The 72,089-nt window shown below is 40.8% G+C and overlaps 2 pseudogenes; both read right to left on the reverse strand.

Annotated features, from left to right (window-relative positions):
- Positions 1-50,489: 50,489 nt before the first annotated feature.
- Positions 50,490-51,316, reverse strand: LOC147617636 (secreted RxLR effector protein 161-like; annotated as a pseudogene).
- Positions 51,317-54,993: 3,677 nt separating this feature from the next.
- On the reverse strand, positions 54,994-55,485 carry LOC147617637 (uncharacterized; annotated as a pseudogene).
- Between the last annotated feature and the right edge of the window lie 16,604 nt (positions 55,486-72,089).

Here is a 72,089-nt window from a genome sequence, read left to right on the forward strand (position 1 = left end):
CTGTCCCCCACAACATCTCTTTCATGGGCATCCCAGGACGGCCGTCCCTTGTGGGAGACGGTCCCAACGGGGACGCCCGCCCATCCCCACTCACTCCCGCCACGGACGGGACCGGGAACGCATCCGGCCCGTCCCTAGGGGACGTCCTGTCCGTTCCTTGTGACTATGGGGCTATCTCATAGTACATTGGGCATCTGAACAAGTAGTGATTCCTTGACTGGACCTCTCCAGTTGAGCATGGTCTGTATATCTGAACCTCCCATGGGATAGGCTTAAACCATCCTGTCTCTATCTTGAGCCGGTTTGAGGAAACCCTGATCTGGCTGACAGCAATCCAACTTCTCAATGAAGCCATCATCTGTGTGACCAGTAAGAAGTGCTTATGGTAGAGAGCCGGCTTCGTAGGAAGAATGGGGTTCTTTGCCATGTGATTGTCTTGGAGGAGATGCTTGGGAGATCAAGGGATAGTTCACACAGCCACCTACAAGGCTTGCCTTGCTTTTGACATGGATGTTTGCATGGGGTTCTACATTGACACTGTTGCTTTTGTTGTCCACTTGTGTGTCACTATTCATGTAGCCATCCCATTTTCCATTGAATCTACAACTATATTTGGGACCTGTGATCAAAGCTGTAGGGTTATGAGCTGCTCACAGTGCACACGGGCTCCCCTCAGCTTGGATGGACCATCCATGTTTAGTAAATCAATTTTTTGGTACATGGTTATGCAATTTTCAGTATATGTGGCAAACTATTGGCCAGTGTTGGAACTAAGTGTTCACTAGGAGTACTTTTTGGTCATCACAATGTATGCCATGTGGCACTCAGGGATTTATCCCATATGCTCAGCTCTTGTACTTTCCCCTTATATATTCAAGGGGTCACATCAATCAAATGTGTCCCGCACAACCTCACATGAAGAAAGCAGAAAGGAAAGTGATGATTTTTATTGGTGCATACTTGCTTCCCGGTCCTCTCTACCAAGGATGGTACCCCTCCATGCACATGTAGCAGCCTGTTTCCCAAGCGACATGCCCGCGTGAAGATTTTTTTTAAAAACCCAAAAGCCATGTGCTTTTTTTAAAATTAAAATGTTCACAAAGGCTTTTAAGCCGCCTTAGCCTACCATTAAGGCTTCACACCAGTCCTACAATAAAATTATTAAAAAGAAAGAAAAAAAAACAGCCGACGACTATAGCCCGCCTCCCCTCTGTCTACCGGCCAGTGCACGCATTCACGTAAAAAAGAAGAAGAAGAGATTCTTCTTGTGCAAATCAGCCCGCAGTCGCCTCTCTCTCCACCCCCCCTCCCCCTCCCCCCTATTTTTACCTCCGTCCCCTACTTGCAGCCATGGGGCCCCTCTTCTCACTGACTCCTTCATGGCCTCTTTGGGTTCCGCACAACACCGAATCAGCAAACAGCAACCACATATATCAGGTGTGATCTTTCTTATAGTTTGGGCTTCAAACCAATTATAATATGTGGCGTATATAGATATCTAAGACCTATCACTTCATAGTTTTCCGGGCACATCACATTTCTGGGGCTAATGTTACCTTTTATGGGTTCAAAGCCACTCATAGCGTTACTTGGACACATCTCACCCCCCCGGTCCCCCAACATACGAGACTGACCTAATTAATTGCAAACTACCAAACAATCAACGAAGGGTTGCTCATGATATGATACGCAAATTGGTTAGTGACATCGAGATGTCACGAACTCTGTGCACGTGCGTTTGTAACCCTGCCTCTCATATGTTCACGCAGTGGCTACGGGAACCTCCAAAATTTCAAAAATATCAAAAGTGAAAAGATCCAGAACTGCCACAGGGTATGAAATTTAGGCAGCCTGTGAAAAGAAAATTTCGAATGTGAAGTGCGGGGCATTAAAAGCGGTCAAAAGGATGAAGAATGTCGATTCAGCAACTGCACCTCCAGGGGGTGCAATTGCTGAATGGCTCGACCTTATGCTACAAAGGTTCAACGCATGGGCGTTTTTATTTTAACCATAAGCATATCTTCGCCACACCTTATTAATTACAGATGGTGGGTACTCGTTCAACGGCGTCGCTGCTCAGCATGCAGTGGTGGTGGGTACTCGTTCAACGGCGTCGCTGCTCAGGTGTGCTGCGCAGTGAGTGCCAGCAGCGGGGGTTCTGTGCTGGTCACGAGTGCATCAAGCAGCGTCGCGAGCCGCTTCTACAGAGATGGAGCGTGCACCACCCAGGTGGGAACGGGATCTGGCAACTTCTGCTTAGTTGGCGGCCAGTTCACCGGAGCGTTCTGGTTCAATGGCAGACGCCGATCGCTCTTGGGCGATGCTGGTTCGAACAAATGTGATAGCGTGATGAAGCCAACAGGAGTCGTCTACACTGAAGATGCCTCCCAGGGCCACTGGATGCTCACTTGCTCCGATGCAGCTGAGTTGTTCTCGCAGATGCAGAATGTGACGGATGCAGAGAAAGTGAATTGGCTCATGGCTCGAGGTGCCACCTACGTCCTGCTCGAGCCATGAGCCAATTCACTTTCTCTGCATCCGTCACATTCTGCATCTGCGAGAACAACTCAGCTGCATCGGAGCAAGTGAGCGTGAGGGTGGGGATATATTTCATGCGCTCCCCCTTGTCGTGTAGCGGGGGAGTGCATGAAACACTTTCCACCTGGAGCCCTCATGCCAAGGCGACCCCACAAAGAGCTGGAAAAGCTCATTGAGGTGGAGAAGAAGGCGACCCCACAAAGAGCTGGAGAAGAAGGCGACCGCCCGCAAGAAACCGAGCCATTCCCGCCCAGGCAGAGCCTCACGATCAAGGCATTCGCAACCATGTAGAACACAGAGAGTGTGCCGATTGCAATCAGATCGAGGAGTACGTGCATCTCTGTGAAGAGAGCCACTATCGCAGTGCACGCACCTGCAAAATTAACAATAAGTAATTAAGGTCTACATGCGAAGATGAATTTGCTACTTCAGGTCTCCCCTTTATTTAAAAAAAAAACAATTCCTAAATTAGTAGTGTAAGTAGTCATCCAAAATAAAATTAGTAGTGTAAGTAGTCATCCAAAATAAAATTTATAGAATTCAAAAAAAAAATCTCTCAAAAAGTACATAAAAATGCACATTCATTTTAGGATATTTTGATTTTAAACAATTTTTGAAAAAATCATGTAAGAAATTAAATGAATAATGTAATTTTAAGTGATAAATAGTAATAAATTTATTCTCGAAAAAAAAGTCATCATTAAAAGTTATTTAAATGTGACATAAATAACAATATAGGATTTAAAATAGTAAAGAAACATTGACTAGTTAATCGATTAAAATAGTTGTACAGATTGCATAGACAAATTCATGGAATCAAGCTATCAATCTATCCATTGATCTATTCAAGCTTTTCTAGAGTCTGAGTCGTCCACAGTCACAAATGAATTGAGGACTCATTATTCAAGCTTTTCTAGAGTCTGAGTCGTCCACAGTCACAAACTTGCATAATCCAAAGCTGTCCAATGTCAGCCAACTCATCCAAAGTCACACTCGACTCCAAAGTCCATCCAGCTCATCATCAATCGCCACTCTACCTACCTACCTATCTATCTACCTACCTACCCACCTATCTATCAATCTATCTACCTATCCATCCATCACTTTATGTATCTTTCCATCAATCTATCCATTGATCTATCCACCCACCCACCCACGCACCCATCCACCCATCCATCCATCTATCTAGACCATTTCTTTTCACCGACACATTCACTTGCTGCTACAATTAAACAAACTCACATCAACATCATGCAGCATTGATAAAAGTTATCCAAAAATGAATAAATTGTGACCACTACCTACCTACCCACCTATCTATCAATCTATCTACCTACCCATCTATCTACCCACCTATATACATGTATATATAACATGCATGTTCATATAACATAGTCTAGGCTTTAATTCATGAATATAACATAGTCTAGGCTTTAATTCATGAATATAACTTGTTTCCCTCCAAGTCATGAATTAAAGCCTAGACTATGTTATATATACATGCACGTATATATAATATAGTCTAGGCTTTAATTCATGAATATAACTTGTTTCCCTCCAAGTCATGAATTAAAGCCTTCGACTACGTTATATATACATGCACGATTCCACATGACAAGGGACAAGACAATTAAAAAACTTGGAAGAACTGAATGATGTACTTTTTTGTCTATTGAACTGAATGAGGTTGTCCTTGAAAGCATAAAATTTTGTTTTACCCTGTGGTACTAGTAAACCACTTTAACCCTTTTTGCCAATTTATAATGGGTGTTATGTTGAGAAATAACTATCTTAGTAGGACCATACCTTGCACGACCAAACAATGAAAGCATAAAATCAAATCGAGATGACCATTTATTGGCAGAGACTTGCAGCCTGATCACTATCAGAGAACCCCTCGTGACTGCTCTGCCTTATCAGACCCCCCCTTCTTTTGCATCACATGGCCTTGCTAAGGTGGCTTAAGACACAAGAAGTTTAAGACATTTTCCCACTATGATTCCCACATGGAGGATTACAACAACATCATGAGCTTCTGCAGGCGTGGCGGAGCATACCTAGCTAGGTGCGGTGGGGCACAGGGGGCTGCCGGCCCCCCCCTTGCTAAGGTGCCTTAAAGCACAAGAAGTTTGACATTTTCCAACTACGATTCCCACATGGAGGATTACAACAACATCATGAGCTTCTGCAGGCGAGGGGGAGCATACCTAGCTAGGTGCGGTGGGGGGGGCAGAAGGCTGCCGGCCCTCGAGGGGGGGTGGCAGCCCCCTGCCCCCCCACCACACCTAGCTGGTCTCTTTCCCACATGGGAAAATGCCCAAAACTTCTTGTGAAGGACGCAAAGGCAGAAAGTACCAAACTAGCCGCAATGGAATACCCAACAGTGGGTCCTGAGCACGACTTGCTGGCCAGCGCAACCTTCCAAAGTCGTCCAAATTCCACCACGTTGCGGGTTTGAATACCGGAACCCGCACAGGGCCCCACCCTCGGACCTCCTCAAAGCAACCTTCTAAAAGGAATCATAAGAGCACAACACAACCACCCCCCCTTTTCCCTCTCTCTCTGCTCTCTGCATAAAAGCAAGCCGCGCCCTTGTAAAAGATGAACAACAGGTGCATGACATGAACAAACTAACGACAACCTAGTGCCCTTGTAAGTGTGTGTGGTGCAATGAACAATAGCACTTGAACAACAGCCGCGTGGGTGGTGACGTCTTCTTCTAGTGTCCACGTGTCTTCATGACAAGAACTCATCAATTCCTTGGCTCTCTCTCTCTCTCTCTCTCTCTCTCTCTCTCTCTCTCTCTACATCCTTGGTTGTTGCTGTCCCGATCAAACTCTTGTGGCTTATGCTCAATGTGAAACTCTTGCCTTATTGGGCCGCCTTCACTTGATCGACTCCAAATTCACTACTTCAACTCGAGGACGATCACAAATCACACATCACCTCTGCTCTTGCTCTGATAGTCAATGTCACCTCCTCTCCAATGCAGATTTGCTGTATGCCACCAGTTACATCATGCCGCTCAACACATCTTGCCTCGCAGAGGCCCCTTGTTTCGAATACATCCAACATCCCGTGTGTTGTGTTTCTTCATAGAGCTGTAGTTGCATTTCTTCATAGAGCTCTGGGTGGATGGAGAGACTACCACAGCCATAAATATGGTTCACATCTAGCAAATGGAAACAACACCTGAAGTAAATATCATAAAACCAGATCTATGCAAAAGAAGTCCGACATGCTAGGGCAAAAGACTGCCAGACAACTGGACTTGGAGGAGCAAGCCCGAATCAGACAAGAAGCAACCAAGGAAGTGCAGGAAGCACAAGGTTAGGGTATGTTGATTCCGACTTGGCAGCCAAAGTCACTGTCAAATGGGTGTCTGCCCCTTCAACTGCTGCCAGACAGCTACACTTGGAGGAGCAAGCCGCCGAATCAGACAAGAAGCAACCAGGGAAGTGCAGGAAGCACAAGGTTAGGGTATGTTGATTCCGACGACTTGGCAACCAAAGTCACTATCAAATGGGTGTCCGCCCCTTCAACTGCGGAGGAGACCAGGAAGGCAGAAATAGCCTTCGAAAAGATGAAGGTTCATGAAGAGGAAGATCAATCCCTCAAACCTCTGGATAACAAGAGGACTAAGAAAGTCCATACCATAGCAGAAGACAATGTGCCAAGGAAGAGAAGACCAACAGCACAAGGGAATAGTAAAACAATGTTCAGACCAGAGCACTGGATGAACACAATACTAGTCGCACCAAGGGTGCCAGAAGAACAAGACATAGGGAAAAGCCTACCGGGCAGACAAAGCAAAAGTAGGAATCCTTCCGACCAGGGCAGAACAGGATCAAGCGGAAGCAGAAGTCCTTCCAACTTGCGATGTCTAGGAAGGAAAGACCTCCCCAATAAAGAAGACGGAAGCAAAAGACTTCTGACAAGGTAAGTGACTCACCTAATGGAATGCAAGATGGTAGCAGATGAAAAAAGAACATCAGGAAACAATCAAGTTTCCAAATATGATTTATGGGATGAATTGATTAATAATTTAAAGCTAAGCATAACCGTAGATCAGTTGCTTACTTTAGTACCCAACTTTAAGCAACAACTGATCCAAAAGCTTTCAAGATCGGATCAGAAGGCAAAGGAAAAGCTGCCAAACAAGGTGAAGGAAATAGAGTGTCAAACAGTTAAAGCTGAGATAGTACCAGAAGTCGACACTATAGTCATAGAGGTGATAGTGCAAATCAGATGGCGCACAATACCAGGAGTACTATTGGATGGAGGATCCGGAGTGAATATTATCTCCGAGACCATGGCCAAGGAGCTGGGCATTATAGCATTGCAACCAGCACGACTAACTGTCTCCCTTTCACATTGTGAAAAGCGACGTACATGGCTTATGCATGAGCTAAGGGGATTCTTGTTGATGACATCAACGATCGCGTGTTCAAGATAGTATAATCCTCCTGGTACATGTCCATGTTTTCATGTATGAGTTTCCCTCTATAGAACTTTGGGGTGCACCTCCTTTCTTACCCCACTGAGATGCCCCTAGTAGATTGGCCCTGCACATGCAAAGATGCTGGACATTTCCCTTCAGAGGCAGACCTTTTCCCACTCACACATTGAAACTCTCTAGAACTTTGCTCTTTGGTGATGTTAGTGCTCTCATTAGTTGCCACTAGAGTGGCCCTCCGCGCCTACCCGTTAGAGATTTGACACCCCAAACTAGCACTGTACCAAAATAAAGGAAATTTTGCGCGGGTAACCTGGGCAGGGGGTGGGGATCTATCCCACCATCGCCACTCAAATGAATCCCTTTTCTAATTTTGCTAGTAGGGGGTAGCTCTCTTAGACCCATCGATGCCAATTGGCATCCATTTCTACTACCTCTCCAAGGTGAGGGTCAACCTACAATTCTCTCTTTCAAACTAGAACTCTCAGCTACTATGGGCTATCAAGATGTTCCTCCCGTAGTCTTTACAACAAAGTCATGTCTTAATGAAGTCGATGCTCCCCCTATCAAGACTAAGCCACCCTGTCCTAAGCTACCTCTCAAAAAGAGAAACTCCACGCTAGAGATGCCTACCTGGCCATCTCTCCCTCTCTCACCTGACTTGCACCCCAATGCTTTGAAAGGTGAGCATCTAAAAGAACACTCTCAAGAATGTGCATAGACTGACCCTTGTGACTCTCCTCCAAAGTCAGGATAACTAGGGCATGATAAAACAAGGTAGTCCCAACCAAGATCCCTACTAAGCCCTCTTGAGTCTCCAACCAATCCCCTTCATAGAAACAATCGAGCTATGACAAGCTAGAGCCCCTCACCCGCTAGTCTAAGAAAAGGCTACCCCACTCATGACAATATCCCTCATGATGCCATACATATGATGTCCTCAAATACATACATAGATGCTCTGAGGCCGCCAGCTCACCCCCCTCTACTATAGAATGATTGTTTCCTACTCTGTCAGATAAGGGTCCTTAATCATACTTAAAACCCCTCCTTACACACCAGTGCATCATTTCTAGCAATGCATCAAAGATCTATCCCCAAAACTCTACCCGCTCGCATGGTTAGGGGCATATACATTCAGCAAACCCACTCTACACTTTGCAAACCACATAATCATCCATTGGGAATGCTAAGGGACTATCACTGCACTGTCCAAAATAGCATGTTGCCAAGAGTCCATAATAGACATACATACTCCCTTGGGCGCCCAAAAGTTCATATCGTGATGCCATAAAAGTTTCACAGTGACCATCATTAGGAACTCAATGGAGTCTTTTTGGGCCCTTTAATTTGCCATGAGGTTATGGAAACGTTTAACTTTTTGACAAATAGGAGCCCGCCATGTAAGCAAAAACCAATGGTTTGTAAGAGAGGTGTAAGAGTGGTCAAAGGGTGCACTTTTTCCCCCAAAAAGGGGAGGGGGCAATTTTACAATTTTCGGACCTCCATAACTTCTACATACAAGCTCCGATTTGAGCGGAGATTATAGATCCGTGATCTACGCATCAAGAGCTTTCCATAGATATGTTACATGATATGGTTTTATCCGCTAGATTTTAAATTCCATTTTCCCCCCAAAATTCAAATTCGAATAAAGTAGCCGTTTTGAAGCTTCTAATTAGAAAACGTTTCTTCTTAAGAGAAAAGGTTTGACTCCCTTAAACTGCCAAATAAAAGGGCCCAAGAAGACTCCATTGAGTTCCTAATGGCAGTATCAGTTAGCCAAATACGACTCTCGTTCATGAATCATAAGCACACCAATGCCGCTACTAACCAAACATTTTGCAAATTCTATCACAACCTACCATCTTTGCGAATTCTATCACAACCTACCATGATAGGGCATAAAATAAGGACCTCCCATCCCCTACACATTCCACAAGACAATCCTCATGCATCTTGTGGGAGAAGAAAGAGGCTGTGCAACAACAATGTGTGTAATCTTTGAGGTTGTCTTGGATAAAGAGTAATCCATGTCTAAGCATCCTTGAGAAGGTGACAACATCTCAACAGATAGAGACCATCCAACCAAAGCCCATGTCCCTCTAGCACCAAGAAAATCCTCTACCTCATACAAAGTGGCCCCATGTACATTTACATAGAAAGAGGGCCCATGAGTATCCACAACCTTGTGAACAAGATATGGCACTCTCTATCACTATATATAGAAGGGACCATGACTTTAGCTGAGTGAATGGAATAACTTGAAACGTTGCTCGGTTCATGGGAGAACTACAAATATTGGGTATAAAGGTGCATACAAGGCCACCAATTGCCGTTGCACAACACTCTACAATATATTCCCTTTCTTGAGAAATGTTGGCTTGAAATACTCACGTGAGCTTCAGCAACCAAATCTTGGTACTCATCTGAGTTAGCAACTAAGCATAAAACCTCACCTGTCCCTAGGTAGTAAAGTCTCCTTAATATCAATTAAAACCTTTAGCAGGCATCCAAGAAATTTGCATGACATGTAAGATCAGCTATCTTGTCATCCCAGATTGTAGTAGACAAGAATCTAGCAATGCGCTCACTATAGCATGGTACAGACTCTATATTAAATAAAGTTGCATCTGGGAGGTCATTGTCTACCCCCTTGGGTGCTTCACAATAGAAATTTTGCTCAAATGGTCCTGAGTAGACCCTTTCTTTACCACTACCATGAAGTCAAATTCTAAAAGAATGATTTGCCAATAGATAATGGCAAAACTTCTTTACAACATAGATCATTGTCAGCCCTTCTTGCTTTGTTGTGGTGTAATTATTTTCAACCACATTCAAATGTTAGCTTGCATCTAAAATTGGGAAATCCATTTTATGATCACGAGGTTGTGCGAGGTTGCAAAATTGGATGCATTGATGTGAACATAGAATTCCTTATTCCAATTTAGAGATTTCAATATTGGTGCAATGACTAAGGCTTTTTTTTACTTTTCAAAAGCTATGTCACATTCCTCAGTCCATTCAAATACTACCAGCAAAGTGTATAATGGTCGTGCAATTGTTGCAGCAGCGTACGAACTATATACAAGAGAACTATTGGGCGGCGCCCGGCCTTACGGCCATATTGGGCATTATACCCCAACACTAAGAGCTTATCAAATCTCCTCCTTGATTTTTTGACCAAAATTATCATTGTACATGTAAGGTTGTAGTTTTTGTGGCTTTGCATCCTCCCTCATTGGTATGGTGTGTTGACAAATGGCAGGATCCACACCCTTGAGATCCTTATAGCTCTACACAAAAACATCTTTATTCTCCTTCAAGGTGGAAATCTATAGCATTTCTTCCTCTTTTGTCAAATCCATAGGAATGTACACAGGACAAGATTTCTATCCTGGTTCTGCTAGATCAACCTTTTTTGCATCCTCCAGACCATAGGATTCTCCCACTATAGTTGGTTTCACCCTTTGAGGTACTTGAAGAATAATTTTCCTATCCTCAATGGTATATTTCTTGAAGTTTGATTGGATGCTGATTACATCACCTTCCCCACTATTGTCCTTGGATTTTGTCCACTATTTTAGTGACTTCTCAAGGCTTTGTTTACAGTCCTTGAATATGGCATTTTGCTCAATTTTTGCTATTTTTGGGTTTTTGATTGTTTGTTTTATTTTTGCAGGCTTCCCCCTTGACAACATTGTCTCTGCTAGGGATTGAGTTGACTGGATTCTTCCCTGCTTTGATTTCATTTTAGCCTTGCTTATGTTTGACTGCCTTGTGTTTATGGATTGGAGAGTTGTTGTCCAATGTTTGTAGTTCTTAATGCAGTTTGTAGCACCAGCAAGCATTAGAAACTCGGTATACCCATTAAGTATCAACTGTTGTCTACATCATCCCGGAACACGCTTGTTTCTTTTTTTTAATCCTCTTATTGTTTTGTCCTCATTGACTTTATCTCGGCAAGTGAAAGTCCTAATTCTACCGGCTCTCTTTCTTGTAGCAAAAGGTGTACTTTTTCAAGCGTGGATTTAGGCTCAATCTCTTTGTCATCTTTACTTCATATTAAGTCTCACCCTGACCTTGAATAAATTATCCCTTTGAATTATCCCTTTGTTGGATCATGGATCACTATTTAAAAACTAAGGCATGAAACATTATTGGTTTGTCCCATCTAAAAAAAAAACAAATTGGGAAGGGTACACTCCCCAAAATTTTATTTGGCACCAAGTGAGGATACCCTAGTGGAGTTTGAACTCGGGGGCCTCTAGGTGGAGTTTGAACTCGGGGGCCTCTAGGTGGAGTTTGAACTCAGGGGCCTCTAGGTGTTGAGCCAACCCAATTGACCAATCGGGCTACAAGCTTATCAATGCCCGTCTTTATCTAATAAGCTATTAATTGTATAATACCACCTATAAACGAAGAGTAAACGATATGCGAGTGCGTATATGTGTGTGTGTGTGTGTATGCGAGTGCATATATGTGTGTGTGTGTGTATTGTGTATGTACATATATATATATATATACACACACACTTACACTTGAGAGAGAGAAGTATGCATGTGTGTGTGTGTGTATTGTGTATTACATATATATACACACACTTACACTTGAGAGAGAGAAGTATGCATGTGTGTGTATTGTGTATGTATATATATATATATATATACACACACACACACTTACACTTGAGAGAGAGAAGTATGCATGTGTGTATTGTGTATGTACATATATATATATATACACACACACTTACACTTGAGAGAGAGAAGTATGCATGTGTGTGTGTATATTGTGTGTGTATATATATATATATATATACACACACACACACTTGCACTAGAGAGAGAAGTATGCATGTATATAAATATCTATCTATATCTTTATTTCAAAAGGGATTCCAATTGGAGGGGTGACACATAGTAGTATTTCCTAGCTTTGGTCTCTGGAGGGGTGACACATAGTAGCATTTCCTAAGTTTGGTCTCTGGAGGGGTGACACATGGTAGCATTTCCTAGCTCTGGTCTAAAGGGGCCTAAAAAACTGAAAGAAAAGGGGCCTCAAAACTGATAATATGCTTGTTGGAGACAGGTATGCCAACTCGTGTATATATATATAGAGAGAGAGAGAGAGAGAACTGTTGGTTGTTGGATCAAATAAATTATAATTTGCATTGGAAATGGGGAGGCACGGATATGGAGCATGCTTCAACGTAGTTGTCCACAAGACTGGGGGCGCCCACACCGCCAACGGAGATCAAGATCTCACACATGCAACTTAGAGTCATGCCTCGTACCAATTGCTTCATCCCATCACAAAGGGTGGCTCTCCACACTACCCGAAGTAACACAATGCAAAGCAAGGCTCAAAGCCTCATCTTCATCACTGCAATAACTCGCTCCTTCAACAGCAGAGCCGAAACCATCCAAACCGACCATCATCATCATCATCAGAAGGACCACCTGTGCAAGCAAAATTGAGGATGGTTTACCTCAGCCTTGTGCAACGCAATCTAATTGTATAATCAACCTTTTGATAGATTGATTTTAGCAATGGATAGATAGATAGCTTGAACAAGGAGGGACGAGTTAATCTTTCAATAGATGGATTTTAGCAATGCATAGATAGATACCTTGAACAAGGAGGGACAGTGGATATGCCTCCAAGAGCCATGGTTGATGTGATGAAGAGAAGGAGCGAGTAACCTTGATTGAAGAAATCATTGAATAATGTAAGCACTAGAGATGAAGCCAGTTCCCCACCATATATAATACTAGGAGAAGATCAAGACTCATGTGAGCGTGTGTTGTATGTAGTATTATATATCTCGTGAGTTTGATGTGGTGCCGTTACAAGAGAGATTTCTTCTTGCCACATTGTACCATGGGTAATGCATGGGAGCATTCTCTCTTACGAGAGAGATTTCTTCTTGCCACATTGTACCATGGGCAATGCATGGCGCATTCTCTATTACACCTTGTAGTACCATGGGTAATGCATGGGGCCTTCTCTACTATTACACCTTATGTAAAGTAATGAGAAAATTGTGATCTTCTTCCCACACTTGTACCATGGGTAGCACATGGAGCATTCTCTATTACACCTGATGTAAGAAGAAAATGGTGATCTTTTTGAGAACACTTCTTCTCACAACAATGGAAGCCTCAAATTCGAATGGTCTTGACGTACTTTTAAACCTATGGTGTTGATGTATCCACCCTTAGTTAGTTACTAAAAGATTGTTTTTGGATATATTCTTGGGTATAGCATGCCTCCAAGCTTTGATTGCCATCATGCCCCCCCTCCTTTTTTCCATTTTGACTATCAAATACTTGTTAAATTGTTTCATCCTTGCCAAAAATTACATATAAACTCTAAAAAATTCATGTTTTTTACTTTTTTCATTTAATTTTTGAAGGGCAAGGGTGCTTGTCAAAAGGAAACTCTAGAAGTTGGTGTCAATATCCTAGTTACATTCTAATCACTTTGTGCATTATTAGATCTATACTTTTATTATTATGGTATATTTTACCTCTTAATTGCATTGACTTTAAGCCCTTAAAACTTCCTTTCTATAAGGAATGAGAATATTGCCTATGATCTTTGATGCTAGACTTGATTCCATCTAGACCCAACCATCATGCACTTGCAGTCATCCTAACTCCTATCCAAAAATATTATTTTCTTAAAACACAATTGGAAACATGGGCTATCATCAGAGGTGTTTGGGTTTGAACTCATGACCTTTGTGTAGGCTCATGAGTGTTAACAATTGGGGTAAGAGCCCACAATAAATCATTGAAATAATGACCATGTTGAAATCACTTGCATGATAAGTATATGTCATTTTACTTATAATTATTTACAACTTTTATAATAAGAACACAATATGTTCTCAATAATCTTGTTTTTAATATGAATACTAGATAATGAAAGGAGAACTTGTTAAAATTGCTAGCCATCTTTTCAAAGCCTTATCCTCAACTTGTGGATATGGTGAATCATACAAGATTTCTTGGTTATAAGGATCTCTCAAAATCTAGATCAATGTGTTGGTACACTTATTTTCAAGGTAAGCGTTGTCATATACAATTCCTTGGTTAACATATTTTCTTCTACTTAAAATATGATGTTTGTTTTCAAAATTTCTATTACTATGTTTATAAGTCCCTTCCCAATTGTGTAAATCTAAGTCATGATTAAACCTTTTGTGGCACCTTTAATTTTCTCATGGTATGTAAGTGTGCTCAATTAAATTCTTATAGATCTTGTATATTGTTTGGAAATATTAGGCTGCCTTGATGTTATTGTTAAAGATGGTCAATTTTGGCTTCCTATTAGCATTTATGTAAATTTTAGATTAAATATCTTTTTACTAACCTTGTTAATCAATATGCACATTTAAATTGTCTTTGAGTCTTTGTTATTTAAAGAAATATTTATTCTTTTAAAGATAGGTATTTTGATAATCTTAGGCTATGCACTTTCTTATTAAAAATAAATTAGGCAAATTATAATAAGGCAATTATTACATTGAATGTCTTTTGGTAGCCTTGTTAAGAATTTTGTTAAATGACCTTCTTCATATACTTAAACAAAACCATCATGCTAGACTTGCTAAAAATAAATCTAGATACTTTAATTCAAAAAATGAGAAAAGGTAGAGTACTACACCCAATTGTAATCTCCTATTTCTCTTAGCCTTCTAGAAATTTCCTCATACTTTACCCAAGTATAAGCCATGTTGAGATAGAGATTAAAACTTATATATTGTAGCACATCATCAATGAACATGGAACAAGGGAATCCAACTATGTTAAAAATCATTCTTGCATGTGTAAAGCTTACAAGACATCATCTTATGATTGTATATCATTGTAATAGAATAAGAGGTCCTTTATTTTAAAAAAAAATTCATGAAAGGAATGTGGATATGAGAATGTTTTTTAAGTAATTGAGGTGGTTTCTTACCTTCACAAACCCTTAGAAGCTTGGATTTCTTATGTATCCATGCAATTGAGTTACACTTTTTGTGATCAAGTTGAATCAAGAATTCACCCATGGTAGCAAGGCAAGTTAACCCTCCTTTAAATGTAAATTTAAGTAGCTAGAACTTTTCTAGAAAAGGGGCTAGAAAGAGGCTTGTTAGAGGGAATGAAACTTGGGATCCCATTGTGCTTCCATTTTAGTGATAAGGGCTACCTTTTCTAGTGATATTTTAACACCAAGGCTTACAATAATGAGATGGTGAGGTGTGGGTTGATATAGAGCACATAGACTACTACAGGACTAGCTAACTATGCTTCTAGGGCTAGTCTCATGGGATATAAAAGATAGAAAAGCACATATAAGGGTGCTAGAGCCATGCGACCCACACTTAAGCCCTCCTTAAGCCCTCCTTAAGCCCTTGCCCTTAGCCTTGAGGCACTCTATACTACACATGCCCCCATTTTAGGTAGCTAATATGCTACCTAAGACCTTTGGGGCCTCACTTTAAAACATTTATGATATCAAATGAGTCCATATAAAGACTTATTTGTTACTAGGTCTTTTATATTACTAGGCCTACCTAAGACCTTGGGGGCTCCACATAAAAAAATTTATGATATCGAGTGAGTGCATATACAGACTTGTTTTTTACTAGGCCATTTATACTACTTGTAATAGGTGTCTTATTTATCAGTTGCTATTGTATTTTTAAGAATGTATACATATATGAAATGATATGTATATTCCCAAAAACATGTATGTAGACCTATTTTTAGGTATCCTTTTCATTCTCATGATATGGGGAGATTTTATTAAGAGCGAGGCCCTTGGTGGACAATATAAAGACCTTAGTCGAAGTCACCCTAAAAATTAGGGTCATTGTTACATGCTTTTACACACACACACCTTCTCCTTCAAATTGCACTTGAACAAAAGAGCACCCAACCAAATGGCCATGATAATATTACATTATATAAGAGGGTTACAAATGTGGGTGGGATAGTCATGACAATGACATATGTGGTGGGATATGCATAATTATCACCACCATTGTGTGTAGTACATTGGCAAGTAATCCTTAAACAAGGGTGCACAATGAAAATGCCTAGTGTCTAGCCTTAGATCCCTATATTTTGGTAGGTATAGTATGTCCATATCATCCAAGTGTAGGATACACATGGAGTTCCCTACTACTTAGCTTGATAGTGAGGTTGAGATTGTCATTAGAAAATGTATTACAATAATGTAAGATCCTTTTGATAAAATATTTTGTAAGCTTATATCAAATTTTGAAAAAAAAATTTGTGAGATTCTTAAGGATATTTTATAACCAAATTTCAATGTTAAAATATGGTATCCATCCAAAATTTCAAGAGTGACACTGGTTTTACTCTTTTATATCCATCAAAATGTGCCTTTTGTTTGATTAGTTGGGTGACAAAATTCTCTAGACCAACTCTCTAGGCCATCATCATTTATTCTTCTTATTCTTTCTTTTAGATGTGCATTTATAAAAAATATGGTTTGTGTATGATCACAAGAAAGCTCATTCACATGGTTAGTCCTAACTACATCAAAAATAATAAGAGGAGTTATATTGTTTGACTACACGCTATAGAATGTTATAATGTTTAACTACACACTATAGATAACAAAATGTGGAGCTCTTTTCAATTCTTCTTAGATGATAATTTGTTAGTGTCTTTATGATCTAAAAAAGTATTAGCCCACTTAAGCTATAGTTTGTATTGTCTAAACCATTTTACATTTGAAAACACATATGTATTGTGTCTAAACCATTTTATTTGAAAACACATATGTATTGTGTCCAAACCATTTTATATTTGAAAACACATATGTAACCACAAATTGTCTCATTGATAATAAATCCATGCTGCTTATGGAAATACCAATGTTGCATTTTTTACAATGTAATTAACTACTTGTAGACCCATTTTATTACTAGATCTAATGATTTTTATTTATACATGTGTAAATTTAAGTAATCTTATTGTATACTAACCCACTTAAAATTAATGTCTATGGTACTTTTATAGTTAATTATGACATGTGTTTTGCTAATGTCTATGGTACTTTTCTTTCTTTATTAGAGTCTCCTCTAGCTAAGGTTCTCCTTCATATGAGGTTTTTACTTTGTTGATCTTGGCAATCCTAGATTGAGGTTGTGGAGTGGAAGGAGTCGGTTTCTTGGTACATTTCCTAAATCATGCTCCAATATGTAGCACTAGAAACAATGATTTTTTTCATTGATGTTGTGCCCTTTTTGTTGGGTTCAACAAGTGTCCACCAATGATACCCTATTTAATGTTCTAGTTTGGGCATAACTTGGGTGTAGGTATGACAACTGTGGAAGTGGAAGCTCTAAACCCACCTTCAAAATACTACCTTCACATGGCCCTTGAGCTCCACCCTTATTCGAAAAGTTCTAGGCCTACACATAGTTTTATCTTAGCCATTCTATATTGGAATCCTCATCATCAACAATTTTCACTATTGATGCTTTGTCAATGTCTCTCCTCTTTGAGTCAAATCTTCTTATTGATCTTGAGAGTGTTATCTATTGAAGCTATGTTTGTTACATGATTATAAAGTTAATCTTGCACTATATATGTTCTTGCTTCTCAAAGAAAGGTCTTTCTTGATAGTGAAGATATAAGGTTGGATTTGGAGAGTGGGTTGTGGTTGTGGGAGATGTCGGTAGTGATAAAGGATGTGGTGGTGGTGGTAGTGGGTTGTGGTTGTGAGGGATGTCGGTAGTGATAAAGGATGTGGTGGTGGTGGTAGTACCACTCGTTTAGATTTATCCTAGATGGTAAATGCACATGCCACCATAACATCTAAGAGCCAATCGAGCTTGTCTAACATCAAGTGTTGATGTTGGCATTGTAGTGCTAGTTAATGAAGATGTTGGTGTTGTAGTGCTAGTGTTTTAGTGCTAGTTAATGAAGGTGTTGGTGTTGTAGTTAATGAATATGCTAATGTTGTAGTGTTGGTGTTGTAGTGCTAGTTGATGAAGAGGTGCATGATTCAATTGCACTTCATGGATAGTCAAGTTTCTCATTCTTCTATTGCATGCACATAGTAAAAGAAAGGGTTTTTCCTCACTACTATAAAGGTACCATGCACTAGGTGTGTGGATTGATTCTTATAGGTTTTCCCTAGAAAATCAATAAACCATCCAAACATGCTTAAAGATCTAATACTAATATTACATGAGGAAGATTTTTATTTTTTAACATACAAAGATATTAAAATTGAATTTGTAAGAGAGAGAGAGAAAAAATAAAACATTATTAACGCACAAATGAATTATGTGTGTATGTGTGATTTGTAAAAAAGGTAGGAGAAAGTTAGGAGAGCTACTTGGGCTGATGGAGTGAAAGATGAGCTCCAAAAAGTCTCAAAGGATATATACTTTGGTAACACTAATGAAGAGAGAGACATGCTTAATATCTCAAGTGTTTGGAAAGACTTGGATGTAACCCCAAACCTATCATGGGTGATTTTCATGAGGATGGGCCTTCCTTTCAATAGAGGGCCACTACTGAGCCACTACCCATGCACAAATCCTCTTTTTCCCAAGTTGTCTCTCATCACTCATTCCTTTGCAAGGATTGGATTCAAAGTCATATGGATGCTACTCTAAAGATAGTTATTGGACCCAAGGTACAAGCCAACATCCCAATTGCCAACATTGAGCACCTGCTTTCTCTTTTTGCTTCTTTTAGCATTATTATTTTTTATATGAGTAGAGTCACTTATAAGATTGAGTTGACATCATGGCTGGATAGCAAAATATTTCATTGTAAATCTATTTCTCAGGTCTTCTATATGGGGACTTCTACATGGGGAAGGGTTTTTTCAATGTTCTCCTTGTCAACTCAATCTGTAGCATCATTAATGTCTATGGTCCCCCTTGTTTTTAAGAAATCCCTAATGCATGTGCTACATTGGGACCCTACCTTCAATGTCAGTACTAGATTACTTAAGGCTTGTCTTGTGTGGGCTACTTAAGGCTTGTCTTGTGTGGGCTACTTTGTTTGTCCCACCTTGGCTTTGGCCCATTGTCCTTAATCTTGCCAAACATCTTCGTCATGTTATATTTGCTCCAAGTGAGTGGCACGGCAGTCGTAAGTGTGTTCACACACATCACTACCGTAACATGGCAACAAATCCCCCTAGAAGTAATGCTATGAACATGAGCTGGCACTCAATGTATAGGGAAGTACCATGCCATATGGCTTGTGATCAATCCACGAAGGAAAGTAAGCCCAAAGCTTTGCAAAAAGCTTCGAACTTCTCACAAGAGGCAACACCTTTGTGAAAAGATTAGCAAGACTGTCCTGTGTTGGCACATATGCCAAACTAATCTTGCTCGCAGCAGCAGAGAGCCTCTCCTTGACATAATGACACTGCACCTCAATGTGCTTAGTGCGAGCATGGAACATTGGGTTCCTCACAACTGCCAATGCACTCTGACTATTAGTGAAGATGATGGTGGTAGATGGCTGTCCAACACCCAAATCAGCCACAAAGGTGTCTGAGCCAAACACACTCAATCGTAGTAGCTGTGAAAGTTGCCATGTGTACTCAGCTTCACAACTGGAAGTGGCCATAGTAGGTTGCTTCTTGCTTAACCATGATATGTATGAGTTACTAAGCATGAAGCAAAAACCACTTGTGGACATGCGAGTGTCATAGCAATTAGCCTAGTCATAATTCGAAAAAGCATGTAAATCTGGCAGCAATGATCCCCCCTTGGGATAAAGCAACCCAAGGTTCCTGGTACCACTCAAGTAGCAAAAGAGTCACTTAACTACCTGCTAATGCTTAGTGCCTAGGCTATGCATAGACTTGCTCATCTGTTAGACTGCAAACTAAATATCAGGCCTCAAAATGTATACATAAATGAGGCAACCAACAGCTTGCTGATAGAGAGTGGAATCAAAGTAGTCTCTGGCATCATGAATGCTAAGTGTAGGCCTATCTCCATAGGTATAGCAATAGGCTTACAATCCTCAAGACTGAATCTATGTAGTAATGCCTCAATGTACTTTGTCTGTGACATGAAACAATACCTCCATCACATTGCTTAAATTGAATGCCCAAGTAATGATGAAGTAGGCCCAAATCTGACATCTCAAAAGTTGAATTTAATTCAACATTAAAATCAACAATATGCATCTTGTTCGGACCACTGAGCAACATGTCATCCACATATAGCACAATGATTAGAAGTACATCACCTTTCCTGCCCTTTTTGAACAAAACCACAAGGTTGTGTTACATACACCTTCTCATGAAAATCACCATTTAGCAACGCAGTCTTGATATCCAACTGATGTACATTCCAACCATGATGAGCTGCCAAAGCAAAATGCTACGAATGGTCATCATATGGAAAGTGGGAGTAAAGGTCTCATCAAAATCAATGCCCTTTGCTGAGCGTAATCCTTTGCTACAAGCCTGGCCTTATATCGATCAACGCTACCATTCGGCTTATGTTTTAGCTTATACACCCACTTAGTGCCAATTGTCTTTTTACTCTAGGAGGCAAATCACATAAAGACCATGTGCTATTCTTGACAATAGCATCATATTCAACACGCATAGCAACCATCTAATTTTCTGAATTTTGTGCCTCTTCAAATGAAACAGGCTCTTCTTCATTATATATACTCGCAATAGCCAATGCAAAACATTCCGATGCATATGATACATGTTGAGAACCAAAATGAGTATGACTAGGTAAAGGTGCATCTAATTTGCTATCACACAAAGTTTGCACCAGCCATTTAGGCATTGACCTAGACTCCTCAAGTTCTGCTCTCTTTCCATAAAGTGCATCATGAACATTTACATCAGAAATGGGCTGATTTGTAGACTCATTAGAAACGTGCATAGGTTGAATATTTGCCTCATTTTTGGTGCTACATGTGACTGACTAGCACTACTAAACAAAGGCAACAATGTCTCATACACATCTTGCGAGAAAACATTTACGTCTCTGGTACATGAAAGCAAATGTTGAACTACATCCTGGACAAAAATAACATCTCAACTAACCAAGATATGTTTAGACTGCAGATGATACAAACGATAGCCTTTACTTTCTACACTATAACCAACAAAAATGCATTTAATAGCCTTGTCATCCAATTTCCTGTGATGTTGCTCTAATTAAAGAGCATAAGCCAAGAAACCAAATACACACAAATGAGCTATAGATGGCTTGCGACCATGCCAAGACTTATATGGAGTGACAAACTTCAACGCTTTAGTGGGACATATATTAAGTACATATGTAGTACACATTATAGCTTCTAGCCAAAATGCATATGGCAAGGCTTGGCTCTTAACCATACACCTTGCCATCTCCATGAGAGAACGATTCTTTCTCTCAGCAACAATGCCATTTTGCTGTGTTGTATAAGGCACCGTACATTGATGTTTTATCCCACGATCTGCTAAGAATGCATTGAAGTCTCTAGACATATTCTCCCCCCCTCAATTAGAATGCAGGTTACCCACTTTATAGCCTCAAACATTTTCAGCCAAAGAGATAAACTATTTGAAGTACATAAACACTTCGAACTTAGCTTTCATAGGATACACCCATGCATGCCTAGAAAAGTCATCACTGAAAGTCACGAAGTACAAATGATTACCAAATGATGGTTGGTGACTACATTGAACCACATACAACACTATGTATAAGTTGCAATTTGCCAATAGCTTGCACAGAACTATCCTTTGAAAATGAAGCACACTACATCTTGCTAAGAATATATCCTTCACAAACATGCTCTTATGGCGCTTTGCAAAGTAGGTAAAAAAGAAACCATCTCAGATTTCTACAAATGCATCAAACTAGCAAAATTCAGATGCCCAAAATATGCATGCCATAGTTTTGCATCTAATATAGCCTACGTATCCACAACTGCACATGCCACATCTTCCACACATCTGTCATAAGCATTTAGCTTATGTAGTCTATGACATAACGAACCTAATGCCACAATTGTATCACCTATACTAAGATCATGAACTGTACATTTGTCATCAATGAACTTCATAACTAGTCCAATCCTAGTCAGTGCAGAAATAGCAATAAGTTCTTTCTGATCCCAAGCACATACAATATATCAAAGTGTGTGAAAGAGCTACCATTAGCAACAGTCAACATAATCTTTCCAACTCCTCTTACTGGATACTCAAAGTTGTTTGTGCATGTAACAAAATTACCAACAGGCGCAGACTCAAGGTAAGTAAACATGTCATGCTACGAAGTGATGTTCTTAGTAGCACCATTATCAAATACCATACATGTGAATCTGCAACAACAGACATATATACATCATGCAAAGATGGGTCATAACTGCACTACACAACAAATGCCCATTCTGACTCTTGCATAACATTAGCAGATTCAACATTAGAGGTGCAGGCATCTGTAAACAGCCATACCAGCCTCTTTCTTCTTTACCTCCTTTGCAGCCACCTTAGGACATTCCTTAATTATATGACCAAGTTCCTTTCACTAATTACACCTGACCTTCTTCTCTTTCTTTTGCTCACCCTTATTAGGCTTCTTTGCACCATCTGCACCTGTCACAAATTTTGGTTTAAATTTGCCTTTGCCTTTATGGCTAGTAGCAAAAGCTTGATCTGCAACACGCATAATATTCCTATTTTACCAGGACTGTTCTTCCTATAGTAAAACAAAAACGAGCTCCTCAAAATAGAAGGGCATTTGGATTACCCTTCATCATCAACCTAAGGGTGGATGCAAAGCTTTGGTAAGAATCTGAAAGACCATTAAGAATGGTCTACACAAGTGTACTATCTAGCAAAATCTTATCTGTAGCTATCAACTACTCCTTGAGATCCTTGATCTTTATTAGGAAACTATCCATTGGATCACCTTCATTCCAAACCTGATACAATCGTGCAAGGATATCCCATGCACCCTTCGTAGTCTTACATCCATGAATGTGGGAAATGATGGCACACTTAATAGATAGTGCAATCAAGGCATGAGCTTGCGCATTTTTACCATCCTATTTAGCCTACCCAAGAGTACATCTTGCATCATCAGAACCTATAGCAGCAGAGCCTGCACCATCATCCACCACTACACCTTCTTTAACACTAGCAATAATGGTCCTTGCTATACTGAAGTAGGACAACTATAATGACCTTGCACAATATTCCATAAGCCTTTTGCAACCAATACATGGTGCATCATATAAGACCATAGTGGGTAGTTGGTCCCATCCAACTTGTGCTTAGCAGGTAACATATGAAATACATCACTGTTATCAACCATGGCCACAAACTGTACTTGATGTAACTGTTGCCTCTATAGAGAGTAACTTGTAGAAAACTAACCTATACTATCTGAAACAACCCAAAATAGACCAAGAGGCACCCGTCTTGTAGATCTGAACCCTAATAAAAAATCTACACAAAAGGATGAAATTGCCTGCATAGTGCTTGTAATGCAGAAACAGAGGGCGAAACGACCTCTCAGATCAGAATTCTAAAGGCACCAAGCTCTATGATCTTACCCATAAAATATATTGACCTGAAAATGCTCGTGAAATGTTGTCTCAAATGGAGGAGATGAAGTGGAGGGTTTTGGCAATTCTGCCTTGAAGCTCTTGCTTACTCTGATACCAAATGTTGGAACTAGGGTTACAGGAATGCACACATAGCTTGGAGAAGAAGAAGCTCAAGCGCACACAACACAAAAGTAGTATTACTAAGTGTGCAAGAACAAAGATAAGGTAGCCCTAGAGTGTTAGATGTATATACAATGTATGAGGGAAAAAATCTCCTAGTGAGGGAAAAAGTGCCTCAACAGTCCTAAGTGTGTTCACACACATCACTACCATAACATGGCAACACCAAAAGTTGGTTGTGGGTATTTGATTTTTCTCACTAACACAAGACTTAATATATGCTAAGCAATTTATCCAACAAGCCACGAGAAAGTCACTGGAAGCAAGGGATGTGAGTACTCAGGTACATTAGAGGAACTCTTGAGTATGGCATCACTTATGGTATAGGTGATACCCTAGTGGGCTATTGTGACTTTGTTTGGGAAGGAGATTGTGATTCCAAGAAATCAATTTTAGGATATTGTTTCTCTCTTGGTTTTGGTGCTTTCTCTTGGACGAGCAAGAAGCAACCTATAGTGGCACTTTCTTCCACAAAGGTTGAGTACAAGGCAACATGCTTTGCTACTGCATGCGAGGTAGTATGGCTAAGAAAGATCTTAGTTGACATGTGAGTTCAACTTAGGGAGGCTACAGTGGTGCACTACAGTGCTGCGGTATGACAGCCAGAGTTGCATGACTATCTCCAAGAACCCTGTGTTTCATGCTCACATGAAGCACATTAAGATTTAGTATCATTATGTGTGAGAGCTAATCGAGGATGAGATAGTGGAGCTAGAATATTGTTCTATAGAATAGAACTATCTTGACATCTTCACCAAGGCTCTTGGGAAGGACCACCTCACACAACATCTTTAGCAACTTGGCATTGGGCCAAGGACATAGTTCATCTTAGGGTGGACATTTGATAAAAAATGGGAGAAAGAGGGAGCACACACATAATAGAAGCAAACCCTAATCCATATCATAAATCATAAACAAGGAGAGAAGCCATCTCTCTCACACAACAAAGAGAACACACATAGTGAGTGTTATATTCATAAATCATAAAGAAGGAAAGAAGCCATCTTCCACATCTCTCTCACACACAACAAAGAGAACACACATAGTGAGTGTTATATTCACACACCAAAAGTAACACTAATGTACTGTCCACACATGACCAATGGACACGGTCATAACTCCACACATGACCAATGGACATGGTCATAACTCCACACACACTAACACCTAATACACTATCAAGGCACTATGTGCTATCCGCTAGCTATACCAGCTATACACGAGCTTGATATCTCAACACTCTCCCTCAAGCTTGATATATCCATCTAGAGCACTCCCAATCTGGTATGGAAGTACTCAAACTTATCTTTACCAAGGGCTTTGGTAAAGATGTTTGCAATCTATGTGTCTGTACATATGTTAGGTCTACATGCCCATCTAGCACCTTCTCCCTAAAAAATGCTAATGGATCTCAATGTGTTTGGTCATGGCATGGTAGACCACGTAGGCTAGCTAGATGTATACTGCTCATGTTGTCATAATGAATGATAACACTCATATCACTCTATTGGCACACATCATCAACAAGTAGTTTCTTTAACCACATAGCCTCATATGCAGCTATATGGTGGCTGATCCACGATATTTGGCCTCTATGGTAGACAAAGTAACCGTAGGTTGCTTCTTGCTGCTCTAGCTCACAACACCACTACAAAGGCTAAAAGCATAGCCATTGGTAGACCTCCTATCATAAGCACTACTGGCCTCATCTGCATCTGTATATAACCATATACATGTATGTCTTTTCCACCCTCATAGAAAAGACCATAATATGTAGTAATCTTGACGTATCTCATGATCTGTCTCACTATATCCAAATGAGGCTTGTGGGGACTTTACATGAATTGATTGACTAGTCCTACCGCATAATTGAGATTTGGCCTCATGATGGTCATATAGATAAGACTTCCAACCATCTTCCTGTACATGGTAATATCTTATACTTTATCACCCAAATCAGCCCTGAGCTTAATGTTCCGCTCTAAGGGCATACTCATCGGTTTACATGCCATCATCCCATACTTTGCCACCATATCTACTAGTGCATACTATCTCTATACTAGCCATATACCATGGCTTGTTTTGACCACTTCAATGCCAAGGAAGAACCTCAACTCACCAAGGTCCTTCATATCAAACTCATTTCATAAAAAGGCTTTAACCTCATCAATACTTGTCCCACAATCACCTGCTGTAATGATCAAATCATCTACATAGATGACTATAACCACTATGCCATCTCCTCTTTTCTTCACATAGAGTGAAGAATCTACATTCCCAACAACAAAACCACTGCTGATATTTTTTGATCTTGTCACTTCCACATGGTGCTTGCTTCAAGCCATATAGTGTGTTCTTTAACTTGCATATGAGAGTGGGATACTTAAGGTGTACATACCCCTCTAGTTGTTCCATGTAAACCTCTTCTTGTAATTTACCATTCAAGAAGGCATTCTTAACATCCATTTGGTGCAAGTTCCATCCTTTCTTTGCAGCCAATGCAATGATAGACCTCACCATCTTACCTATAGGGCTGAAAGTTTCATCGTAGTCTAGCCCATAAGTCTGTGCATAACCCTTGGTGACTAGCCTTGCCTTGTGTCTCTCTATGCTACCATTAGACTTGCACTTAACTTTATACACCCACTTGAAACCAATCACATTCTTTCCTTGTGGCAACTCAACCAATTCCCGGGTATCATTCTTGGCCAAGGTATCCACCTCTTCATCCATAGCCTTGTCCCATTCAACCTTTCCATATGCATCTTTGAAACCTATTGGGTCCATATGTTTGATGACCAAAGTCATGTATGCATAATGCATATATGTATGTTAACCTTTGCATAGGGTATCTCACCCTTTGTGACCTCCTCAACACCAGTGGGTCACTATACTATGAGCTCCACCATGGACTCTCTCATGTGGTGGCATATACCTGCTTTGCCTTGCACCTAGAATGTGCAAGGTTGGAATCTCCAACTCTTCATCTATACTCTTTGAATCTGAAGAGTTATAGCCCACCATTGCCAATCACAATACCTTTAACCTTCTTCTTACCTTTGTTAACTAACATTGCTACTAGTACTAGTGCTAGCATCATCATTCCTCAGTCTCCTAGACCAAGGCCTCACACTAGCATCACCACATTGCTAGTACTAGTGCTAACATTATTATTCCTCAATCTCCTAGACCAAGGCCTCACCCTAGCATCACCACTTGATGTATGAGAGTGGATCCTACCATGCTAGTAGTGTTGTCCATAGATGGTAAGTTCATATACACTAGCATCACCACTTGATGTATCAGTGGATCCTGCCATGCTAGTAGTGTTGTCCATAGATGGTAAGTTCATATGTACATTTGAGTCAATGTCATCTATAACCATATGCAACCATATGATGGTCACTTTTGCCAAGCTCATCAAAGATGACATCCCTACTAACACCACTTGCTTTTTTAATGGGTTAAAGCACTTGTATGCTTTCCTATCAACTAATCAAAACACACTTTTCTACCTTGGGATCTAGCTTCCTTCTTCTTTTATCCAAAATATGCACATATGCTATGCATCCAAAAAACTTCAAGTGACCAACATTAGGCCTAAAGCCTGTCAACCTCATCTTTGATGTATTGTCATGTATGGGTATAGTGGGAGTCATGTTTAACAAATAGACTATTGTTGCACATGCCTCTACCCAAAAGTAATTAGGCATATTCTTTTCATTCAACATGGCCTTGACAATTCCACCAATCACTCTATTCTTCCTCTCAGCCACACCATTCTGTTGGGTTATGTACTTGCATGCTACCTTCCTTCTTATGCCATGTTCATGCAAGAACTCATCAAAAGCTCTTGACATGTCCTCACCACCACCATCTTCTCTCAAGCACTTTATCCATGCACCATATTGCTTTTTTGCATAAGCTTTAAAGTCTCTAAACTTCTCGAATGCTTCACCCTTCTCTTTTAAGAAGTAAATCCATATCTTTTTGCTAAAGGCATCTATGAAAGTTACATAATACTTGCATCCATTTATGGTAGGAGTCTATGTTGGACCCCATATGTCACTATGAATAACTTCCAATGGCCTCCTGCTCATTTGACTTTTATTCAAAAAAGGTAGTTGTGCCTACTTTCCAAATTGCTAGGTATCACACATATGGTTACATATGGTTACTGCCATCATATTTGAACCTAGTCAGTCCACCAACTATGCCTTTAGCTTGCATAGTTTTTAGCTTTTGCATATTCACATGTCCAATCCTTTTATGCCATACATCAATGTCTAGCACCACACCTTGTCCTTTAGAGAACATGGTTGTCTTCAACTTAGGTTTTCCCACATCTAGCTTGAATTGCCTTCTTTCTATCCCTTGGCAAATCAACTTAACTTGTAGCCATTCTTAAAGTCTTCCACAAAGCAGCCATGTTGGTTGAATATGATGGATGACACATATAACATATCTGATATGCTTTTCACTCTACCATCATACATCCTGAGGGAAACACTACCTATATGTGTGTGCCTGTATGTGTGATGGCATGTTGTGTGTCATCACCTATCACCACATAACCCTATGTTTGTGAGGGAAACATCCTATCAAACCACTCTCCATGATATGTTATATGGTTTGAAGCTCCTGAATCCATATACCATGTGTCATCCAATTCTTTCAGTGGTGATGACATAGTACCATGCTTCATTGCAAACATGTGATCTACATGTCCCTCATTACTAGATGATGCATAATTCCCATGCTGCAATCTTTCTCCTTGGAAATTATTCTACTTCTTGTAACAACTCTTGTCATATGGCCAAGCTTACCACAATAGTGGCACTCAATCCCATTTGCATTTTGGTCCTTGCAATCATCCACGACCATGAGCACTTACTCTCCCCCTTGCTGGGGAGTATGCATTCCTTCCACCACCACCATGAGCTCCATATGACTTTTGAAAACTATGTTGTTGTGGTGGTCTATCATGCCATCCATGGCCTCTCAAGAAGGACCTCCCCCTGCCTCTATCATGCCTCCCCCTGCCTCTATCATGCCTCCCCTTGCCTCTATCATGCCTCCCCCTGCCTCTAGCACCTCTAGGGTAAAATACTTGGTATCTTGCATGACCACTTGTGCTACATGATAATGAAGTATCAAGTTCTAGCTTTAGCTCCTCCATGATAAGCAATGCACATAGCTCATCAAAATCTAGAGGGTTCCCTCCTCACTGCTATGGAGGTGTCAAAATTCTTGTACTCCTTGCCTAAACCATTCAAGGTACCAAGTCAATGTTATCCACCATAGGTGCATTGATAGAGACAAGAGGGTCTGTAATCCCTTTGATCTCTTGTACATAATCTTGGATATTCTTGTTATTTCTCACAACACTATGCAATTTTTTCTTCAACTACAATTTCCTTTCTTATGCATTTGTGTCATACGTTCTCACCAAGGTGTCCCATGCATCCCTTGGATTGCCTACATTTTGAATATGACACAATATCCCATCATCAGTGATACATATTTCAAAGTAGTGTAGTACTCTATTAGCTCTCTCAATCCATGTCTTGTGAGCCTATACCTGTGATGGTATGGGGTTGGAAACTTGTATTACAAAGTAGTGTAGTATTCTATTAGCTCTCTCAGTCCATGTCCTATGAGCTTGTACTTGTGATGGTGTGGGGTTGGGAACCTATATCCTAGGCTCCACTTCTTCACATTTGACCAAACCCTAGAAACCTTTGCCTTTAAAGAAACCTTACATCTTGTATTTCCATGATTGAAAGTTGTTTCGATCTAGTTTCTCTCCCACAATCTGTGTGGGCCCGTCACCTATTTTAGCTTCATAGATTGTACTTCAAAAACCCTATAAATGAGCTTCAAATCCTTGTAAAAGTTTTCAAACAAGGGTCCCACTTATGAACTCACATCCCATTGTGCTCAATGTCACACATAAGCATCATCTAAATCATTAAAGTTGAAAAAGTTTGAGTTGAAAATCCCTGGTTCAAAAAAACCAAAAAAGACTAGTCATGAATGATTTAGCTCCAAATCCTTCAATAATTATTCAAATACAACTTGCAGGCATTCATTCCCTTCCTAATGCAAGTCTCCAAGTTCGCTTAGAAGGGTTTGATGAAAAACTCCACCATGAATGAGCACCACCATCAATTTTAGTAGCTCTCTGGATTGCTTCTTGTGTATATATCAGGTACCTATAGTCACTTAAATGATCCTTCTAACTCCAAATCTCATCCAAATTCAAGCCTCAAGGATTCAATGGCTTCTTGACACTTTGCTCTAGCCTTGTACCAAAGGAATTATAGTAATTTTGCTTGTAGAGTGAGTAGTGATTTGATTAGTAGTGCTCTATTCTCAAAACAAAGTTTTGGAATTCTGCAAATGAGTAGTTATTTGACTTCCCCAAGCTTCAAATCCATAAAATGAACATGTAATGAGATTATCCAAGCTTCAACACCTCAATTTCTAAGTATATGACAAGCTTAATCACTTTGTATAGGTTCCAATCACTTAACCAAGGTGTAGTATGTATAGAACTATCCAAAAACTAGCAAAAATTAACATTGCCTATTCATATGGCTCCTAGAGAGAGGACATTTGGTTTTGATGCTCCAAGTCCCTTAGTAATGAGGATATGAAGGAATCAGTTTAATTTTGTATATACTAGGTGCATTTGATTCTCCAAGTGGCATTTATACCTCTTCTTTAAAGAAGATAAGAAAACTAGTAAAAATACCCAATTTCAATTGATTTTAATCAAGTTTTTTTACATCCAAATTCTCCAAGATTCAGTATGTAGCTTGTTCCCAAGTTTCTAATACATTTGCAAGATTCAAATACATGTGCCTTTGAGTATATATGTGCCAAATACATCCCTCTTCAAGCTTTCCATGAAAGCTCCAAAAAACCAAAAAATGCACTTGCTTTGTGCAGCTTCAATCTTCACCTTTATTGACTTTGGCACCTGCAATCCACTTAAGGGTGTTTAGCTTCTCTTATCGTGGTCCTCAGCTTTCAGATCTATGATCGGGGTGTGCTCCACAACTTTTTTTTTGCTCACAACTTCAATGGAGTTCTTCACATCTTCTCTCTTCCCTCTTCTCACACTCACTCACTAACTCTCATATTGAGCACCATGCTCTGATACCATGATAAAAAATAGGAGAAGGAGAGAGCACACACACAATATAAGTAAACCCTATTCCATATCATAAATTATAAAGAAGGAGAGAAGCCATAGCCCATATCTCTCACACACACACAATAAAGAGAACAGATGCACTGAGTGTTATGTTCATACACCAAAAGTAACACTAATGTATTGTCCACACATGACCAATTGGACGTGGTCATAATTCCATTCATGCTAATACCTAACACACTGTCAGCACCACACCATGTGCTATCCACCAGCTGCACCAACTTACATGAGCTTGATATCTCAATGCCCACCACTTAGTATTTATCTCACATTGATGTATGGTGTACATTTGTAAGCCCCCCATTATGAGAAGCCATTGGTGCATGATGTCTTTGGTGGGAATCCTAGCTTAGATGCTAGAAGGGGTCATAGTTATGACCATTGATGGTGAGGAGATGGCTAGGGTACTACAAGAGGGTTGCATGTGAAGCTACTCTAGTATGAGATATGATGATATCATTGATATAAGCATGATGTCATCATATGATATAAGCATGATATCACTAATGACATCATCATATAACATCATCAAATGATATCACCCATGATATCATCACATAATTTCACCCATGGCATCATTGTATGATGTCATCCATGATATCATTACATGATCCCTAGTTCTCCCTTTCACCTATAAAAGTAGACCCTTGTTGTAGCTTTGTATGAGATTGGAATCCTATGCTTGTGAGGATCCATACCCTCTACACTTTAGTACTCCTCCATCCAGAGTCTGTCTAGATCGGCATCTAAGCTCTACACTAGAGCGCATGGGTGGAGAAGGCCATCATATTGTATCCATCTCTTGTTTGGGTATAATTAGAATTTTTTGAAATTCTCTATTGTCTATCTATTGCATTGTCTATTACATTTTCTCTTGCTATTCTTTCCTTTCCATTGTGTCATATTCTCATAATCATTGCTACTACTTGACCAATAATATTTGTTGGTCCCCCCTATTCTCTCCCCCTTTCTCCCTCTCTTACATCAAAGGAGCCATGAGACTCAACAAAAGGTTTGATTACTTTGAATGATTTATGGGATGGCCCCCTTTCGTGTAAGTATTTAATTCATAGACATTATTGTGATGTGCATGTGTGCACAAGTTAATTTATTTTATGACACGTGTGCGAGCACTAGTTGATTTATTTTTGTAACATGCATATGTGCACAAGCTAGTTTATGGTATTTGAAAGTTTGTAAAACCTTAGAAGGTTTGAGGACTAAAGCTTATTATATGGCAAAAGTCCAAATATGGATGTGTACACTATTTTTGGCTCAAGGCCTACTTTTGGAATATACTTAAAAAAATACCCATGTAAGAAGGGGCCACTCATGTTAGGGGGAGATTGCGGTAACCATTCATGTGTATTTTTCAAGTGTTCCATTCACTTTATGGCTATGGTTATCTAAGCTTTGGTTTTTATTTTCTTTTATGCAAATTAGTTGAATAGTGGCAAATTTTAATATTAATATTTGTACTTGGAGAAAGATCTTGGTTTTAGTGGTATCAGAGCTATAGGCCAAGTACAAGGAGGAAAAACCATAAATTTTTTTTGAAGTTATTTGCAAAGTCAAACTAAACATTTACTTTAATTATTTTTGATGATTTAAATATCAATTTAGTGATGCCTGCAACCCTGTCCAAACTAAACCATGAAGGATACAAGGACTTGTGTGTGCTTTTCGGGTAAAAGGAAAAGCTTTCTTGGGACTTTTGGGCATATAACCTTGTGACCTTTGTGTAAAAGAATTTTGCATGGCTTAGCCATATCTAATTAGATTTTACTTAAATAAAAATAGATCAGCCCTTCATGAAATCTGTGAAACACTTCTATATAATGGATTCATTTTACTTCATCTTTGTGAGATTTGATACTTGCACCTGATTTAGGGTATAGATTAGGTTAAGAATTTATTAAAAAAACCATCATTGTGTGCGTGAAAGTGAGAAGGCCATCTCCTTCAGGCTGCCCGCCGCCGCCGCCGCTACTGTCGACTATGGGGGTGGGGAGGGTTAGACTAAGCTGAACTAAGTTTAGCCATTAAACTTGTTTCTTTTTATAATCCTAATTCTCGTCATGTCATGTCCCTTTCATTGCACTTCTCTTGATTATGGGGGTGGAGGAGGGTAAGACTAAGCTTAACTAAGTTTAGCCATTAAACTTGTTTACTTTTTATAATCCTAATTCTTGTCATGTCATGTCCCTTTCATTGCGCTTCTCTTGATTATGGGGGTGGAGAAGGGTAAGACTAAGCTTAACTAAGTTCATTAAACTTGTTTACTTTTTATAATCCTAATTCTTGTCATATCATGTCCCTTTCATTGTGCTTCTCTGATTATTGGAGTGGAGGAGGGTAAGACTAAGCTTAACTAAGTTTAGCCATTAAGCTTGTTTACTTTTTATAATCCTAATTCTTGTCATTTCATATTCCTTTCATTGTGCTTCTCTGATTATGGGGGTGGATGAGGGTAAGACTAAGCTTAACTAAGTTTAGCCATTAAACTTGTTTTAATTCTTGTCATGTCATGTCCCTTTCACTCTAGGCTTTAAATTCTATTTGAATTTCCATTCGTGGTCCCTATTGAACGGCACCTCTAGTACTAATTTTTCCATTGTGCCAACCCCATTAAACAAACTTTTCAAAAATTTTCATTGTTATTTAGAGTTTTAAGTAGATAAAAGTTTTCTCCTAACAAATCTAAAATCTTGTTTGGATTTCTGTTTAAACTCTAGCAACTTCGAGGTAAGCATCTCTTGCTTCTTACAATATTTTAAATAAAACATATTTTATTTGTGGTAAAGAGTGAATACAATAATGTTTGAAAAATACGCCTCTATGTTTTAAGCTAACCTAGCAAGACTCATACCCATCTCAACCTTCCATTTGAGATAAGAAACCTTTTCTTTTCTCTTGTTTTAATTTTTCTATTTCTTTTAAATGTTAAGAATAGGTGAATATTTGCACCACCCTACTATTTAGGAACAACTTGATTCTATCTATATTCTCTTGAATCAAGAATGAGAACATTGGGACAACTTTCAAAGAAAGATTGAACAACATCTATCTAGGATGAACAAAAATATTAAGAAGAAAGTTAATGGAGTTGAAGAATCTGACATGTATATCCCGACTAATGATAACATATCCAAGCTACCTATTGTCAAGTGTTTTAGATGTAGGATAAAAGGATATTATGCCAAATCTTGCCCGACTAAAAAGAAGAACCAAATTGCAGAGAGCGAAGAGTACATCCTACACCAAAGAGGGTAACACAATCGACACATTACCTAAAGGTGGAGGTATGCATTAAAATTATTTGTTGTACATAATTTCTTGTTTACTTTTGTATCTATCTTTTGAATACTCTATTCTATGAGACCTAGTTAGAGAATTCTAGCAAAACTTTAGCTCCTAAAAAGATTTCTAGACAAAAACCCCAACAATCAAGTGCAACTTATTAAGAGAATGCCAAAAGCAAGGAAGATTATTCAATTGGCAATTTCTAGACCAAGTCTATCCTTGTTAAGTAATTCAAGTTAGGACTATTTAAGATTCAAGTTGGGATCACATTATGATTTGCTAGTAGATTTAGACAAGTTTAAGCTTTAGTTTTATTCAAGTAAAAGGTAAGCTCTAGTTCAACAAGTCATAAAGGACAAAATTAGACACGAAAGAAAGAACTAGATCTATTTCAAGATGAAAGATTTATCTAACTCTAAGAATAGTCAAGATCAGATTAGTTTATGTTATATTTGAGATTAGACAAATTTAAGTAAAAAAATAATTACAGGAGATTTGATAGAAGCTTAAGGCCAATTTTAAGATTAGAGATCCAAGTACGTTTCCTAGTCCTTCAAACATGTTATCAATCAATTAACTAGAAAATCAAGCTCTAGTTGCATGTGAATCATAATTACAAAGTCTATTCAAATTTAAGAGTGAAGTTTGTCTAAAATTTCAAAATGCTCAAACCCAAAATCTATCCAAGTATAAGATTCTTTCAAGACCAAGAATAGCTCATAGTCAAAGATATATTCAAGCACCAAATTTAAACCCCTTAAGAACAAGATTTATTTAAAAATATAGTGATTTTACTAAAGACTAGACTCTCAAATCCATCCACTCAAGTATTTTAATTTAAGTTTGATTACCAGTATATCAAGTTATTTCTATCAACTAAGGCACAAGATGTCCATCCTTCTTCAAGTTTATTTCTTTAAGTTTAAGATCAAGATTAAATCTTGAATTTTGATGTTTATAAGTATACATTAAGATTCCCAAATTCAAGAATTATAAACCTACTTGACGATTTTAATTTTTGAATTTAGAATGGTAAATATAAGATTAAGATCAAGAATAAATCCCCAAAATTCATCAAGTTATTCACAATAATGTAATTACTTTTTTTAAAAAAATCTTAAGTTGACAAGAATTTCCATTTTAGCTTGATTCACTTTTGGAATAAGATTTCTAGTTTAGATTTGAGGATAAAGAAAATTTATATTAAAATGAAAGTTTCAGGGGGAATCGACTACTCCATCTCAAACTTTTGTTCATAAGGTAGTGTTGTGTGGAGTAAATCTAAGGTATGGGACATTAGATTGATTTCACATGGCTACACCAAACACATCTATGTCTTTTATCTTTCACCAACTTGTGTTTATATGTGGAATGGGACACTTAGACCCGTAACATATCTATGTCTTCTATCTTTCAACAACTTGTATTTAGAAGTGGAATGGGACACTTAGACCCGTAACACATGTGTTCACTTGTTTAGTTTTATTTTTAGAAATTGTTTGTTGTGATGATCTCATCCTCCACATGTATTGTTACATTCCCGTAACGCCGCTACGGGCATTACCACAAGAGGGGACGGCCTCTGGCTCACCACCCAGCCATAGAGGAAGAATGTGGATTGCCCCTCATCCCCCAGGCTATATAGTGTGTGGCCTGCCGTCCACACTAGCCTGGCCGCCCATGACTCCGCATGGGCGTCCTCTCCCACTGAACCCCGGACATGGCCATCCGGTCTGCCGGTCGGTCACAGGCATTACAGCCTACGTGACATTACCCCCCCCTTAAGAAGAGTTTTCGTCCTCGAAAACAAACTGGGGAAACCTTTTGGAAATTGCACTACGGCGTTCCCAAGTAGCTACCTCCTCATCCCTATCTGTCCATTTAACAAGTACTTTTTGTGGTACCCTTTATGTCGGGTTTGTATGTCTCGATACCCAAGAATCCTTTCCGGTTCATGTGGTATCTTTGGTGGAGTGATCAATTCCACCAAAATATCTAGAGAAACTACGTTCTCTAACCCGCGAACTGATTCTTCAGTTTACTAACATGGAAGACAGGATGAACTTGAGAACTCTCCGGTAACTCAAGTTTGTAGGCTACGTCCCCAATCTTCTTAAGGACCTTGAAAGGACCACAATATCTAGGAGAAAGTTTATCACACTTTTTCATTTGCATGGTTGCTGACTGCGCAGGAACCTTTAAAAATATAAAGTCACCTTCTGCAAAGGTCACTTGTCTGCGTCCTTTATCGGCAAATGTATTAGCGCGATCCTGTGCGCTACGGATGCTCTCGCGTGCAGCTTTGAGCATATCATTCATTTATCAAGGAACTCCTTGACAGATTGAATCATCTCCTTTTCCAGGCCTACAGCCATCGGAGATCTCGGCTGGAATCCATACATTAACATGAATGGTGTAAATCCAGTGAGTGTTTGGAGCTGTTATAGGCAAACTCCAATAAGGGCAAAATATTCTTCCCAATTTGATTGCTTCTTACTTACATAAGAACGCAACATATCCTCGAGTATTTGGTTAACCCTTTCTGTTTGACCATCAGACTCCGGATGATCTGCCATACTCATGCTCAGAGTAGTATCCAAATTTTTGAAGATTTCTCTCCAAAAATGACTGTTGAACTATCTATCGCTATCTGACACTATATCTGCGGGCAGGCCATATAGCTTGTAGAGATGTTCAATAAAGAGTTTTGCCAACTCTGGCATTTTTACAGTTTTCTTCGTGGAAATAAACTTTGCCATTTTAGTTAACCTGTCCACTACCACCCACACCGAGTCATTTCCTCGACTCGTCTTGGGTAAACCGGTAATGAAATCCATGGAAATGCTTTCCCATTTCCCTTGACGAATGTCCAGCGGACGGAGTAGTTCTCCAACCTTAAGACGTTTCATGTTTATTGACCTGGCACTTACTGCATTTCAGCACATAAGTCTGGACGTTCTTAAACAAACTAGGCCAATAAAACTGTCTTTTTACTAGTGCATAGGTCTTCTGAATCCCAGGGTGACCCGCACTTGGACTATCAAAACTATACCCCGAAGACTCGGTTAGTTTCTCCGGACTAACTCTCGCTTCGCTACCCGCCGCACCTACGGCCAATCTCTCCGGACTAGCATTACGTGCCGGCGAGGAAGGTGGGTGAGGCTGTGACAAAGTGCATACGCGTACAGCGCGCCAGACCTCTGTAAAGACAGGATCATGCTCACACAAGCCATGATTTGGTATTTCAACCAAAATCTTAAAGCAAATTTCATGCCTTATTTTGCATCATGTCATTAGCACAGAAGCTAATGTACTGGAGAGCACTCTAGTAGCACAAGTTCTTAGACCATGCTACTAGATATTTGTAGACTACGCTACCATGTTGCATCACCAACTTGTTAAAACTTCTCCTTGGAAAGCTCTACGGCCATAGGAGAAATAAACTAGAGCCAATCTAATCATGCATCACAAGGATCAGTTCCAAAGTTGAGAGATACTTTCTCTCTTAGAGTAACCTCTTTGCACAAGCATATGCTCTAGAATCTTGTTGAGTTTCTAACTACCATCAATCTACGGATGGTTAAACTCCACTCTAACTCAGAGTAAATGTAACTTTTTTGAAAATTTCCATTCAAATATAACAATCAAACTTCCTATCTCTTATGCCATACTATATATGCGACCAGATCATATAGTATGTGGAGATGTTTGATAAAGATTCTTGCACCACTACGGGTATCTGGAATTACATCCATTCACTTACAACTCTTTGTTGCTATTACCAGACATATCCCTTCAAGTATTGTCTGGACTCACACAACTATTCGAGTTTATGTGATATTTGAGGATATCCCTCCTTTCCCTCAAGAAAGGTTTTTGTCCTCAAAAACTCTACTGTCAAGCGGACTACGCGCTAGTATCATAGGTCCAAGAACAAATCTAGACCATGTTTAATATCACATGTTATATCTTGAGTCCTTCCAAGAAACTTTTAAACATCTTTCAACGAAGATGTGGTATAGTGTCTACGCACATATGGTGGTACTATCGATAAACTGCTTTGCAACAGATCAGTGGTTTCACACTTGTAACAAAGTGCTTCATTGTTGCATATTATTACCCTTCATAAGCGGTTACACACTTATGAATTATTTGGGTGGGTTGTACCATCTATCAAGAAAAATTTTAAACTACTAATAACCACATTATCAATCCATAGATAATGACTGAGCTTGCTGCGAAGCCATAGGTTGCTAGATAATTGATGGTAATTACACAAGCCCAATGCCTCATTACATCATACATTCAATATTAATGTAAACATCACAGTACTTCGTGATGATGAACTTAGGAATTTCATCCTATCCCTGTTTGGTGTTGGTATGAAGTATAACTATGAGAACATTATTTGCTGCCTCCTCATTATAGCGGCAAAGCTACCTACCCATCACAGGTGGCAATCTCTACCAAGCTATAACCAATGACAAGCAAATAAACGAGTACTCTTGTTAGAACTTCATAACCATATCTCACACCAAACTTATAATCACTACGGATTAAATGCCAGGGCTTGCAAAATTGAATGTTATCTGATAGGTAGAGGGTATCATCAAACTACGGATGACCTCGACAACTCACTAGGACTAGTGATGTGTAACTTTTAAGTTACTCCACTCTCCTTGCTTATTCCATACCATCAAACAAATCGGTCCCTCGATTTGAGCAACGACAACATATTTATGAGTACCTCGATACTCATGGATTGTGGTTCGGTAATTTAAAATGTTGATCTAGAGTATTTTTCACTCGAGGATCTTAATTTTATTAGCAACTATGTATTAGTAGTGAGTAACTACGTACCCACTATCATGACACTAGTGAGTAACTACGTACCCACTATCATCACACTAGTAGCTCCATACTAGTCTGTACCCAATGGCGTACCTCCCCCGAGTGGGAGTACCATATACAGCCATCTATAACAAGATGCTTAAGTCACTTGCTGCTAAGAAGTGACTACACAAATTGACCCCTCCATTGCACATTGCAGTACAATTGCTGGTATTACAACACAATTTTTTGGACGTCCTTATCATAGAGGTCAACTTAAAAACTAGTGCATAGGTCTTGTGGAGTCTCGGCTGACCTAACCACACCACTGGTGACTTTCTACAAAAAATGTGGCGCCGAAGTCACCACCTATGTACTTTAACTCCGTAAAGTACATGGTCTTCATGTATCATCTATGGAAAGTTGTAAAACATTCCTGCGATGGATTTTTATCACCCTAAAATTATTGTGCACCATTTTAGTGTGAAGAGCTTTTTTCCTGGGTACCATGGTTCACCCCAAGCTCATCTTTTGCTAAATTCTCCGATTTAACAAAAGATATGTCTGCCTCCGAACACTCCGGTTCAGCCCTAGACTTTGAGTTTACTTCTTAACACTCCGGTTAAGTCAAAACTCACCAGATACAGTAGGATTTACCACTAAGCTCTCCGGCTTAGCCTCCTATCCTAACTCAGCCCGAGTTTATGTACACTTCATATGTCGGATCCGATACTAACAACAATCAGGCTCATCTGGAGTGAGATACTACTTACTATTGCCATGTAAAACCTTATTAAATCCTAGAAATGCTCCACTCATTTCCCAGGGGTCATACGACTTATAGGGTTTACACGCACATGAACTTTGTAAGCAACATAGCCTGTCATGCAATATTACAATTGCTTATGTAGGAAAGTAATATATTTCCCAAATTCATATGGTAGCAACTAAAATGTGCTCACAATCGCACACTTATGTTGAACATAGGCAAGACTACACTTGCAAAGTGCTATAGGGCATCCCCCATGCATGAAACTGTCCAACCAAACTAGTCTTACTGCTAACCTCTAGATTTAGATCACTCCGGAACTAAATCACTCTGTTAGCACTAGTACACCATCATGGTCTTGCTACCTAGAGCTTCTCCGAACTCTGTAATTGGGTTTTATCCCAACTTATGGCTATATTTGGTAATTTTCAAAGTTCAAATTTTATCTTGCACACTTTATCACTATAGACAAGTGTACATACAACCTGCCAAAGAGTCAAGTTACATGCACAAGCCTTGGCGTCCCATTCCACCAAGACTACAATCGATTCCGTGAGAATTGATGTCCCATACCATCAAATTACCACCAAACCAATTGATGTGACATATAAAAAGGCTCTTTCCCCCCTCGAAAGATCACCATAAACTCTCGAGCAGTGGGATGTCGACGCATGGCAATAAAAAGAAGAGAAAACCATGCTAGTAAGTTTAAGAACAGTTCTCTCGTCGATCAACTTTTATAAGGGCATTGAGCATTACATCTCAAGACTATACCCCTTCAGATTTACCTTTGATTTGTACAAATCAATCCTAAATCTGTTATTATTATCTAGGAGTACGCTAATTCTCAGATTAGTACTTCTAGATAAACCATTCAGTTGAGTACTGTTAGCAGCACTCCTAGCCCCTTAATCCCAAGTAATACACATCTTACGGATTACTTTTACCAGGCAATGTACGTGACTAAATTAAACTAGTCACTAATCTCTAGGCCCAAGTAGTGACACTATTTTGTTACAACCAACAAGGGCCAGCTTGCCTCTATGGGCCAAGGCCTTTTGTTGCTACAAACAGTAAGCAACTTGTTTGGACACGAGGCATAACCACATCAAGACTACGCTTGTATATGGTTCTCATTTGCCAAAGTTTATCACAATCTTCTAGCATCTGTTAAAAGATTGTGAAGGGTTATGAGCACTACGGCTCAATTAGGCTTACCTTGATTGTTCGTGATAAGCACTTCGTCTAAATTGGGCACAACTAACGCCATTGCCGGTCCTCTTAGCCCAAGTTAAAACACATTGCAGTTTTAGATTTACACTAGCCAAACTACGTGACTTTTATGGTCAATACTAAGTGTATGCTCCGCTTTCATTTAGTCTCTCCGAACCAAATGTGTGATCACCACAGGTGTTATTCTCGCGGTGCTATGGCCATAGATGTGTTCACTAGGCACAACGGCCATAGAACGGCTCACTCGGCACTACGGCCGTGGGATTTGTCTCTCTCTTAGCACGCGACGCTACGGCCATGTGCGGTGGGTCTCTTTCGTGGAAAACGGGCACTACGGCCACACGACGCGACGGCCGTGTGGGTTGGTTTCGTGGAGTGTGCCGTTGTTCTGTGTTTTTTTTTAAATAAATAAAATAAAATAAAGTAACGGGCCGGGCCGGCCCTCGCCGCTGAGGGCGTGGCCGCCCGCCCGTGGGGAGTGTCCAGGCTGGCCGCTCGTTGCCAGGTGTGCGCTGGGCATGCCTATATGTGGTATCAAGGGCTGGCCGCCTATATTTTCATTATTCATAAAAATGAATAATTAAAAATATATTTAAAAAATAAATGGTTTTTTTAATCCCTTTTTTTTCTCTTTTTTTTTTAATTTAAAAAAAATAACGGGCCGCCTCGCCGCTTGGGCGTGGCCGCTCGCCCGCCCGTGGGGAGTGTCCGGCCGTTGGCATGGCCGCCCGGCCGCCGCTGGGCTGGCCGTCGTGGGGCTGGCTGGCCGCCTAGGCTGGCCGCCGCCTGGCTGGCCCGTGGCTCAGGCCAAGCCATCCTCGTCCACACGCCCGCTCGCCATTTACCCGGCCAACGACACCAGCGAAGTTCTGTTCGCTTTGGAAAAAACAAGCCCATAGTTGCAATGGTGGGGCTAGTCTTCGCCCGCCCCCCTTCCCCACACGCAGTATAAAGGAGACTTCTCTCTCTCCAACGAGCCTTTACACAGACGCAAGGCTACGTAATGTCTTCGCCTGGCCCGTGGTAATATCTTCGCTTGGGCTGCGTTCGCCCCCCACACGCAGGTCAACGGGCAGATAGCACAGGTCAACCCTCCATTCGGCCATTCAACAGCAGCTTCAGGGTTCTACGCCCCCACGACGTGGTCTATTCATAGCATCATGGGCTGGTGGTCTTCGCCCCCCCCACACACAAGCTTCAACGAAGCTTTAGCAGACAATGGGGCTGCTCTTCGCCCCTTCCACTTCCCCCGCACACAGTTGAAACAAATTTCAAAGCAGATATTCAATTCAGAAAAATTCAATCGCTTACAAAAATTGCTTGCCTGCGATACTCCTTCGTGTGTGTGACGGGGAGAGAGAGAGAGAGAGAGAGAGAGAGAGAGAGAGTTCTTCCCCTCCATTCTTCCATGGCTGCCTCCCTCCACACCCTCCATTCGAGATAAGGGTGAGAAGATTGTGGATGAAAACCATCGAGTGGCGATCCCCCGTTCACGCGCGGGCTCTCACGATTCCCTCGAACCACGCTCTGATACCAGTGTTACATTCCCGTAACGCCGCTACGGGCATTACCACAAGAGGGGACGGCCTCTGGCTCACCACCCAGCCACCATAGAGGAAGAATGAGGATTGCCCCTCATCCCCCAGGCTATATAGTGTGTGGCCTGCCGTCCACACTAGCCTGGCCGCCCATGACTCCGCATGGGCATCCTCTCCCACTGAACCCCGGACATGGCCATCCGGTCTGCCGCCGTCGGTCACAGGCCTTACAGCCTACGTGACATGTATCATAAAGCCATCCACTTATTGATTTATACAACTGAGGATAGTTGCTTTCCCAGCAAGGGAAAATGTTATGCTCTTTTATTATTTGATGGGGATGCTTGTGTATTTTTACGAATCACTAATGGATGGATTTCCATGTGGGGATGCTCGTGTATTTTTATGAATCACTAATGGATGGATTTCCATGTGGGTGGACTCCCACGTGTGCTTGCTAACATTTTGGTCCTTAATTTCCAACATTTCACTCCACAACTTGATACTTGCCACCCTTAGATTCACTATATTATGGGAGCTATGGTCCTCCAGAAACTCTCTTCTCTTTGCTAAAAATCTGATTGCCAGACTTGTTCCTTGTAGACTGTTAAGATTATTTACAGATTTAATTATTTAAATTTATCAAGTCTAATAATGTACAGGATCATGATGCCATTAGCATCATGGCTAGGGAGGTTGACTTACACTATTTGGCTAATGCCAATTTTTTTCTATCAGTCTCACAGGTGGTATAAAAAGACTAAGTAAGTCCATGTTACACATTCTGCTCTCTTGGGGTGATTCCTATTGGTATGAGGCTTGACATCAAGATTTGGTCTAAGAGCAGAGACAAAGTGATTTTTGAAGCTCAATCTCCCAAAGGCTTCTCCCCTAGAGATATCATTATTGGCAACACAGGCAGTTGACTCTTTTTTTCTTTTGAGATTCTTGACTTATGACTGTTGGTTTATTTAGGACATCACTGCTGGGTTAATTAAGAACATATGGAATCATCACAAATGAGAATGAAGAAATGCTCCTTATGCCCACTTAGAGAGAGGAAAGAGGGAGAGAGAGAGAGAAGGGGGAGAAAGAGACTGAGAGAGGGAGAGAAGGGGGAGAGAGAGACTAAGAGAGAGAGAGAGAAATGAGAGAGGGAGAGAGAAAGAGAGAGAGAGAGAGAGAGAGAGAGAGAGAGAGAGAGAGAGAGAGAGAGAGAGAGAGAGAGAGAGGCGGGAGAGAGAGAGAGGGGGGAGAGAGAGAAAGAGAGAGAGGCGGGAGAGAGAGGGATAAAGAGAGGATGCGGGGGGAGAGAGGGAGAAAGAGAGGATGCGGGGGAGAGACGGAGAGAGTGGAGGGAGACTAAGAGAGGGAGGAGATGAGAGGAGGAAGAGAGAGAGATAAAGAGAGACAGAGAGAGAGGGGGGAGGGGGTGGGTAGAGAGGGGAGGGGGAAAGAGAGAGAGAGGGATAGAGAAAGAGGGGGGAGAGAGAGATGGAGGAGGTTGGAAAGGGGGAGAGAGAGAGAGGAGGGAGGCGGAGGAGTGGGAGTGGGAGAGGAAGGGGGAGAGAGCAAAGGAAAAGACCAACAGAGAGAGAAACATGTCAAAGTATTGTGGTTATGGAGGATGAGAGAGGGTGACTGAGAGCAAGAAAGGATGGGGTCCAAGAGCACACGAGAGAAATATAGAGGAGGGGAGTGGGGGGAGCGGGGAGAAAAGGATAGGAAGCTGCAACCCACTACTGGGTTTATTGACCATTCACCACCTTATGTTGCCTCTTTCACCAGCCAATGTTCATGATTTAGTTATCTTTGCTCGAAGACATGAAACTTGTGCCCTAAATTTAGCTACATTCATAAGGTTGACTGCTGGCTAAATATGAAACTGTGATCTTGGGTTTTCTCTTTGGTGTGGAATCCTTCTTTCCAAAGAAATTTACTTGCGTGCTCATAAAAGGCCGCTTAAAAAAAAAACATTTCTCTCACATAGTTTTGGAGCAATGCTCCTACCTCTTGAAATCCAACCTTTCAAATAACACATTTTGTTGATGATGAATTCCATGCTTTGCTTTGTGGGGTGCATGATATGCCTAATAGATGCATTTGATAACAATCCATGTTGATGAAGTTCATGGAATTAATATAAATGCTTTTTGTCATGTGAATGCCCCTTAAGGAAGTTTGGTTGTGAACCACAATTTTGTGAGAGGATAAGATTTTTAACCTTAATGTAGACCACATACCAAAAAATAAGAAGATTTTTGTGCTTGTTGCTCGACCGGCTACGATTGGTGATGGGGGTGACTTCCTTCTATTTTCTTTTTTGCTGTGCTGATGAAGCTGTGTTGAAGCTGTCTACACGTGCCTCTCCGAATTTCACACCCTTTTGGGATAGCAGCTCCGGGGTCACACACCCTAGAGTACCCAACATAGCCCACTGGTAGTGGATGACCTCGTGGTTCTTGGCGAAGGTCTCAGGGTCAGCAGAGAGTTCGGCGGTGTCCCAGCCGTAGTCGCTAGGGAATTCACCCTTCAAGTACCTTGGGGCCTCACCGGAGAAGGGGCCGAGGTATTTCAAACGGTCGGGGGCTGTCGGGCGTCTTGGACACCGTCTTCCTCATGGAGACGCGGGCCTCACCGAGGTTGCCGACCTTGGAGGCGAGCTCGCTCTGGGGCTTGAGCACGGGCTGGCTAGCCCGGGAGGTGGAGGACAGGGCAGCGGTGGCCATGGATGCCATAGTCAGCTGGTTGAAGGAGAAGCTACATAGAGGGAGGCTGGGTTGTTGCCAAGGGGAGCAGCGTTAGAGGTTGAAGCAGCTTGTAGTTCAAAGTGATCAAAGCAAGCTCCTTTGACTTACAGCAAGATTGAAGCACTTAGATAACTCAGTATCCTTGGGAGTTCCCATTTTTGAAGGCTAGTGGTACTCTCTCATGTTCTTTCTCTCTCAAGATCTAGTGCAAACCTAATGAGAAAGCTATAGTGTAACCCTAATAACACATGGTGGAGAGACCTAATCTTGAATAGAGAAAAATGCTCTCTACTAATGCAAGAGGAAAACAATGGAAACCCTAAATGAAGACTAATGCAATCTTGTTAAGTAACACTTCACTTATGGGCATCACTTCACAAGAGAAATAACCCTAATGCAAAGCTCTAAAACTAAGTAAGGTCTTAATCACCTCGTAATCCTAGACCCACCGTTAATCTAAACACTAACCTAAGCTCTGATACCATGTTAAATTTCATGGTGGATCAAAGACTAAACTAAACATGTTGAGAATGTGAAAGAATGTGCTTAGACTCAAGTACAATTAGGCTCCAAGATTAATTAGCTTGGAAGGCATATAGAGACTTGAGATGTGGAAATGTGCATTGTATTCCTTCCATTGAAATGACCCTTTTTATATGAGGAGGGTACCTCTCTTACATGTTTGCTCATGTGGGATAAACCTCCACTTGCCATGTGGCATCTTGCTAGGTATTGCTCTTCCTTGGCTACTCATACTCACTCCCTATCATTTGTTATGTGCTCATGGCACCACAATTCTCAACACTGGTTGCTCTTTACTTCAACAACCTACGTCCATTCAAGCCCTATGGTGTACGGAGCACATTGGCTTATGCTAATGGACTGGGTTCAACTCCTAATAGGTCTTCTTATTTCATTACAAGCTATTGAAAACTCAAAACTTTGTCAAAAATTATCTGTAACATCTTGCATGCATCTAACTATTTGAAATCTGTTTCATCTTGCATAAGATCTATTGTGATGTAGACTCAAGAGAGTACAAACTTTGCACCAAATAGAATCAAATGATCATAGAGAGTAAATATTAGATGCTTACTGTTGTTTCTAGTAATTTGTACATAGATCTTTGCAATAAATTGCTACTATTTCCATTAAACTTTGCACAGTAACCATACTTTGCATAGTATTCAAGAAAACCTTTGCACAATAACTCTACTTTGTACAGCCTTCAAGAAAAACTTTGCACAAGAACCATTCTTTGCATGGTCTTCAAGAAAACTTTGCACATCAACCATTCTCTACATTGTCTTCAAGAAAACCTTTGCACATCAACCATTCTTTGCACTATCTTCAAGAAAACCTTTGCACATCAATCATTCTTTGCACTCTCTTCAAGGAAATCTCTACACAGATAATGACTTGAAAAATCTATAATACTTTGCATATATTCTATAACAAGTGATATGACAATCTGCACAATCTTCAAATTTGGTCTAGAAGTTGTAGAAATCCCTAATTCAAAAATTATAAAAAGTCTCACCAAATCCTTGCAATAATGGCCTAAATTTATTCCTAAATGGAAAATACTAGTGAAAATAGAAAGGATTATGCACAAAAATGAGTGAAACCACTAACTTTTGAGCAAAATATGTAAAAAATGCATTAATTAGGGTTTTAAAAATTTTAGGGTTTTTGTTAGTACGAGATTAAGTACTAAGATCAAATCTCAAGATGTATCTATGGATTATAGACTCAAATCATACACAATATTCAAGAAAATATCATGAAAATGATTTCTAAAATTTTCTACTAAACCTAATTCAAAAATGGATTAACACAAACCATGGATCGAAATCCATACTCTAATACCAATGCAAGCAAGGGGAACGCTCATTAGTGTGAGTTTGCAAGGCTTTGTACTCACTAGCATGAAGTACACACATGAAAGCTCAAATGGGATCCATCACCATAGCCAAGAGCTTGAAGCTCCAAGAAGATCATCCAATGTCAAAAGATTCCAAGATACAATGCAAGTCTAATACTCTAACAAAGTGACTTCTTTAGTCACTCGCTATGTCCACACTAGGCTATGCCCATGCTCTAGGCCCATGGCCACCACGCTTTTGTTGAGGTGTTGACATTGGTGCTTTGTTGGTGAAGAAGAAGCTTGGGTTTGTTGCTTTTTGGGCACACATCTTTGTTGTTGTTGCTTCTTTCTTTCTTGATTGTTGAGAGTTTAATGGTGGTGAGGAGTAATGGCTTTTTGTGAGGCCATAAAAAAGTATATCCCTCATAGAAATCTTGTGCTTTGTATTATCTTGTTTATGGTTTTTTATAGGAAGAATTTGGCTTACATGGCTTTGATTGGCATTTGGGGATCCATGTTGCCATGTTATGGTAGTGATGTGTGTGAACACATCACTACCATGTTATGGTAGTGATGTGTGTGAACACACTTAGGACCACCGGGGCACTTTTTCCCTCACTAGGAGGTTTTTTCCCTCGTGCATTGTAACACTCTAGGGATACCTTATCTTTGTTCTTACACACTTAGTAATACTACTTTTGTGTTGTGTGCTCTAGAGCTTCTTCTTCTCCAAGCTGTGTGTGCATTCCTGCAATCCTAGTTCCAACATTTGGTATCAAAGCAGCAAGAGCTTTGAGGTAGCATTGCCAAGACCCTCCACTTCATCTCCTCCATTTGAGACAAGGTTTCACATGCATCAAGAGGGCAATATATTCTATGGGCAAGTTCAAAGAGCTCAATTGCATCAGAATTTCAATATGAGGTTGTTTCGTCCATTTTTGCATTTCAAGCACTGCGCAAGTAGTTTCATCCTTTTGTGTAGATTTTTTATCAAGGCTCAGATCTGCAGAACAGGTGCCTTTTAGTCTATTTTGGGTTGTGTTAGATAGTACAAGTTGGTTTTGTGCAGGTTACTCTCTATACAGGAAACAGTTACATCAGGTACAATCACTATCATGGCTGACAACAGTGATGTATTTTGTATGTTATCTACTACTGAGGATGGGACCAACTACCCACTATGGTCTTATATGACGCGCCATGTATTGTGGTTACAAAGGGCTTGTGGAATATTGTGCAGGGTCATTATACTCGTCCTGCTTTGATAAGGACCATTATTACTGGTGTTAAAGAAGGTGCAGTGGTAGATGATGCTGCAGGTTGTGCTGCTACAAGTTCTACTGCTGCTGTTCTACAGGTTCTAATGATGCAAGATATACTCCTGAGCAAGCTAAATGGGATGCTAAAGATGCGCAGGCTCATGCCTTAATTGCGCTATCTATTAAGCATACCATCATTCCCCACATTCGTGGATGTAAGATTGCGAAGGATGCATGGGATATGCTTACACGATTGTATCAAGTTCGGAATGAAGCTCGTGTAGCTTATCTACGTAAGTAGTTAGAAAGTGAGCATATGAATAAAGGTGATCCAATGGACAGTTTCCTAACAAAGATCAAGGATCTCAAGGAGCAGTTTTGAGATAGCTGTAGATGAGATTTTGCTAGATAGTACACTTACGTAGACCGTTCTTAATGGTCTTCCAGATTCTTACGAGAGCTTTGCATCCACCCTGGGTAATCCAAATGCCCTTCTATTTGAGGATCTGGTTTCTATTTTGCTACAGGAAGAACAATCCAAGAAGAATAGGAATATTATGCGTGTTATAGATCAAGCTTTTACTGCTAGCCATAAAGGCAAAGGTAAATTTAAGCCAAAATCTATGATAGGTGCAGATATGGTCATATGATTAAGGAATGTCCTAAGGTGGCTATAGAGGCAAAGAAGAAAGAGGCTGGTATGGCTGTTGTAGATGCCTCCAACTCTAATGTTGAATCTACTGTAAGGAACTTGGTCATATGATTAAGGAATGTCCTAAGGTGGCTGTAGAGGCAAAGAAGAAAGAGGCTGGTATGGCTGTTGTAGATGCCTCCAACTCTAATGTTGAATCTGCTAGTGTTGTGCCAGAGTTATAATGGGCATTTATTGTGCAGTGCAGTTATGACCATCTTTGCACGATGTATGTATGTCTGTAGATTCATATGTATAGTATTTTGACAGTGGTGCTACTAAGCACATCACTTCGCAAGCGTGACATGTTTACTTGCCTTGAGTCTGCGCCTATTGGTAATTGTGTTGACCAGTGCTAATGGCAGCTCTTTCACACTTTTTGATGTATTGTATGTGCCTAGGATCAGAAAGAACTTATTGTCTATTTTTGCATTGACTAGGATTGGACTAGTCCATAAAGTTCATTGATGACAAATGCACAGTTCATGATCTTAGTGTAGGTGATACAATTGTGGCATCAGGTTCATCATGTTGTGGATTATATAAGCTCAATGCTTATGACAGATGTGTGGAAGATGTGACATGTGCAGTTGGACAAGCAAGCTGTATCATATGCAAAAAAGTGGCATGCACGTTTTGGGCATCTGAATTTTGCCAGTTTGATGCGTTTGCAAAAATCTGAGATGATTTCTTTGTTACCTACTTTGCAAGCGTCATCAAGGCATGTTTGTGAAGGCTGTATTCTTGGCAAGATGCAGCGTGCTTCATTTCCAAAGGATGGTTCTATGCGAGTTATTGGCAAATTGCAGCTTATACATGTGATGTATGTGGTCCAATGCAATCACCATCATTTGGTAATCATTTATACTTCGTGACTTTCATTGATGACTTTTCCAGGAATGCATGGGTGTATCCTATGAAAGCTAAGTCCGAAGTGTTTAGGTGCTTCAAATAGTTTGTCTCTTTGGCTGAAAATGTTTCTGGCTGTTGTTGGAATTAGGGTTGCAGGGAAACACACACAGCTTGGAGAAGACAAAGGTAGCACAAGGCACTCAATAGAGAGTTGCAATAGAAAGATAAGATAGCCCTAGAATGATGGGCGTATATACAATGCACGGGGGAAAAAACCTCCTAAAGAGGGAAAAAGTGCCCCGACGGTCCTAAGTGTGTTCACACACATCACTACCTCATGTATATGGTAACAAATCCCCCCTGGGAGTGATGCGGTGAATGATCTGGCACATAGAGTATAGGGAAGTGCCATGCCCTAAGGACATGATCAGTCCACAAAGGGGAGTAAGCCCAAAGCTTTGTAGAAAGCTTCAAACTTCTCACGAGACAATGCCTTTGTGAAAAGATCTGCAAGGTTGTCTTGTGTTGGCACAAATAGGACAACCTTTGCAGAAAGCTTCAAACTTCTCACGAGACAATGCCTTTGTGAAAAGATCTGCAAGGTTGGCCTGTGTTGGCACATAGGCCAAGCTGATCTCTCCTGCTGAGAGCCTCTCCCTGACATAGTGGTAATGCACCTCAATGTGCTTTGTGGGAGCATGAAAAATTGGATTCCTCGCAACTGCCAATGCGCTCTAACTGTCAGTGTAGATTGTGTTGGCAGTGTCCTGTTGTCCAACACCTAAATCAGCCACCATAAGGCGTCTGAGCCCATACACAGTCAACCGTAGCTGTGAAGACTGCCCAGTACTCAGCCTCACAACTAGAAGTGGCCACAGTAGGTTTCTTCTTGCTCAACCATGATATGCATGAGCTGCCGAGCATGAAACAAAAACCACTCGTGGACACTCGCGTGTCAAAACAACCAGCCCAATCTGAGTCCGAAAAAGCATGTAAATCTGGCGGGAATGATCCCCCCTTGGGATAAAACAAGCCAAGATGTAAAGTGCCACTCAAGTAGCAGAAAATCCTCTTGACATCCTGCCAATGCTTAGACCCTGGGCTATGCATAAATCTGCTGACCTGACTTACTGCAAACTGAATATCTGGCCTCGTGCTGCATACATAAATGAGGCATCCAACAACAGTTTGGTAAAGAGTGACATCGGCAGGATCACCTGCATCATGAAGACTCAATTTTAAACCTGTTTCCATGGGAGTGGCAATAGGTTTGCAATCTTCAAGTCCAAATTTACATAGCAATGTCTCTATGTAACTTGTCAATACCACCATCACACTGCTTAAACTGTATTCCCAAGTAATGATGTAACAGCCCCAAATCTTTCATCTTGAAAGTAGCATTCAAATCAACCTTAAATTCAGCAATATGCCTTTCATTTGGTCCAGTGATCAGCAAATCATCCACATAGAGAACGACGATGAGAAGTACATCATCCTCACGCTTTACATATAGTGTGCTTTCTGTTGGACTATTACGAAAGCCTCATTTGACCAAATGAGTATCAGCTTTCTCATACCAAGCACGAGGAGATTGCTTTAACCCATACAAAGCTTTCTTACATCTGCACACTTTATCTTCTTGTCCTTTCTTGACAAAACCGTGAGGCTGCGTTACATAAACTTCCTCAAATATGTCACCATTCAAGAAAGCAGTAACAATGTCAGATTGATGTACATTCCAACCAAAATGAGCTGCCAATGCACATAGAAAATGAACAGTAGTCATACGACAAGTGGGAGCAAAGGTCTCTTCATAATCTATGCCTTTTTGCTGTGCATAGCCCTTTGCAACAAGTCGAGCCTTATAGCGATCAATCTCACCATCCGGCTTGCGTTTCAACTTGTAAACCCACTTTGTACCAATGGCCTTTTTGCCAGGAGGCAAATCATATAAAGTCTATAAGTGCATCATATTCAGATTGCATGGTGTGAGGTGAAAAAAAGAAGAAAGAACCTGCCTCTATAGCTCTTCCACCTCCCAAACTTGGAAAAACTACCAGGAACGGGGCACCACCAGCCACCGGCTGGAACACTCTCTCAACATTAGCCACCCACCCACACCATAAGACAGCTCAAAACCATGAAGGACAGATGATATATTCAGCAAACACACAACACCATACACACTGTATAAACACAGCAAATACACCAAAGACCAGGACTCTGGCCAGGATTTACTGCCAAGGGAGTACACCCTTGCGTCTGACGACCAAGCCTCTGTTTCCCAGTCCCTATAATCTCCAGAGGGCGCCCACACCAACAACCCTTCTTCACTTTCTCTGTAGCCTGGCTACTCTCTGTCTGCTGCTACCTGCCAATTGTCGTAGGCGAGCCCCACTGTCTCCAGCCCACACATCAGCACCACTTCTGCATCCAACCCACACAAAAGCCCAAGGCTCCCTCTCTGGTCAGCATCCACGCACTGCCTGCAATCACCGCCCACACAAGACCAACTACTCTCTCTAGAAGGAGCCCACACCAGCTAACCCTCACTCAGCAGCTCCCACTCTCTGTATGTCGTGACCAGCAGCTTCACCAACCACCAGAGCCTTGCACAATCTCTTCACCACGAACCCACTGCTCACCGCAGCATCCTCAGATATCTAGCCCAAGCCACATCTCACTCACAGCAGCCCTCCCTTGCTGCTTCAATCACCAGCTCATACTAAACCATTACCCATAGGCCTGCAGCCTCTTCTCTACAGTCATCAACCCTTTTATATCCAACACACAAGGCCCATACCAGCCTCTCTCTTACCCGTCGTCACTTCAGAGCCACAGCAGCTCTCTACTTCCCTGTACACAAGGTGACTACCGGCGTTTTGCCTTCGAGGCCATATCTCTGCAGTAGCACCAGCCACTCACCTACGGCTGCACACCAATCCCTCTCTCTCTTTTGGCTCAAGTGCTCCAGATCCCTTGTCCCCACGACTCCTTGTCTGCCAACGCCAGCCTGCAGCCCTTCTTGTTTGGATTAGAGTCACCCCAGCAGCTCTCTCCAGTCGCCAACAGCTCTCTCTGCTTGTCTCACGCCCAACCATACGAGGCCCCCCACACACAAAAGGCAGCCCTCAATTAGTCACCTTACTCCAGTAGCTGCGCTCCTACAGCCAGTAGCGCTAACCTTCCCAGCCGTCAGCTGCATACACCTGAGAATCTTCTGGTCGACCAAGGCGGCTTTCTCATGCGCCTAGCTACTCAAACCACACACGCCTTCACTCCCTTGATGGCTGCTGACACCCCTCAGCTTCAGCCCTAACAACCAGACAGCCTCGCCTTCCATGAACCCCAACTGGTTTTTTCCTCAGAGGTATAAACGGCGACCCCCTCCCGTTGCAGCCCCTTCGCAAGGTGACTCTCTCTTGGCGTTGCAGTCCACTCGCAAGGCGACGACCCCACCTCGCCGGCACCCGGCTCCTTCAAAACGGCCGCCGCCTTCATCTTTTACGCCTTCGACACTTTCACCAGCTTCTAGAGCTCTAAGCTGGCGACCACCCATGCCTTCACGTGGCTGTTTAAATTGGCCATATTATATATTTAATATTTTTCTAAAAAGTCTCCAAACCACATAATTATGGCCACCACTACTATTACAAGAGCCCCTTCCTTACACTTTTCCAGAACATCACACCGCGCCGAACCTTCCAATAAATGCGAGAGTTGTCTGCATTCTCGTCATCAACATCATTCACATCAAGCCCATCAATTTCTAATCTCGATGCTCTCCATTTAGCAACCACCGGCACACTACATTATTGCCATAAAATTCCCAGATCACCAGCATTTTCTCCGGAACAAACACGTGCATAATCCAGCTTTCAACAAAACCACCCAGCCTGTACACTTGCCAGGGCATTCAGGGCAAAATTTATTTGCACACCACACGCACCATATGTACACTGACCAAAAAACCCTCTCAGATTTTAGCCTGACACATGGCAGCCAACCAATTTTCTGAATTCTGTGCTTCATCAAAAGACAGAGGTTCCTCAACATCACATAAGTTAGAAACAGCCAAAGCATAGCAATCTGATGCATAAGATGCATGGAGAGAACCTGAACGAGTACAACTAGACAAAGGTGCATCCAATTTACTGTCACGTAAAGTATGCACCAGCCATTTTGGCATACATCTAGCTTGCTCATTTTCTGCCACTTCCTCATTAAGTACATCATGTACATCTGCATTAGTGATGATAGGCTGATTCATAACATTTTCTGAAACCCCCATAGGCTGTACATTTGCCTCATTGGAATCTACATGTGAACTTCCACCACTGAAAAGAGGCAACAAACTGTCATAAATGTCCTGTGAGCTTACATTACTGTCTCTTGTTTATGACAGCAGGGGCTGAACAGAATCCTCCACAAACACAACATCCCGTGAAACCAAGATACGCTTTGTTTGTGGATGATACAACCTGTAACCTTTGCTTTCAGTACTATAACCAACAAAAATACATTTGACAGCCTTATCATCCAGTTTCCTGCGCTGTGTTTGTGGCACCAAAGCATATGATAAACAGCCAAAAACACGCATGTTCTCAATAGATGGCTTTCTATCATGCCATGCTTCATATGGAGTCATAGACTGCAAAGCCTTCGTAGGACACCTGTTTAGTACATAAGTGGCACACATGATAGCCTCAAGCCAAAACGAATGCGGCAAAGCTTGACTCTTGACCATACATCGTGCCATTTCCGTAAGTGACCTGTTTTTCCTCTCAGCAACACCATTTTGCTGAGGTGTATACGGCAGTGTACATTGGTGTTTTATCCCACGACTAGCCAGCAATGCATTGAATTCATGAGACATATACTCCCCCCCTCGATCAGAACGGAGGGTGCCCATAGTACATTTCGAGACATTTTCAGCCAAAGCCCCCCTTGACACTAGCAAGGAAAGTGTCCATATCATCTTCCTCATGCATAATCTTCGACTCTAGCTCTTTACGCAGTAGTGCAATTTTAGCTTCATTGCGACTTGCATAAAGACCAGCTAGAATATCCCAAGCCTGCTTTGCAGATTTTGCTGAACGAATGTGTGGAGTAATAGTGCGCTTCACGGATAATACAATCACTGCATGAGCCTACGCATCTCTTACATCCCAACGAGCTTGCTCAGCCGTAGGCAAAACAACTCTAATAGGGGCAATCCCTGCAACAAAACCTACAGCATCCTTAACATCCCCTGAATCCGCAGAACCAGGACGTACATCAATGCCCTGCACAATGTTCCAGACGCCCTTTGACACAAGTACATGTTGCATCATATAAGCCCACATAGGATAATTATCCCCATCCAATCTGTCCTCAGCAGCAGCAGCAAACATCTTGAACACATCTGTGTTGTTGTCAGCCATGACAAATGCTTGTACCTGATGTGAAAACTGCTTGAAAAGAGGAGAAACGAAGTGGGAACAATACGTGCTGTATAGCACGAACCTTAGAAGACTGTAAGGGGCTTGTTACGCAGAAAACAGCACTGACAAAAATTCTGCACAAAATGACGAAACTGCTTGCGCAGAACTTGCAATGCAAAAACAGAGGCCGAAACGACCTCGAATCAAAATTCTGACGCAACCTGTTAATGCGTATAAAAACTCGTCTCAATCGGAGGAGATGAAGCGGAGGGTCCTGGCGATGCTGCCGCGAAGCTCTTACTGCTCTGATACCAATTGTTGGAATTAGGGTTGCAGGGAAACACACACAGCTTGGAGAAGACAAAGGTAGCACAAGGCACTCAATAGAGAGTTGCAATAGAAAGATAAGATAGCCCTAGAATGATGGGCGTATATACAATGCACGGGGGAAAAAACCTCCTACAGAGGGAAAAAGTGCCCCGGCGGCGGTCCTAAGTGTGTTCACACACATCACTACCTCATGTATATGGTAACAGCTGTAAAGTGGGCGCCCTTCATTTTGATCGAGGGGGGGAGTATATATCTAAAGAGTTCAATGCATTCTTGGTAGATCGTGGGATAAAACATCAATGTACAGTGCCTTATACACCACAACAGAATGGCGTTGTTGAGAGAAAGAATCTTACTCTCATGGAGATAGCAAGGTGTATAGTTAAGAGCCAAGCCTTGCCACATGCATTTTGGCTAGAAGCTATAATGTGTGCTGCATATGTACTTAACACATGTCCCACTAAAGCATTAAAGTCTGTCACTCTATATGAGTCTTGGCATGGTTGCAAGCCATCTATGGCTTATTTGCGTGTATTTGGTTGCCTGGCTTATGCTCTTGTACTAGAGTAGCATCATAGGAAATTGGATAATAAGGCTATTAAATGCATTTTTGTTGGCTACAGTGTAGAAAGTAAAGGCTATCATTTGTATCATCCGCAGTTAAATGTATCTTGGTCAGTCAAGATGTTGTTTTTATTGAGGATGCAGTTTAGCCTTTGCTTTCATGTACCAGAGATGTACATGTTTGCTCACAAGATGTGTATGAGACATTGTTGCCTTTGTTTTGGTAGTGCTGTGGTTAGTCATATGTAGCACCAAATGAGGCAAATATACAGCCTACACAGGTTTTTAATGAGTCTACAAATCAGTCCATTTCTGATGCAGATATTCATGATGCACTTGATGAGAGTCCAAGTCAATGCCTAAATGGCTAGTGCAAACTTTGCATGACAGCAAATTGGCCTTTGCCTAGTCGTACTCATTTTGGTTCTCAGCATGCATCATATGCATCAGCTTGTTTTGCATTGGCTGTTGCGAGTATGTATAATGAAGAAGAGCCTATTTTGTTTGAAGAGGCACAAAATTTAGAAAATTGGATGGCTGCTATGCATGTTGAATATGATGCTATTGTGAAGAATAGCACATGGTCTTTATGTGATTTGCCTCTTGATAAAAAGGCAATTGGCACTAAGTGGGTGTATAAGCTAAAGCGTAAGCCTGATGGTAGCATTGATCGATATAAGGCCAGGCTTGTAGCAAAGGGTTATGCTTAGCAAAAGGGCTTTGATTTTGATGAGACCTTTGCTTCCACTTGCTATATGATAACCATTCATAGCATTTGTGCATTGGCAGCTCATCATGGTTGGAATGTACATCAATTGGACATCAAGACTGCATTTTTGAATGGTGATTTGCATGATGAGGTGTATGTAACACAACCTCATGGTTTTGTTCAAAAAGGGCAAGAAACCAAGGTATATAGATTAAAGAAAGCATTGTATGGCTTAAAGCAAGTGCCACGTGCTTGGTATGAGAAGATACATGCATATTTGATTGCACATGGTTTCTGTAATAGTCCAACCGAGAGCACCTTGTATGTAAAGCATGAAGGTGATGTACTTTTGATCATTGTGCTATATGCGGATGACATGCTGCTCACTGGTCCTAATGAGATGCATATTGTAAATTTCAAGATTGAATTAAATTCAGCATTTGAGATGTCAAATTTGGGCCTACTGCATCATTACTTGGGCATTCAGTGTAAGCAATGTGATGGAGGTATTGCTTTATGTTAGACAAAGTACATTGAGGCATTGTTGCGTAGATTCGATCTTGAGGATTGTAAGACTATTGCTACACCTATGGAGACCTCACATAGATGAGCAAGTTTATGCATAGCCCAGGCACTAAGCATTAGTAGTAGGCAGTTAAGCAACTCTTTCGCTACTTGAGTGGTATGAGGCACCTTGGGTTGTTTTATCCCACGGGGATCATTACCACCAAATTTACATGCTTTTCTAGATTTTGATTGGGTTGGTTGCTATGACACTCGCGTGTCCCACAAGTAGTTTTTGCTTCATGCTTGGCAACTTATGCATATCATGGTTGAGTAAGAAGTAGCCTACTGTGGCCACTTCCAGTTGTGAAGTTGAGTACAAGGCAGCTTTCACAGCTACAGTTGAGTGTGTTTGGCTCATACACCTTGTGGATTTGGGTGTTTGGATAGCCATCTGCCACCACCATATTCACTGATAGTCAGAGCACATTGGCAGTTGTGAGGAACCCAATGTTCCATGCTTGCACTAAGCACATTGAGGTGCACTATCATTATGTCAGGGAGAGGCTCTCTATGAGAGCGAGCTCAGTTTGGCATATGTGCCAACACAGGATAACCTTGCTGATCTTTTCACAAAGGCATTGCCTCATGAGAAGTTTGAAGCTTTTCACAAAGCTTTGGGCTTACTTTCTTTTATGGATTGATCATAGTCCATATGGCCTGACACTTTCCCATACATTTAGTACCAGCTCATGTTCACAGCATCACTCCTAGGGGGGATTTGTTACCATGTTATGGTAGTGATGTGTGTGAGCACACTTAGGACCACCGGGGCACTTTTCCCTCAATAGGAGGTTTTTTTCCCCCGTGCATTATATACACACCCAACACTCTAGGGCTACCTTATCTTTGTTCTTACACACTTAGTAATACTACTTTTGTGTTGTGTGCTCTAGAGCTTCTTCTTCTCCAAGCTGTGTGTGCTTTCCTACAACCCTAGTTCCAACAATCCATACTTGTGTAATTTTCTCACAATAGATCATGGCTTTAATTGGCATCTGCTGGGGATCCACACTTGTGTATTTCCCTCATGAACCTTATGCTTGTAACAATCTTTTAGGAACCTAATATGAAGTGATGGTGGTCTTATACCTATTTTGAGCTTGTTCCTAGCATGTGGACATTTTGGCATGTCAGAATGTGGATTTGTATTGTTGAGTTTGAGCTTTGATGGAGATTAAGGTATCCGAATCGACGATGCATCTTCATAAAAGCCTTGTGCTTGGAGTAGTGCTTTGTTCACCCATAATGTTGTTAAAATATCATGAGAGTTGTTTCTTTGGTGGTGTCACCTTGGTGCTACTTGTGGCCTTTCTTGCTTTATTGGTCTCTTGAGTTGATGAAAATCGGGCCCTTGCTAGAGGGGTTGTTGATGTCAAGGTTTCCCTTGTTTATATACTGTTGTCATTGGTATATTCCATCTGAGCTTGTGAATGGAAAGAGGCTCAAGAGTGAAAGTTGGTGGGTAAGGCTATAGATTTACCTTTGTCTATTGTTGTAGATATGGCCTTTGTTTGTTGCCTTTGCTTGGGGAATGATTTCAAGAAGGGCTCTTGGTGATGAGGTTTGGGAGTTTATCGTGTGTTCCTTCCTGATGAAAGAGGAGTTTCCAATGTAGAATCTTCCTTGTATATGACAATTGAAGATGTAGGGTTTATGGTTGGTTCATGATTTGTAGTCATTAAAATGAGGTTTGACTTTTTATTGTAGCATTAATTAGCTCAATGACTGCCTTTGATGAGGTTACACTATGAGGTTAATGACTGCCTTTGATGAGGTTACACTATGAGGGCTCTTTGAAGTATTTATGCAGTTTGTCAAGGGAAACTACTGATGTGGAAGATAGGTCTTGATGATTGAGGTTGGTAGTTGTTATTGAGGTTGTAAGCTTGGGTGCATTAGGTTGCACCTTCATTGGGTTTGATGGTGAAGGTTAACTGACTTTTGTGAAGAGTGTCTAAGACTTCATTTATAGTAGGATCTTCCTTCTTATAGAATGTATCATCAATTTGATTGTGTTGGTTTTTAGGCATATATCATCCTCCCAAGATGATATCTACTTCTAGCACAAAATTTGTACTTATAGTTCATGGAGTTAGAGCCAATGTAAATGATTTGATCAAAGGATCATAAGGTTGACATTAGGTGATCCCTTACGAATGGAATCCATTCTTGTGAAGTTTGAAACATTGTGATTGGCCTAGTATTTTCCAGAACTCTACCATCATAAGATTGTCTATATGCTAAGGATATTGTACTTGTATCATAGATAGAATTGTGCTTGTATCATAGATGTTCCTATGGTCAGTTCAATGTCTATTCTCAAAAGTTTGAGAATAGGTGCATGCTTTGGGCTAGTCACCTTGATTTCCTCTTACAGGAGCAAGGTTATAGTCCCTTTAGATTCGAATTCCAAAGTTGCAGGGTTCATGTTTTGATCAATGGAATACACTGCATTTGATAGCCAATCACCACCAAGGATGATTTTCTCTTTAAGTTAGATGGATCATCAGATGCAGGCTATCCGAAAGGATATTAAGGCAGCCCAAGATTGTCAGAAGCAGTATGCTGATGCAAAGCGGTCTGTGAGGACCTTTGAGGAAGGTGATATGGTATTTCTCCGAGTGCGACCCAAGCAAAGTTTCATATCCTTGGGCCAGTACAAAAAGCTCTCTCCAAGATATTGTGGTCCCTATGCAATCACTTGAAAGATCGGAGATCAAGCTTATGAGCTACTGTTACCACCTCAGCTAAAGGTACATAATGTTTTCCATGTCAGTTTGTTAAAGAAGTATGTACCTGATCCTAGTCACATCCTAGATGAAGATCAAATGACTTTTGCAGCTCAAGGTCAGCTCGAGCTAGAACCTGAAGAAATCTTAGATGTGCGCGAGAAGTCGCTCCGTAATCGTATTCTCCGTGAATACTTGGTCAAGTGGAAGTTTTATCCTGTTGAGGATGCCACTTGGGAAAAAGAGGAGGATCTAAGGAAGGATTATCCCCTATTCACAAGATGAGGACATCTCGAGTTTTTCAAGGGAGGAAGGATGTAAGAGAGAGGATGGAGGGGGACCCAAGGCCCCCCCCTTGAGCCCCATGGCCTATAAAAGCCATGGGGGGGAGCTGGGGGTGAAGGAAGCCCTCCCCCACCCCAAAGCCTTGTTTTTTTTCTTGGTGCCTTGCTTCCTTGCTCTTTGGGAGAATCCCTCTACTGCTGCTGTAGATTTTCAAGCCAAGTTCCCATCTACATCTCTTTCCTGTTTGAACCCCAGTGGAGAAATGAAGCCTCCCCCGTAAGCCCATGGTATTTTTGCTTGTTCCCTTGCTTCTTCTACTCCTTGGAAAAAAGTGGTCTTGCTGCAATAAATTTGGCCAACTTCAAGCCTCTCCTCCTCATGCATGCTTGAGCCTCCTTGTTGAGGGAAGAGGTCTACAGTGCTCCAGCCTTGTTGTGATTCTCTTTTGGTCTCCTTCCTCCTCCTTGTGAGTGTATAGACTGCCCAAAGATTTCAACTTGTCAAAAGTCTTCTTCTCATGCATGCTTGAAAACTCTTGTTGAAATAGAATCCCTACTGTTGTTGCTATAGCTTGTGTAAGCTCTCATTTGGGCTTTCTTCTACCCTCTTGTGAGTGCCCATATTACCCATTTGCTCCCAGCCATCCACAAGCTTCCTCCCTTGTATAATTGGGTTTCCAAATTGCAAGAAATCCTCACTATAATATAGCTTGTGTAACCGCTTCATTCCAAGGGTTGTACTCCCAAATTTCCGGGCATCCAAGCTTGTGGAGAATCGGAGACGACGCGGGCAAGTTGAAAGAAAGGACCGTTCACGGGAATTCCGGTAAAGACCGCTTCAACTCACTTAACATTTGAAGTAAGTGGTTTTCCCGTCATTTCCAGTATTTTTCCTTATAATTGAATCTTTAATAATTAAAATTAAATAATTAGAATTAATCTAAGCAAAAATATAGATAATAAATATAGTAAATAAAATAGGAATAAAACTGGCTATGTCAAAAAATGAAGAGGAAGGGAAGTGGAAACTTTCTTACCCTGACAATAAAATAATAAGAGTATTTGTCAGTATTGAATAAATCCGGAAAGGTTAAGTAGAAATTGACTTTTTCCCATTTGGGTAAATCATGAGTCATTTAGGATTAAGTGCTCTCTCGGAAATAAGATGCCACCATTGGCTAAGGGGTTACCCCAACTTATACCCCGCCTTGAGTAAGTAGAAGTAAAAATAAGTATTCTTTTCCGTATTTCCCTGGCAAAATCCTAAATAGACCTTGCGGGAAATATACAAGCAGATGACCCAAAATTAAGAGTAATTTAATTATTGGAAAACCTTCCCCGAAGGTCATGGATACCTGGAAATAAATTATCCAGTCTAGGATAATTAGACCATGAATTAAACACTTCTCCTTGATAGGAGAATGTGATTATTGGACCTCTCTTGAATGAGAAAAGGGAGCCACCCCAGTGGGAGTGTGGGGCCCCCTTGGAATTAATCGTGGACAAGTCATCCTCCGGGGTAAAAGAAGACCCTAAGTGAACTAATACGGGGCTAGCCTAACATTAGGAGTCCCCCGGGTTAAGCTAGACTTGATATTCACCCATTGGGGTGAAGTTGGAGGAGAAAGACTCCTAGAGTAGTTCTCTCCCATACCAGCATAGGTCTCTGGACATGCGTATTCTATTGTTTGTTGGGAAAAATCTACTTGCTATGGATTACCACTAGTTTGAGAAGAGATTGTTTGTGCATCTTTTGGTTTTCATGAGCATGTGTTTATGTTGCACACATGACCACATGCATTGAGATTTGGATATCCATGGATCAGGTGACGATGAGCTATGCCATCCCTACTTGTTGCCGTGTGGGTGCCACCCGCCGGGTGCCCCGCATGAAGACGTTCCGAGGTAGAGACCCCCCTCGGGTGGAACGTGGGGTGTACTCCCGCCACCCACAAGGACTTTGAGGGCCGTCGAAGCGGCCATGGGATCCTATACGGAGTGGGGTTGAGTCATCGAGCGTGCGCTCTCCAATACAGCGAGTTATGTACGGATGATAAGCTAATGGAGGATGGGAATTGTGGTAATGAAGACCCTCGTAGGCCATCACCCACGGTCTATCATGTAGATATAGTCCTCACATGATAGACCGGGTTACTAGCCAACTATATACTGCTCATGTTGTCACAGTACATGACAACCTTCCCATCATGATGCTCATCAAGATCTATAAGTAGCTTTTTCAGCCACATAACATCACATGCAGCCAAAGCTGCTCCTCTATACTCAGCCTATGTGCTGGACAAAGCAACGGTGGGTTTCTTCTTGCTACTCCAGCTAACCACTGCACTCCCAAAAGTAAAAGCATAACCACTAGTAGATCTCCTATCATAGGAGCTACCTACCCAATCTACATTTGTGTAGCCATGCACATCCCCAACTCTTTCCCATGTACATAGAATAAACCATAACGTGATGTGGCTTTCACAAATATCATAATCCTCCTCACTGCATCTAGATGTGACTTCCTTAGACTCTACATGAACTGGCTATAATGAGTCCAACTGCATAACTGAGATCCGATCTTGTTATGGTCAAGTAGATCAAGCTACCAACCATTTTCTTGTACATTGTAACATCATCCAACTCATCTCCCAAATCAGCCCGCGGCTTTACATTTTGTTCCAAAGGCATAATCATAGGCTTGCTACCTGTCACCATGCCATACTTTGCCAATATTTTCAAGGCATATTGCCTTTGGACCAGCCATATACCATCTTTGCTTCTCACAACTTCAATACCCAAGAAGTATCTCAAATCTTCCAAATCCTTCATATCAAATTCTGCATATAGCATCTCTTTGACCTTGGCAATATCCTTGCCAGAATCACCTGTCACACAATCAAGTCATCAACATAGATGACTATGACCACAATACCTCTCTCTGTCTTTTTCATATATAATGAAGAATCTGAAGTACCAATAGAAAACCCAATGCTCATGAGGTATTTACTGATTTTGTCACTCCAAGCACGTGGTGCTTGCTTCAATCCATAGAGTTTCTTCAACCTGCAAACATATGTAGGATGATGAGGGTGTACAAACCCCTTTGGATGTTCCATATAGACTTCCTCTTGTAGTTCCACATTCAAGAATGCATTTTTAACATCCATTTGATGTAACTCTCGGCCTTTTGAGGCTATAAGATCCCTATACTGGGAACATTGTAATAATTATTGTGCATATAAAAATTATCCAGGATATGAATAAAATTAACAATGGGCCTGCACATTGTTCAAAATATTTGGCCTTGTGCGGTGATCAAGAGTAAGGAGAAATTAAATCCAAAATGAGGTGCCTTGTCAGTAAAATGGTCCCTGACCCTGTGCAAATTATAATTGAATGTTATGGCCATTATTTTAACCTAAGGTTGGATAAATATTAATCTTGGAAACACCTTAGTAATATGGAAAAATTAAGGATGAATTATGGGTTTCAAATTAAATACCAAACCCAAAGGTGAAGCCTGTGGGGAGAAAAATGCATATTTTTCTTAATAAAAATAATTAGATATTATGGATCCCCAGCATTTACACCTGATGGGGCATTGATAGATGGGATGGGATAAGAAAGTGAAAGAAAATCCCATGCAAGATATTCCCCCATCAAAAATTTATCAAAGGTCTCAGCTACATCAAACTTACAGGTGTAAGTAGAGGTGTAAGACTTGATGTTTGCTTATTTTAATCATTTCTGAAATAAAATTTTTTCCAATATTTACCCCTTTCAAACACTTGGAAGGAGCATGAGTTAGTGGGGCCAATAGGTTAGAATAGTTAGTAAAAATACTATATACTAATATTATATTATTATAATAGTGACTTAAGTCACTTGAGGGGGTTACTCAACCCCCTCCCCCATCATGAACAGAGGCGGCAGCATGCGCCTGCTGGTCGCCTCTGTCCAGGAGGAGTGGGGTGCTTCACCCCCCCTAGTGGCTTCCCCTGGCCTATAAAAGGTCCAGGGGGTATAGTGGGCTGAAGGAGAAGCCCCCCCACTCTTCATAGGTGCCCCTCTGCATTTTGCTTGTGCTTGGCCTTGTGAGCAAGCTCTCCCCTGCTGGACACTCTGAGGCCAGCCCTTCAAGCTTCTTCCCTACTGTGGAGAAGCCTTGTTGGAGGAGAAGCGCTACCTCCCTCCTAGTTGCATTTCTTTGCCTTCTTCTTGCATTGAAGCTCCATTGCTTGTTGAAGAGTTCCATCTTGCTACAGCAGTAGTAAAAAGGTGGTAAAAAAAAAAACTACAAGCTCTCCCCACTTGTGAATGTTCACAGTAGACAGTAAAGCTCACCCTTGCCTTACCTTTTTTGTTGTAGCCTTCCCCATTCTCTGTGTGAGTTAGAGTGCCATAGAGAGAAATAATGAGAAGACTGACATAGAGAGAAGACTGACATAGAGAGAAATAAAGAAAAGGAATATTCTTATGCAAAAGCGATGAGTTATAGTGGTTTTTTATTACAACTATTAAATACTTATCTTTGGAAATTTATATGACATAATTTTATATACAAATGGTAGGCTAATTAATTTAAAGAGTGTGTGCTATGGTTCCTTGAGCATAGGTGTATCAGTAGTAGTCGGCTTTGCAAAGAACTATACATTTAAAGAGCAGAATGAGATTCAATCCTCCATGCATTAGCAATCATTGCAAAGAACTATACATTTAAAGAGCAGAATGAGATTCAATCCTCCATGCATTAGCAATCATTGCAAAGAACTATACATTTAAAGAGCAGAATGAGATTCAATCCATGCATTGGCAATCAAGCCAAGTTACCTTTTTTGTTCACATCACATATATGTGGCATTCTGGTGATGTGCAAAATACCTTCCATTTCTTTGTTTCAAATGATAGAGTCCATGATAGCTTTTATGTTCAACATTGCTTTATGTTACATTATGCATGGCTATAGGAGAGCAAGGAATCTCATTGATGTAGCATTGGGTTTGGTTTGATGGTGCTACTTCCCAAGTCAAGGACAAAAGGTGATTCTACTTTGTAGCCAGATATGCAAACTCACAAACATGATGTTGATGACCTAGCTAGAATTTCTTTGGTTCTTGGCATGGTAAGGGTGAGCATGATAAGGCTAGTGTTGTTGTAAAGACAATTTTAATGCATGAACAACTAAAGATAGATGGAACAAAATTAGAAAGTGTTGCAGATGTTGTGGCCTTCTTGAGAGATAACTTGTCTCACATTGCCAAATTGAGCTTTGTATCCAAAGAGAGGGATGTAATAAGAGTGTGTTTTGGGAGATCAAAGAAGGCAAGGTTGGTAGATCCAATAAATGGGACTATAAATGCAATAAATGGGATTAGTAAACACATTGAGAAGACTTGCTCCTTGCACAATGTTTAGGGGTATTTAAAAGATGATGGTAGGACACTTAGAACAATGAGCCTCTCTTGTTATTATAATGTTTGCATGCAAGGTGATTGAAATAGATAATCAACAAATCACATGTTAAGCCATGGATCTATTATACAATCATTCCCATTCTAGTGAGGAAGAGGAAGAAGAAGAGGAGATTGCTACATATGAAGATCTTTCTAACACCCTAAGCGATGCACTTTACTTGATGACAATTTTGTTGTGAATGCAGAGCTAGGAAATAAAGAATGGGGTGGCTAAACAACGAGCACAATTGAGCAAGCAAATTCATGTTCTTATTTTTCTTCCTACCCTAAGCAGTAGATTCATGAATTCCTTAACTTAAATTCAAATATGTACTCACACTGTAGTTGGATATCTTACAAAGATATCAAAGAGGGCATGGTGGTGGAGAGAACAAGTTTAGAGCAAAGGAATTGTGGGTTGGGTTATCATCAATTTGGTTATCTTTTATAAAGTTCAAAGGAGATTACAAAATTAGCTCATGAATAATGCCCACAAATATCTGAATCACATACCTACATTAGATATAAAAATAAGTAGTCTTTTAATATCCCATTCATCAAAAGTATAATTTAAAATTATTTTATTATATTAATCAAAATATTATAAAATTAAAATAAGATTTTAAAAGATTATATAAAAGTATTTTTTACTTTTTATTTTAATTGATCATGAAAAAATGAGCATTTTTGCTTTTTAGAGCTCATTAACCTCGAGCTACGGTTTAAAAGTTATGGTCATTTTTCCAACGCTATCCAGACTTGATGTTTAACTATGTTCAACATGATTGATATCCAAGTCCACATAAGGACATGACCAAGACCCTATTTGGAAAAAAAATTCAAAAAGGTCTTGATCGTGGCCTTATCTTGACTTGGATATCAATCATGCTAAGCGTAGTTGAAAATCGGCTCTGGATAGAGATGAAAAAATGGTCATAATTTTTAAACCGTAACTTGGATTGATGAGCTATAAAAAGGAAAAACGCTCAATTTTTTGTGCTCTATTCAAAAATGAAGTTAAATTTAAATTTTAAAAAATATTTTTGAAACTTTTTAAATTGTATAATATTTTTCTTAGTATAATACTCATGAGAAGATCCAAAAGATACTAAGACTATGGTTGGTTCATCAAAATCCTATTGACATTATTCTTGTAAAGAAACAGGAAGGAGAAGAAGCAACACACACACTAGCAAAGACCCAAACCCTAATGTAGAGCCGAGGAGCTTGATATCTCAACACTCCCCCTCAAGCTCAACATGTGCATCTCTAGTACTCCAAGTCTGTCTCTGACGTACTCATACTTCTCTTTACCCAATGGTTTGGTAAAGATATCTACAACTTGCTCTTCAGTTCTCACATATGCTAAGTCAAGCTGCCCATCAAGAACTTTCTCTCGCACATAATGATAGTGAACCTCTATGTGCTTGGTCCTCGCATGATAGACCGGATTACTAGCCAACTGTATGCTGCTCATGTTGTCACAGTACATGACAACCTTCCCATCATGATGCTCACCAAGATCTGCAAGTAGCTTTTTTAGCCACATAACATCACATGCAACCAAAGCTGCTCCTCTATACTCAGCCTCTGTGCTGAACAAAGCAACGGTGGGTTGCTTCTTGCTACTCCAGCTAACCACTGCACTCCCAAAAGTGAAAGCATAACCATTAGTAGATCTCCTATCATAGGAGCTACCTGCCCAATCTGCATCTGTGTAACCATGCACATCCAACTCTTTGCCATGTGCATAGAGTAAACCATAATGCGCTATGGCTTTCACATATCTCATAATCCTCCTCACTGCATCTAGATGTGGCTTCCTTGGACTCTGCATAAATTGGATAATGAGTCCAACTGCATAACTGAGGTCCGGTCTTGTTATGGTCAAGTAGATCAAGCTACCAACCATTTTCCTGTACATTTTTAACATCATCCAACTCATCTCCCAAATCAGCCCGTAGCTTTACATTTTGTTCCAAAGGTGTACTCATAGGCTTACTACCTGTCATACCATACTTTGCCAACATTTCCAAGGCATATTGCCTTTGGACCAGCCATATACCATCTTTGCTTCTCACAACTTCAATGTCCAAGAAGTATCTCAATTCTCCCAAATCCTTCATGTCAAATTCTGTACATAGCATCTCTTTGACCTTGGCAATATCCTTGCCAGAATCACCTGTCACAATCAAGTCATCAACATAGATGACTATGACCACAATACCTCTTTTTGTCTTCTTCACATACAATGAAGAATCTCAAGTACCAAACAGAAAACCCAATGCTCATGAGGTATTTGCTGATTTTGTCACTCCAAGCACGTGGTGCTTGCTTCAATCCATAGAGTGCTTTCTTTAACTTGCAGACATATGTGGGATGGTGAGGGTGTACAAACCCCTCTGGCTGTTCCATATAAACTTCCTCTTGTAGTTCACCATTCAAGAATGCATTTTTGACATCCATTTGATGTAACTCCCAGCCCTTTGAGGCTGCCATAGAGATGACTGATCTCACGGTTGCCATCTTGGCAACGGGACTAAACGTCTCATCATAATCAATTCCATGTGTCTGTGCATATCCCTTTGCGACCAGTTTTATACCTTTCAATCAATCCTTGTGAGTTACATTTCACCTTGTAGACCCATTTGCAACCTATAGCATTCTTTCCACTTGGTAGTGGAACTAAATCCCATGTTCCATTGTGACTCAATGCATCCATTTCTTCCCTCATGGCCTTGTCCCATACATGCTTTCCATTTGCTTCTTCAAAGCATGTTGGTTCCTCATGCTTTAGCATAGATGTCATGTATACATAATGCATTGCATAACCCCTTGTATGTCAGTCTTTCCATGGGATACTTTATCCTTTGTGATCTTCTCACAACCTACGGTTCACTATGAACTCTCCTAGCATGAGGAGGCACATATCTTTCATGCCTAATACCTGGTGTACACAAAACTGGAATCCCAAGTTCCTCATCAAGACTTTTAGAACTCAAAGATTCATAACCTGTAACACCAATACCTTCAACTTTCTTCTTTCCTTTATCCACAGCACTACTACTAGTGCTACCATTCTCATGTCTAAGTCTCCTAGACCATGGACTCACATTACTTGCTTCATTGGATGAACCTGCAGGTCCTGATAATAAGGTAGAGACCTCGTTAGGCAAGTTTACATACACATCTGCATCAATATCATCTACCATAACATCTTCTTTGTCCTTGTACCAACTTGCCAACTCATCAAACACGACATCTCGTGAAATAAGAACCTACCTAGTGATTGGGTTGTAGCATTTGTAAGCCTTTCTGTCTTGTGCATAGCCAATGAATATGCACTTCTCTACTTTCGGATCCAATTTCCTTCTCTTCTCATCTGGAACATGCACATATGCAATACTGCAAAATGCTTTGAGATGACCAATGTCTGGCCTATAGCCTGTCAGCTTCATTTCTAGTGTGCTCTTGTGTATGGCTGCTGTTGGTGCCTTATTCAACACATACACTGCAGTAGCACATGCTTCAGCCCAAGAATAGTTTGGCATATTTTTTTCATTTAGCATGGCCATTGCCACTTCGCATATGACCCTGTTCTTCCTCTCAGCAACTCCATTTTGCTGAGGGGTGTACCTGCATGTAAGTTGTCTTCGTATGTCATGCTTCCTCAAGTAGTCATCAAATGCATGAGAGATGTATTCACCACCTCCATCTGTCCTTAAGCATTTGACCCAATTACCATGTTGCTTTTCCACATAAGCTTTGAACTCTATAAACTTCCCAAGTGCTTCACTTTTCTCCTTGAGAAAGTACACCCAAATAAACCTGGTGTAGTCATCAATGAACGTGATATAGTACTTGTTTCCATTGATAGTTGGGGTTTGTGCAGGTCCCAAAATATCACTATGTATGATTTCCAATGGTCTTCTACTCATGTTTCCTTCCTTAGAAAATGGCAACCTTGCCTGTTTTCCAAACTGGCATGCTTCACATGCATGATGGCTACCATCATACTTGAACCTTGGTAGTCCTCCAACTATGCCTTTCACCTGCATGTTCTTCAACCTTTGTATGTTTACATGCCCAATCCTTTTGTGCCACATATCAATGTCTTGCACAATCCCATGACTCTTAGAAAACATGGCTGAGTTCAACTCTAGTATACCTGCATCCAGTTTGAACAAACTACCTTCCTTTTTGCCCTTGGCAATCAACCTGCATCCAGTTTGAACAATCTACCTTCCTTTTTGCCCTTGGCAATCAACCTGCAGAGCCATGCTTGAAATCCTCCACAAAACAGCCATTTTCATTGAACCTCACTTGGAGTCCTTGCTCTACCATTTGACCCACTGATGCCAAGTTCTTTGTAATAGAAGGCACATACAGTACCTCTGACATGTTTTTAACATTCCTATCATGCATCCTCAATGGAACACTCCCAACATGTGTAATGGGATGCTGAGTATCATCACTTGTGACAACATAACCATTTGTTTCCAATGGTTGCATCCTTTCAAACCACTCACCACCATGACAAGTCATGTGGTTTAAGGCACCTGAATCCATGTACCATGATTCATCTCCTGCATTCTGAGAATACATCGTACCCATTATATGCTTCATTGCAAAAAGATGGTTTGAACTCCCATCATTGTTACTTGTGGATGCATAGTTACCCTGTTGTGGTCTCCCATTTCTGACATCATTTTGCTTTTTGTAACAGTCTTTCACCATATGTCCTAGTTTGCCACAGTAGTGGCATTCAATCCCATTCATATTTTGTTGAGGGCCTTACCATCGGCCTCTTCCACGAGCACCTGTTGCTATTCTCCCCCTATGGGATTGAAATCCACGACCTTCGCATGATCCAAAGAAAGACTGAGAATTCTGAAAATTCTGATTTTGTTGTGGTTGAGCGAGCTAACCTGTCATTCCAACCACGTCCTCCACGGCCTCGAGCCGCAAATCTCCCCTTGCCTCTCGAGAGCCTCTAGCTGAATAGAATGCCTGGTTTCTTGCATGCTCATCATTGCTCGATGATGATGCACCACCTGTATTACTTGTTCCACCAAGTCCAAGCTTTAGTTCTTCCACAATGAGCAATGACACTAGCTCATTGAAGTTTGGCATTCCTCCCAATCTGACTGAGATAGAAGTATCAAATGACTTGTACTCCCGACCTAAGCCATGTAATGTAAGAGCTACTAAATCATCATCATCCATCGGTGCATGTATAGAGGACAATGAATCTGCATAGCCTTTGATCTCCTGGACATACTCATGAATACTTCGATTTCTCCTTGTCACACTATGAATCTGTTGCTTGAGTTGAATCTTTCGAGCACCTGTATCTATTTCATACATTTGACATAGTATACTCCAGGATTCCCTTGGTGTATCGGCATCTTGAATGTGTATTAACAAGGCATCTATTACACAAATAGAGAAATAATGCAACACCTTTGATGATCGCTCTACCCATTGCTTATGAGCTAGCACTTGAGCATTTGTAGGTTGATGAGGGAGGAGTGGCTCCGGATCTTCATCTGACACAAGGCTCCACAAGCCTTTACCCTTGAGGAAACTCTTCATTTGAAACTTCCACACTTGAAAGTTTGTTCTATCAAGCTTCTCTCCCACTATTTGCACTAGACCATCTCCCATGGTTTCTATGCAGTTACCCATGGTTTCTATGCAGTGAATGTACCCAGTGAGAACAAGCTTGTATGCAATACCTGTGAACCTCCAAATCACTTCAAATCACCTCAAATATTTGTAATACGTGTCTTTACATCCCACAATGTTCCATTTGCAATATGGCTTCAAATCAAGTTGAATGCATGAGGTACTTTTCAAAAAAAATATTTTCTGGTTTTTTCTCACCAAAGAACCAGTCAATGATTCTGCTTTAAATCTTCTAAATCTTATTCAAATGCTATGGTTAAGCATTCATTGGCTTCAT

Source organism: Cibotium barometz, chromosome 36 (assembly GCF_041138505.1).
Source record: "Cibotium barometz isolate CiBa-2024 chromosome 36, ASM4113850v1, whole genome shotgun sequence".
Lineage (NCBI taxonomy): Eukaryota > Viridiplantae > Streptophyta > Polypodiopsida > Cyatheales > Cibotiaceae > Cibotium > Cibotium barometz.